Raw genomic sequence first — 62,520 nt, forward strand, 5'->3', positions numbered from 1 at the left:
ATGAGCAATGTTTTGAACGCGCTTCATATGGCAGTGGGGTGGTAGCCCTGCACTTTTTTTTTTTTTAGTTTTTAATTATATTTATTAAATAGTTCATTTTAACGGCTATTAACGATTAATTTTAATTTTTATTAAAAATTATAAATTTTAAAATTAAAATTAAATAAAATAATTAATTTTTTAATGACTATTTTTTAACGACTCAGAATTTTGTCTATTTTTTAAGATGATTGAATAGATGGAGAAACCCATATATAAATAATATATTAATGTTAAGTATGTGGAGTGAAAAAAATATATTGCTATAACGAGTATGTGACAGTAGATTCCATGTTCTTTAATGAGGTAGAGGGTGTTATGATGAGGATGCATTAGTCAATTGTCACAACATATCTCTTTCATCCATATTTATTTTAACATTAACCCTCATTATTTATGGATCTCACCGTCCACTCAATTATCTTAAAATTATATCATATTAAATAAATATATTTTAAAAATATTTTTAAAAACTAAATATTTAATTTAATTTTTAATTTAACTGTTAATAAAATTTTATTCAATTTTAAAAAGCCATTAAAAATAGTCATTTTAATAAATATAATTTAAAAAATAAAAAAATACATATAAAATAAATCAGCCTACTTTTAATTGAATGCGTTCATAATTGAACGCGTTTAACAGGTTAGAGAATTCACTGTGGATTGCTTTAATATTTTTCACTGTGGATACTCTAATATTTTTATTTTGATCAAAATTTTATTGTATTAAAAAATAGAATTTGTCATTTTATGATCTCGCATATTATCTATTTCATCAAGATTCAACCTTTATCACTTCGATCAGAACCCACTTCGATCATGTCCCGAAAACACTTTGATCAGAACCCAACCCACCAAGCAAATGCCCAATTTAGTAGATTCATCATTCCGTCGAAGTAATTTAAGCATCTCGATGAATTCGATGAATTATGGCATTTAGATCGATAGACGATAATGCAACAAAAGCTTATCTAAACAAAAGCTATGGAAGCTAGTTAAGAACAGATAGATATAGATATGAGAAGGAGCATGAGAGCATGGCGTCGATGAGGTCACCTTTCATTTCTTCGAGGAGACAGTTTTCCGGCTTCCTCATCGGTCTGCTGAGTCTCCCCCTGCGTCTCCTTGGCCTTGAGGGCCTGCAGCTTGGCGTGGTTGTAGTAGGCGACGCCGAGGAAGGCGATGCCGTAGCCGAAGAGGTTGATGGTGGTGACGGCGTCGCGGATGACGGACCAGGAGAAAGCGATGAGGAGCCAGTCCTTGACGACGCCGGCGACATTCATGGTGAGCGCCGAGGTCTTCCCGACGAGCAGGAAGACGGCGAGGTTGAGGGCGAAGGCGCAGAAGGAGTTGGTGCCGAAGACGAGGAGATCGGGGCGGAAGGAGGCCTGGCCGCGGAGGAGGGGCAGCTCGACGAGCGACCAGGGGAGGAGGAGGAAGACGAAGCAGCAGGGGGCGACGAAGTAGAGGGAGGTGATGGGGTTGAGGGAGATTCCCTTGGAGGTGAGTAGGATCTGGATGAGGACGAGTCGAGTGGCCTCGAATGCGACGGCGCCGAGCTGGAGGGCGACGCCCCAGGCGTCGAATCGAGCCTCGCCGTAGGCGGCGATGGCGACGCCGAAGGAGATGGATAGCATGTTGAGCATGGAGGAGCTCCTGTAGGACTCCTTGCTCATGAGGACGCCGACGGAGTACACGGCGACCGGCATTAGGGCTTTCAGCATCTGGATGAACGAGACGGAGAGGTAGATGTAGGCGGAGTTGGAGAACCAGAGGGAAAGTGAGTAGAGGGCGCCGATGGGGACGACGGAGGCGACATAGAGCTCGCGGGTCATCGCCGGAGACGACGGCGGCTCCACCAGGCGGAGGACGCGGATGAGAAGGAAGGCGACGGAGGAGCAGAAGGCCATGTGGATCATGGTGAGGCTGATCGGAAAGGGCCAGTTGTACATCTTGGGATCCAGTATGTACTTGTTGTACACAATGACGGTGAAGCTGAGGAAGATCCAGATCGCGATGTAGGCGTAGGCGAGGAGCACCTTGCGGACCACCCCCTCCGGCGCTACGATCCCTACTCCACCGCCAACGTCGCCGTCGCCGGCGGCGGCGGCGGCGAGGTTACCTTCTTTGCCTCCCATATCGACTCCTCCTCCGCTCTCCTCCGGCGAAGACGGCGATGGATGGCGGAAGGGAAGGGAAGGGGATGAGTGGATCAGAGACGAGAGGAGGAACGAGACTTCGAATTTCGAATGGGAGAGTCCGTTTGGAATTGGGTGTGAAAACTATTTAATGGTGCATAAATTCCAGTTGGCCCCTCCTGATTATCAAAATTGTCACCTAATTCTCTCTAGTTTTTTTTTTGTTTTTAAAAATAAAATATGAAATGGTAGATTTTCAAAATGCTCAAAATATTGAATAATATATTTTATAAAAATACTCCATATTTCACTAGTATCAAAAACATTTATACATGAGATTTGATATTCAATGTGACTTATTGTGGGTGATATTTATCCGCGATTGAGTGTGTGCCTGGATCACTTCCGAGAGCTCGAATTCGTCCAAACATGTATTTGATCGCGGACGTCACTCACACGAGAAAGTGAATGCGTATAAAAATTGTATGTATATATATATATAAAAAGTTGCTTGTTACAATAGACTTCCATCACAAATTTATGACGGAAATCTGCACCGTTCGATTTTAAAGTTAAGATTAAATATAGGTTGTAGATTGAATAGGTGATTTGCTTTAGAGTTTAGGGATTTAGCGATCGGCCGTTGATTTTAAAATCGAACGGTCTAGATTTCCGTCATAAATTTGTGACGGGAGTCTATTACAACAAGGATCCCAACTGTATTTGTGACGGGAGTCTATTACAACAAGGATCCCAACTGTATATAATATATATATATATATATATATATATATATATATATATATATATTACTCTTCTAAATTACTGAAAAGGTATTTTAATGATAATGTAAAAAATATTTTAGTATTAATGAAACTTCAAAAGAAGTTAATAAGTTTGAAGTGCTTAATTATTTTATCTTTTACTATTTTAATTCTCATTTATAAAGAAATAAGTGTTTTAGAGTGATGGTTTAAATTATATTATGTTAATTTCTTTCTATGATAAAAGGGATAATTGTAGATCACTATATTGTATATACAAAATTTAATTAAATTTTGGGAGTAAACTGAAAATTTTCTCGTTAATCCCCTTGTATCTCGACTCACGCATCCCTGGCTTTCATAGGCAGGAAATCGAGTGTCCCGCGTCCATAGGGCTGCAGCGGATCCCGTGCACTGTCGCTCCCGTAGAATACGCAGCGCTGACTCAGTCAAGGTGGAGTGGTTCCAATCCAAAGTGTCGTGTAACGAAACGGAAGAGCGTACGCGGCAAGGCATCTTTTATTTTATCATTTATTTATTAAATATCCTCGAAATACAAAATTTATGAACCGTGTTTTTTCTCCCAAAAGTGTTTAAAGGAAATTATTGGAAGAGATTAAAATTGAACCGCAAATTACTCGAAGAGATTTTAAAACCTAACCTTTTTTTTTTTAAGAAAAACAATCGAACTGGATCTCGACCAATCCGTAAGTCATCCGGTTGTGACTAGTAGTTCCAGAGTACGCTTTGGTTCAATCAAAGAGTTAGTTAGCTGGTTATAACTAGCTAGAAATAATTATATTTTATTTAAAGCTGTCAATTTAACTTGAGTCGGTTTAATTGATCCATTCCGTCAAATAATTTAAGTAGATTGTATTGAAATTTTATCAATCCATTTTAAGATAGATTTAGATGGATCAACTCCCTAAATCCTAAACTCTAAGTCCTAGACCAAATCGATGGGTTGTTTAATTAAATTCCAAATTAATTTGTTGAAAGCGTTGACTGATAGTTTGATGCTTTTAGTTAGTTGACTAGTAGTTCCACACTGTTGGTTGATTGACTAGTAGTTCCACACTTTTTGTGTTTTAGTTTCTGATTCCCGATTTAAATATTTAATATTAAATTTGTAGTATCATCATAAAATAAATTTTATATCTCATATAACAAAATAATTATAAGTGGATAAATTTCAATACGAAATCTTGATAATAGACATGAAAATGCATTATTTTTATTCAAAACATATGAAATGCAAATCATACAGAATGTATTTGCATTATTTAATTTATTAAATTATGTAATTAAATATATTTTTTTGTTAGTCTTATTAATTTTTATTTGTAAATCGTTAAAAAAACACATTTAGCATTTAAATGATGAATTAATGATTCTTTAATAAAATATTCAAAAATACATTTAGACTCCACTTTAAAAAAAGATATTCTTAAAAAAATCGAAATAATTATTTTTTAAAATTTATTATTAAAATACATAAATAAATTAGAATCGATGCCTCTTTATTAATTAAGGAAAATCTAAAAATTACTTTTGAGATTGCTCGATTCTATTTTCCATTGGATACTTCATTTCAATGTGTCGTTTTAATGAATCATAATTGTTGCTTCATTTCACTGGTCAAAACTAACTGCTATAACTGTCAAATTGACGGTTAATGGTCTATTTGAATCGGCGATTAATTTGGGCTTTGAATCGTAATCGACCCAGCTAGCCGTCGACTTGAGTTACCAGTTAATTTGCTCTCGAGAATAGCTAAGTTGGTTACGATGTAGCAGAGTTGCAGAAGAGGACAAGGGTTCGAATTCTGACGAAGTCAGGCAATACCCTCCTGCGTTGTGATCAACTGCAATTTCTTGATTTACCTCTTCACATATAGTCATGAGATCGATCATGTGAGACCGCTAAGATAACGAATTTCACTTTTTTACATCAGAATTAACAGTTAATTTGAACTTTGAATCTTAACCGACCCGGAGCCATATTATGATTTAGGCCCAAAAATGGATAACCGATCCGTTACCCGATAACGGGCCCGGGTCGGATCCTGTTAGTGCCCTGCCCGTGGCCGGGCGCGGAAGAAGAAATCACTGACGTAGTCAGGCAGCGAAGAGCGAATCCTGAAAGGCACCGACCAAGCGAATCCGCCTTTTTCCCCCTCGCCGGCGACAAAGCCAAAGCCCCTCGTGATTGATCGACAGCGAGAAGCTAGCTGTTGCTGTTCCCGTTCCTAGACTCGACTCCCCATGTCTTCCTCCTCCAAACCCTGCTCAAAAGCACCTCTTTTTCGTCTCCTGTCTGCCATTGATGGCCTGCGTGAAGCTTTGTTCATGGCGGCAACACCCAGCAGCAGGTACGTCCTCCCTGCTCGCTTTCGTATCGCCCACCGCCACACTTTGTCTATATCTCCACCCTTCCCTTCCAGCGCAACGGCGTCGAGCTCGCCTCGCGTGCCTGCTCGAGGGGGCGGAGGAGGAGATGATAACGGCAACGGACCTGTACCACGTGCTGGCGGCGGTGGTGCCGCTGTACGCGGCGATGATCGTGGCGTACGGGTCGGTGAAGTGGTGGCGGATCTTCAGCCCGGAGCAGTGCTCCGGGATCAACCGCTTCGTGGCGCTCTTCGCCGTGCCGCTGCTGTCCTTCCACTTTATCTCCACCAACGACCCCTACGCGATGAACCTCCGGTTCGTGGCGGCGGATACGGTGCAGAAGCTGGCAGTGCTCGGCGCACTGGCGGCGTGGGCGAGGTCGAGGGGTGGCATCGAGTGGGCGATCACGCTCTTCTCCCTCGCCACGCTCCCCAACACGCTGGTGAGGATCCCGCTGCTGAAGGGGATGTACGGCGCCGACTCCGGCGGGCTCATGGTCCGAGGCCGCCGGCGCTCCCACGGCGGCGGCGGGATCAACTCCGGGCGTGGTCTCCGCCACTCCACGCCCCTCCAACCTCTCCAACGCCGAGATCTACTCGTTGCAGTCGTCGCGGAACCCGACGCCGAGGGGCTCCAGCTTCAACCACGCCGACTTCTACTCGATTGCGCGGAGCGGCGGGGCAGCGCACTCCAACTTCACCGGGGCAGACGCAGAGGCCGCTCCGAGGGCGAACAGCGCGGCGCACCCTGCTCCTCCGACTGCCGGAATCTTCTCGCCGGCCGGAAAGAAGGCCAACGCCACGGAAGGAGGGAGGGACCTGCTCATGTTCGCGTGGAGCTCCAGCGGGTCGCCGGTATCAGAAGGCGGAACGCATGTCTTCGGAGCTGCAGAATTCTGCAACGATCATGGAGTCGCTCCTCAAGATGATCACCATCCCAAAGGTGAGATTTTTACCCCTATTTCTTGCTCCTTTTGCACCAACTGTTCGATCACTCAGAGATCGATCCTCAGCTTTGTTGCCTCTTTAAAGCTTAAACAGGGAAAGAACTCCCAACATCTAACTCTGTTCTTGCTACCTGTTCATCAATGTGAGCTCAGCAGAGGCCAGCCATGGCGCTTTCTGTTCATCAATCCGAGGTGAGCTCATCCATGAAAGTCGTGGCCGATGAACACCTATGCCTCCTGCGAGCGTGATGACCAGGCTCATACTGATCATGGTGGCGCAAGCTCATCCGCTCGGGCCTCCTCGGAGTCGGCTGGTCTCTCGTCTCCTTCAGGTAGCATGAATTACTCCGGCTGAACTTCAAGAATGCAATGTGATAGCCAGTGACCATCCTTTCAGGTGGGGGATCGAGATGCCCGCCATTATCGCAAAGTCCATCTCCTTGCTTTCGGATGCAGGGCTGGGGATGGCCATGTTCAGTCTCGGTGAGCTCGCACCGTCCTTCTCCGATCTAATTTAGCAGCGTCGAACCAAAACTCCTGGCCCTGTGTGCAGGTCTGTTCATGGCATTGAATTATAGCCTGCGGCAACTCCGTCGCCGCGCCATGGCCGTGAGGTTCCTCTCCGGCCCCGCTGTCATGGCCGCTGCTTCCATCGCCGTCGGCCTTCGAGGAGCTCTCTTGCGCATCGCAATCGTGCAGGCAGCTCTGCCCCAAGGAATTGTGCCATTTGTCTTCGCCAAAGAGTACAATGTGCACCCTGATATCTTAAGCACAGGGTATGCAAGCTGAGTTCGATTCAATTCGATTCGATCTCTAGAATATTCGCCAAAGCTAAATTATGACTGTAGGGCTCTGCAGAGGTTTTCGATGCTGAGCATTGATCACTCTAGTTTTCTACACATTGCTAGAATTATGACTGTATGAGGTTTTCTCTGAGCAACCTGCCCAATGAAGAAGATAGTGTATGATTTATAGTAAACACACTACTAGTCTTCAAATCTTAGTCATTCTTGTGATGTTTGTCTTGTCTTACGGTTTGTGCAAGTCATTATTGTAGAAACCACAGTTGTTATTGTGTGTTTGCTTCAGCGTTTATCGTTTAAACATGTTTTTGTCGTGTCTCATCCGGAGTTGGCAGCCAGCGATCTATGAGGAATCTGTTATCCCAGCGGTTTTACATGATCGGTCTCATGATCATTTGTAAGGAAGTAAATCGAAAAATTACAGTTGATCACGACGAAGAAGGATATTGCTCGATTTCGTCGAGATTTGAACTCTTGTTCTCTTCTGTAAATCTGTTCTATCGTAACAACTCAATTATATTTCAGGAGCGGGTTAAAAAATTTTTAATCCAATGCGAAATAAATTGTGAATTAGATGAATTAATACATGAGTCTATAAAAAAATTTAAAAAGTTATAAATTTAAATTTTAAATTGCAGATTAAGTGGGTTAGATCATCTGAACTTACAATTTATACAAATTGATGTATTTGATTGATAAAATATTAATTTAATTAATTTAAATTATTTGATAAGATAAATAATTTATGAGAACTGATCTGTTGTTGTAACTGATCCTATTTCGTGGGCACCTGTGGGCGCCGCAGATTCACCGTCCATTCACGTCGATTATGCGAAATCCGACCGTCCACTGCACAGTGTTTCTTTCTGACCTCCGTCGCTTCCGGCCGCCATCGCGCCGCTGTCCGGCAACCGGACCAGGCCCGATCGACGCGCCACTCGTCGGCGTGTCGACCAATACCGATTTCCGACCGGATTGTGGCCGGAATCCGGTGCAATTTGGCCGGAATCGCATGCGACCACTGTCAGTCGCGATTCCGATCGAATCGCGGTCTGTTTCCGGCCAAATCACGATCGGAGACCGAAGGACCGCCGACGGTCCGGTCCTTCCTCAGCCGGTCTCTGATTGAGAACCGGAAACCGACGATTCGATCGAAATCGTGGCTGACAATGACTTAATCGATCAACTAATCGATTAAGCCTCCATTTAATGGAGGATTAATCGATCATCGATTAAGGCTCCATTAAATGGATTTAGTGGAGGCTTAATCAATCAACTGATCGATTAAGACATTGTCAGTCGCGATTCGATCGAGATTTGGTCGGAAATCGCGGCTGGCAATGGCCGATCGAATATATGAGGGCTTAATCGATCTTCTGATCGATTAATCTTGTCGTCCACGAGTTGTTCATCAAACTGTCGTCCAGCAGATCAATCTCGAATAATTTATAAGCTCTTTTATATATATATATATATATAATAAATAATATTTTGTGCTTCCAGTTAGAGTTAATCATTCGAGTGCACCTGCCCAACTACTTCTGCAAATGCACGTGCCCAACTACTTTTTCAGTTGATTGTGTACAAACGAGTCGACGTACAATGGGACAATCAATCTATTAAAAATTCATCCCAAAATAAAACAGAACAGGCCAATTTATCAAATTGACAAATTAAAAAATTTCTAATCTAACTTAAAGCAAGTTGTTAATTAGGCAAGTCAACTCATAAATTTATTAAAAAATAAAAAAAATATTAAAAAATTTAATTTTGAATTATGATTTAAATTGATCAAATTAAAATTATTAAATTTGAATTGTAATTTAGATGGATCAAACTCACTAATTCATTAAGTTTTTTATTTTAATTTTAAATTTTAAAATAAATAAATAAACTTTCTTAATCCACGGATAAATTCAAGTCCGTCGCGGACCAACCCATGTGAGTCATGGACCTAGACAGATCAATCTATTTGAACCTATTTTAAAATGAATTGATAAAATTTTAACTTAATCAGTCTAAATTACTGAATGAAGCAGATTAATCTGACGAATCTAATTCAAATTGACGACTATAAGTCATCGCTTGTGGTCCACGTGAGGTACGTGTAAAATTGCGAGCCACATTAAAAGAACATTATTTTCCACCCTACCTGAGTGGATGAAAAATATATTAAAAAATTAGCACCCAGATGGATTTGTTAAATCTATCGGCTTATTAATAAATAATAATAAACAATATAATCCATATTTTTTACAGAAAAAAATTCACGTTTCCTCCTTTCTTCCTTTGTTCCTAACAAAATCTTTCATCCATAGTAGTTTTATTCATAATTCCTTTGATATCCTATATTAATAATAGTCACTACATTTAGAATAATGATTCATTACATGAAAAATATAATATGAAATTCAACATGACACATTTCATATAGTAAATTCATATCCACATAGTGAGATCGACATCCATACAATTAAGTAGGTCATATTGAATTTTATACTATATTTTTCATATAACGTATCATTTTTCCTGCATTTAATTAAAATGCACATGACACTGTCGGCTGAGGCACGTGCCTTGTACGTGTCGAAAAAGAGAGAAATTAATCCCGCGGAAAACCTGTGAAAGGAGGAAAATATTTTACTAAGGTCCTTGATTTTTAATAATATAAATTCTATTTATATTCAATTTTATTTGGGCTCTTGTATATTTTTTGGATTAAAAAAACATGACTGAGACGGTCCTGACAAGTGACAAATGATTGAGTCCTTGTTATCAAGCAAATAAAGAAATAAGTGAACAAATTATATTAAACTATAGGACTCTGAATAATAAATATAAAAATAATATTTTAAATAAAAATATAATAATTTAATACAAATTATATTTATTTATTATCTAAATAAAAAATATTAATTAACAAATAGTAAACAAAGCAACATTTTAATTTATTGTAATGTTTAAAATAGTTTTTAATTTATTTTTATTTATTACATATGTACCATGAATATTTTATCAGTGCAATAATTTAACATTGATTAATAATAGTAGGTGCAACTAACCCTAAAAGCACAATATATCATTAAATTGTTAGCACGGGAGAGTTCTCAGTGGAGACTTAATTATTATCACGGGGTATGGATCAATTTCAGACAAGCCCTCGGGAAAAAAAATCCATTTCATCCTTAGTCATTTGATGGTTTGACTAAAAATTGACCCTATGATGTATCTCTTTTCCTAACTTATATGTTGAATGACCAAAACGGTACCCAGAGGACGTCAAACTCTGATGTACCGCCAAGTGCCAAGTTGTAAGAAGAAGAAAGAGGGTAAGAACGAAGGCCAGTGGTGTCCTGATTCAACTGTTCCGACGCTCAAGTCAGATCATAACTTGGAGAAGACACATAAAATGAAGAAGAGAGTATGTTTTTTATTGTTTTCGCATATCTGCACCCACGAGAGATGGGTTCTTATATAGAATTATCATAGAAGAGAAGGTTTCATCTTTGGTAAAGAAAATATCTCATCAGTGGAGATGTCCTATTAGAGGAGAGGTCCCATGGTAAGGAGAATATCTTCTCAATGGAGATGTCCCATTAGAGGAGAGGTCTCATCGTTTGTAAGGAGAATATCTCATCTCCGCCACTATTATAGTGAAAGATCTTATCATCAACGTCTGAGCCGACATCAAATTGCGCTATCATAAATCATGCGCATTAATGGGGCAGATGAGCTATCCCAAATATCATATCATCGCACGTATTCTTCTGACGACCGTCTAACAAGCTGAATGAGAGCGTGAATGGAGCAGAGTCATTTAAGCACTAAATAGGGCGTTAGGTGGAGCTCAGGCAACTTAGACTTAGAGTGTGGTGCTGAGCTAGAGTTGGTCTTTGAGAGAGGTCAGGTGTTAGTGTCCGAGTCAGGTGTGGGTGTTCGAGTGTCGGGGTCCCGAGTTGGTTTTTGAGTCGGGTGTTGAGTCTAAACTGAGCTGGTTTCTGAGTCAGATGTTAGATCTCGAACTGAGCTGATTTCCGAGTCGGATGTTGGGTCCTCAGGATTTACGTAGTTTGAGGAATTGAGTTGGCGACTCGACCACATGGTTAGAATAGGAAGTTTGAGTGTAGAATTCTGATGTGAAATTAGGATATAGCATCGACTACTAGTCCAACGTGTGATCTCCACTCAGATCAAGACTTAGGTATGCCAACACAAAACGAGGTCACACGTTAAATTAGATAGAACAATATCATTCCAATTTTTTTTATTAATTTCGGAGAACTCTGTACTGGTTTTGCTGTCGTATGTTCTTGCTTTTGTTATAAATATCGGTATTTGTCAATGAATTTGATCACCGAGAAGTGTGAGGTTTCCATGGCGGCGGTGATGTTTCTGGTGCGCGAGCTCCTGCTCTGCGTGGCTCTGTTCTGGTTCGTTCGGTGGATAGGGCGACGGGTGGCGGGCGGCGGACGGCGGCTGCCGCCGGGGCCGCGGGGGTTCCCGGTGGTGGGGGCGCTGCCGCTGCTGGGGCGGGCGCCGCACGTGGCGCTTTCGCGCATGGCGGAGCGGTACGGCCCCGTGATGAGGCTCCGGCTGGGGAGCTCGGATGTCGTCGTGGCTTCGTCGCCGGAGGCCGCGCGGGTGTTCTTAAAGACGCTGGACGCGGTCTTCGCCGACAGGCCGCTCGACGCGGCGCCGATCCGGCTGGCGTACGAAGGACAGGACATGGTGTTCGCGCCATACGGTCCCAAATGGAAGCTCCTGCGCAAGCTCTGCAACCTCCACATGCTCGGCGCCGGCGCCCTCAACGCTTGGGGACAGGTGCGTATGCATGCGATTTTAATTTGCGCCGACGTACGCCGGAGTTTTCGAGCGTCCTTTTCACTCTGTGACAGTACCGGCGGGAGGAGGTGGGGCGGATGCTGCAGGGTATGCTGTCGGCGGCCAGCGAGGGGAGGCCCGTGGCGGTGGCGGCCTCGCTGATATACACGATGGCGAACATGATCGGGCGGGTGATCCTGAGCCGGCGAGTGTTCGAGGAGCAAGGGACGGCGTCAAGCGAGTTCAAAGACATGGTGGTGGAGCTGATGACGCTGGCGGGGCAGTTCAACATCGGCGACTTCATCCCGGCGGTGGCGTGGCTGGACCTGCAGGGGCTCGAGGGGACGATGCGCCGGGTGCACAAGCGGTTCGACGCGGTGCTGGAGCGGATGGTGGAGGAGCACGCGGCAACGAGGAAGGAGCGCGGGGGGAGGCCGGACTTGCTCGACGTCCTCATGGAGAGGCAATCGGCGGCGCCGGCGCCGGCGAAGGAGGAGAAGCTGACGCCGAACAACATCAAGGCTCTTCTTTTGGTAAGACAAAAATGGCCTTTTTACTAATTGGTCACGTGCTGAATCAAACTCCTTTCATTTAACACGTGTTTCAACTCATAATAATGCTTTTTACAATTTTAAAATCATTAAAAAAATATTGATAATATAAATATTTTTTTAATCATTAAAATATAACGAGGTACGCTCTTTTGATAATATAAATAAAAATAATAATCATTTAAATTTTCTATATTTTTAATTGTTTTATCAGAATCTATTTACCGCCGGCACCGACACCTCCACTGGAACAATAGAATGGGCGATGGCGGAGATGCTGCTGAACCCGACCATCCTCCGACGAGCCCAGGCCGAGATGGACGAGGTGGTGGGGCGGAACCGGCGGCTCGAAGAATCCGACATCCCGAATCTCCCCTACCTCCGAGCGATTTGCAAAGAGTCGTTCCGGAAGCACCCGTCGACGCCGCTCAACCTCCCTCGCCTCTCCACCCAAGCCTGCGAGGTCGGCGGCTACTACATCCCGCCGAACACGAAGCTCTTGGTCAACATCTGGGCCATCGGCCGGAGCCCCGAGGTGTGGGCGAGCCCGTTGGAGTTCGACCCCGGCCGGTTCATGCCCGGAGGGCCGGGCGCCAAGGTCGACCCCACCGGCAACGACTTCGAGCTCATACCCTTCGGCGCCGGGCGTCGGATCTGCGCCGGCGTGCGCATGGGGGTGGTGCTGGTGCAGTACATGCTGGGGTCGCTCATTCATGCCTTCGACTGGGAGCTGCCGGAGGGGAGGGCAAATATGGACATGGGCGAGACGTTTGGGATCGCTTTGCAGAAGACTGTGCCGGTGGTTGCTGTTGTCAAACCTCGACTGGCGATCGATGTGTACGAACTCTAACTCCTATTCAGTTAGGAGGGTAATCAAATAAAAGAACGATGGATTCTCTATCATGTTCTTTATGCAAATTGCTTTTCCCATGCTTGAAACCGCACGCCCTCTCTCTCTCTCCCATTCAAATGATATTTTTATCCTTTTTTTATTTTTTTATTTTATTTTATATATATATATATATATATATATATTTTAATTTTAATTGATTTTTATTTATTTTTAATTTTTAAATTAATTTTGTTTATTATTTTTTCATTAATACTTATATATATATTTTAATTTTATTTAGTTTTATTTTTAAATTAATTTTGTTTATTATATTTTAAATTTTATTTAGTTTTATTTCTTTAATCAATTTTATTTATTATTTTTTTATCAAATTTTTTTATTTTATATATTTTTTAATATAGGTCAAAATCTTCTTTTTTTTTTAATTATCTTCCTAATTCGACATTTAAAATAAAATTATTGAAAAAAATACAAGTATTATGAAAAAAAAATAATAAATAAAATTTATATAAAATTAAAAAATATAATAAATAAAATTGATTAAAAATAAAATTAAATAAAATTTATATAAAATTTTAAAAATAAAGTATTGATAAAAAATAATAAATAAAAGTGATTAAAAAATAAAAATTAAATAAATTTAAAAAAAATCATATTGATGAAAAAATAATAAATTAAATTAATTAAAAAATAAAATAAAAAAAATTTAAAAATATATGAGAGCTATTTTTTAATAAAAATAATTAAAAAATAAAACTAAATAAAAATTTTAAAAAATAAAAAATAAATAAATAAAAAGAAGAGGATAGAAATGTCATTAAAATGAGAGAGAAAGGAAGTGAAAGGGGAGGGTGCGATGTCGGTGTCGGAGTGGAAAAAAGCAGCGTTCTTTATTTATCTATTGTTAAATAATGGACTGAAGAATTTAAAATTTCATATGGAATATTTTTTTTATCCACTCAAATCAAAATTAAATGAAGCGAATAGAGTGAATTTTCATTCCTCTCTCTCATGTTGAATATTCTCTCCTAACTGTGCTTATCTAACTGTTGTGGATAGCTTTGTTGAATCTCTCTGATAGAATATTAAAAATATTTGTATTTCAATATTCTTATAGTAATTATAACATAATTGTTGTATATTAGAATATATATATTTTATATATTTTAAAATTAATCTGAAAAATATTATATATTTTTATTTTCATTAATTTTAATTATATATTATATTATAAATTCATGTTTACAAAAATACGCCACAAGACTAAAAAAAAAAGTTAAAGAAGTAAAAGTTCAATCAAACAACTGATCAGATTAATTAAAGAAGCATGAGACGTTGCAGCAGCCGCCGGCAAAGGAGTTCGATAACTGAAAACCAGAAGATTTTTCTACCCGTAACGCCCTGTTCAATGGGTGTTAATAACACCCTTCAAAAAAAGAGAAAAAGATGATGTGACACATAAACACGTTTAATGTTTTGAATGCGTTTATGTACCAGTGGGGTGGGCCAAATTATCAAATTACGATTCACTTCCCGGACCCACCCCACATGTATTTTTTTTTTTAGTTTTTTAGTTTTTAATTATAGTTTAAGGTGTTATAACACAGGAGCATTGCGGATGAATCATCTAACAATATCGTATTGGCATCGGACACAAAGTGAGAGACAGCGCTTGCTCTGGCGGAGGCAGACTTAAGACGGAATATTCAATTAAAATAATTTAAAATTAAATTAAATTAAAAATTTTAATTAATTAAATTGATTGAAATTTTAAATTAAAGTTAAATAAATTGGACCGATTAAATATAGCATGCGGTTAATTTGATTTTCGATTGAATTAATTAAAATAATTAAATTTTTTTAAGATTATTAAAAATTTATAAATTAATTAGTGATTTATAAATTTACTTATTTAAAATTTTAAAAATTTAAAAATTTAAAAATTATTTTTTATTTTAATTAGTTTATTCGATTTAATCGAATAAAAAATTATAAAATTAAAATTTAATTGAATTAATTAATTTTTTTTAAAAAAATTAAAATTTCTAAATAATTGAATAGAATTTTTAAATTGAATCGATTTTTTTGATTTAATCGAATTGTTGCTCACTCTTAATCGATTTTTGTTGGTTTAATCGAATCAGTAGAGCCAAATTCAAATCAATTCATTTATTAAATATTTCCCCCTTAAACAGCGCTCAATTTACTGTATTGTGTTTTTTTTATTGTCAATTAACTTCAAATTTATTTTAGGAAATAATTTTATAATGTACAAAATGTTGGTTAAGGTTTATCTTGTTAACTTTCAGTAAAAATAAATTATTTATTATACCGTCTATTTATTTTTAGGGATGTGATCGGGTTCAACTACTCGTGATTGGGCCGGGCTCGGTCTAACTTGACCTGACCGGTTCGCAAAATAGCGGCTGGCTCTGCTTAAGCATCGACGTGGCATTTTCCTCGCCGTCAGATGAGGCGGCGTTTGGAAGGCGGGTCAGTAATTTATTGTTGAAGTTTTTTTTTCCTGTCAATTAACTCTAAATTTATTTTAGGAAATATGTATAAAAATGTTTATCTTGTTGACTGTAAATTATTTATTATAGTGTATATTTACTTTTTCGGCATTTCAGCCATCCATTCAAATCTATGGAATTCCTAAAAGACCAAGTGTAATTTTATTTTATTTTAAAAAATACATTGAATTTTAAAAATATCCTTACTTGATTTAGGTTGACCGATTCGTAAAGTAGCGGCTGGTTCTGCTTAAGCGTCGACGTGGCACGTTCCATCGCCGTCAGACAAGGTGTTCGAAGGCGGGAACGAACGGCATCGAACGATTGCTGGCTGCTCCGCGTAACCATGACACGTGATGCGCACGTGAGGGGTAGTGGTAATTTCAGTAATTTAGTGTTTAAGACGAGCCTTCTTTTGTAACGATGTCGCACTTGGGAGCTAAGAAAAGTAGTCGCGCTCCTTGACGCCGTGCCGTCGTCGTCGAGAAGGAAGGAGAGTAGGCGGAGGAGGTTACGGTGGCGGAGCAAGCGATCGGAACACGATGAAGAACATATTCAAGATCAAGCGGCACCCTCACCGATCCAACGAGATCCCCTCCCCCCCATCGGCGGCTCAGTCGCCGGCGCCGTCGCCCACCGCTGCGGCCGCCCCTTCGTGCGCGGCAGACCACAGGGCCGCTTCTTCCGGTGCGTCTCCGACGATACCATCCCCGGCCGAGCCCCCGCGGGCAACTGCCCCACCCGGGGAGGACCGTCAGGACTACTTCTCGTCGGAGGAGGAGTTCCAGGTGCAGATGGCGCTCGCGATCAGCGCTTCGAATTCGGAGTTCGGGGGCGATTTGGACGGCGATCAGATCCGAGCGGCGAAGCTGCTGAGTTTGGGGAGGGACCGGATCAACCAGGATCGGGAGGAGGGGACGGTCGAGTCGCTGTCACGGAGCTATTGGGTGAGTTCTCCTCTTGATCCTGATTGAAGAAATTGAAGCCGATTTTTGGGTTTTTTGCCAGTCAATTTTTTTTGCAATAACTGAGAATTAAGAGTGAAGTTAGACCTTGTTTTTGGGTGGAACTTAGGTTCATCATTCTAGTTTGACTAAAGTTCTAACTCCTACTTGTTGTTCATATTTGCTTTTATCAGAAGGTACTTAGGTAGTCGGTATTGGGTTTTCTGCTATTGCAAGGGCGTGGACACTCTTGTTTATTGAATTACTTCAAATTTCTCTCTATTAGTTTGCCTTTTAGGGTATTGATGGGTTCTGTGTGCAGGATTACAATGTACTCGACTATGATGAGAAAGTTGTGGATGGGTTCTATGACATTTTTGGTCTCTCTGGCAATTCTGCAAGTCAGAGAAGGATGCCTTCATTAACTGAACTCCAAACAAGAATCGGGGATCTAGGTTTTGAAGTCATCGTTGTCAACCGTGCAATTGACCCTGCATTAGTAGAGTTGGAGCAAGTGGCGCAGTGCATTTTGTTAGGATGCCCTACTACTGAAACTGGAGTGCTGGTTCAGAGAGTATCTGAAGTGGTCATGGATCATATGGGTGGTCCTGTTAGAGATGCAAATGACGTGCTAACAAAGTGGATGGAAAAAAGTACAGAACTACGAACGACACTTCAGACGAGTTTGCTACCAATTGGCTGCATAAGAGTAGGGTTATCCCGGCACCGTGCTCTACTCTTCAAGGTTTGTTCATCTGTTTTTCATGTATAGTTTGCTTTTGCAACTTCAATATATCATTTGCGAAATTTATTGCTATTTCATTGGACTTGGTATATATTTTTGATAGTACTTATAATCCTATTTATTTATTCATACTATTTATTTGTTGCTACATGATAATCCAGGTTCTTGCGGATAATATTGGCATTCCTTGCAAGCTCGTAAAAGGGAGTCATTACACAGGCATGGACGATGATGCTATTAACATAATAAAGTTGGATGAAAGGTTTGCGCTTCCATATTCTTTCTCTTGGTGTTGCATTGATTTTTTGTACACTAGCATTACCTTCGTGACAATGTGGAATCATTTTCTATCAGATTTTATTCCTTGAATGAATTTCATATGTAAAATAGCTGTAGTGGCCTATATAATCTGACAATACCTAAAATTGTTGTATGGGTGGTGATTTTTTCTACAATATAAAATGGTCATAATGAACTTGAAACACTTACATATAACCTTTGGCAACATGATTTGCTTAAGAAACTAAACATGCGGTAAAACAACTTTGTATAAATTCACTGACAACCAACAACTGATTTCATCTAGAAAAAGGTATCACGTTTTATCAGAATGTATAGAAGTTATCTCATTTGCCAGAGCTTGACTCATAAGAACAAGAGATAATAGGAAGTGGGGATACAAAGGCAGAGTACCAGCAAAAAAATCAGTATATCAAGCAAAATTAGCAATGAGATGCAGATGATTGCTGAGCGGCTTTGCAAAGAGCAGGAAGGTGGAGATCTGTAGGTTCTAGGAACATGATTTGATACCCAAGAAGTAGATGATTGATTCCAAAAGTTATTGCCAAAACTATTAATAAAGGTTATTCTAGGTTGTCTAAAGTATACTGGTAGAAGAAGCATATCATTAGTATGTGCTGGATTATCTAAGAAAGATATGCTATCTACAGACAGGCTCAATGTGAGAGCGTCTCTTGAGTTGGACTAGGAGAGTTTGGTACACTGAGAGGACCGAAAATGTTAGCAAAATGGAAAGTGGGCAGAAGCTAGCGAATAAGCCAATAGCCTTTTGAGAATGGGTAACCAAGAAAATATACTAAGAGATTGGCCTACTTACTTGCCACTTCTTTGTGATATTTGATGAACAAAATATGCACAACCAAAAATATGCAGCGGTAGAGAGTAGTGAAAGCATTTTGATCATACAAAATGGAAGAAGGCTTGCAGTTTTTAGTTAGGATTACATCCTCCCAATATTGTAATGGCACATCAATATGGTATGTGCTATCCAAAGTAAATGTTGTTTTTTGAAACATTGAACAAGATCAATTTGTCATATGTTTGAGGATCAAGATTACTTATATGCTTGCACCATGAGTAGACATATAGGGAGTAAAACGAAAAAAAGGAAATGTTCACATGCAATGCCTCTTTGGAGAATTTTAAGATATGCTAATTATTTAAATGTTCAAAGGCCAATTTGTAGCAGGTTATTGGATCACGATCGCTGATATATTTATACCAGGAGTAGACATACAAACATGAAAACAAAAGGAAATATATTTGTCTCTATGGAAAATTCTAACAAAAGCATTTAACAGAGGTATAGATCAAAACACAAGGAGGAAAAGATGGAAAATCATAGATCTATCTAACCAATACAACCATATATTAAATATTATTCTTTTGGTCAGAAACAACCCACTGCAGTGGGTATTTATTATCATTCTTGAATTTTTGTAATTGAAGTTTAGAAAGTCTTTAGACTCCAATTTTAAAGTGACATGATTATGACCCCAAATTTCTTATTCACCTAAAGAAATTGCTGTATTGACTTGATTGTTGGCTCTGCCAGGGTAGGAAAATGCAGCTGCTTCTTGTTGGCTACATAGACATGGCTGTCAACATGGCTTATAATCCATTAAAATTCACATTACAGTTTTTATTTCAATGCTAATCTCTATGGTTCTGTACTAGGGAATTTTTGGTTGATCTTATGGCTGCTCCTGGCACTCTAATCCCAGCTGATGTACTCAGTCTAAAAGATACTTCTTCCAAACCAAGCATAAACAAGAGAATGAGCTCTTGGGCAAGCATACCAGAGGATGATTTTTTCAACAATGAACTGTTGCACCTTGATGGTGAAATTGGCCAATCCAGTTTCTTCCTTGGATCATAATAAAACTGTTGATAACAGAACAATATATGAAAGTCCAATTGCAATATCTTCAGTTCTAAGTGATCGTAATGGTGAATCCTCTACAAGTAGTGGAAGTAATCACGTGGAAGCATGAGTTTGTCTATACAAAATGGATCTGATCAATCTACATCTACCAGTGTAACAACGTCAAAGCAGAAGGGAATAGTTGTTGCTGCTTCCATGGATGGAAATAGTTTAGGCAAAGCAAAGGTGAATGCTAATTTTAATCCACAAGATGCTGCTGATGTAACAAACCTTTTTGCTGATCTGAACCCATTTGGAGAAACTGTAGTTGCAAAAGCAGCTCCACATCCCAAAGTTGCTGGTGGTGCAAATAGTGGATACCAGAGACACAAGGAAAATATTGCTAGCGGACCTGGAAAATCACAAGTTCCATTGGTTTGGAAAGGGCGTTCTGCTTGTAATGAGATTTCTAGCACAAAGCAGAACAATTTGGAGTCATCAAATCCACAAAAGAATTTTGTACACCAAACTTCATCTTCTAAAATGCCCAGCTCTGCTGCAAAAGCATATTCTGGAGTTTCAACTAATGTTGCAGGTTCTTCTGCCATTTCAAACTCTGCTGTAGTTATTTCTGAAAACCAAACTCGTAGACCTTCTATAAATATGGGTTATCATTTGTCAGAATATGGTCAGACCAATAATGTTTCAGAAAATAATATGCACCATAAATTGGACAGGAGCCGTGATGTTCAAGCAGATAAAACACATAAAAACCTTCATCATCAGAAGCAAAGTATTTATTTAATGACAACAAAATGGTTTAGGATAACAGCCAGTTAAATGTATTGCAGAAACAAGGGGAAAATGTTGACAGAAACATGTTCATCAAAAATCATGATAGACCCACAGAAATAAGTATGAACACTGTTGATCAAGAATCTTCAAGTTCCTCCAGCTGTAACTCCTAGCATTTATGAGGAATCTTCAAATTGTTCACAAGTCAGGCTGAGCAAGCTTGATCCTGTGCTAGATGATGTGGCTGATTGGGAAATCCCCTGGGAGGAACTAGTAATTGGAGAGAGGATTGGTTTAGGTACTTGTTGAACTTATGTTCCCCCAAAAAATTCAGTTTAATCATAATTGTATAACTGCCTTTTTTATTGTCATTATGGCTCACTTTATGGAAGTTACCTTGTGTTGCATTTACTTCTATTGAATGTACTATTGCTAATTGATCGGAGTTCCTTCCATCCCAACTTAGTTATCGGACTCCAAGATATTGTATCTTATGTTTCTATGTATCTTTTCCTTCTTACCTCTGATTTCATATTATTTATTTTGGCTGTGCGAGATGTTGCTTCTTTTGTTAACTCAAATTCCTATTCATATTTTATATTGAGTACATTGATAAATCTCTCGATTTTACCTATTGCTAGGTTCTTATGGAGAAGTGTATCGTGCTGATTGGAATGGAGAGGTAAGTTGTCTTTTCAGTAGCATCATCATATTAAGAACCATGTGGCATATTATGCATATGTTTCCTTGTATATTTCCATTTGCCATATATTTTTATTGAATTTCAAGATTTCTGTGGTCGGTTATGCAGTCATTTTAATGTTTGTTTCTGGTTTATATGATTGATGATGGTGTATAATCAACAAATTTTGTCTGGTGCTGGTGTGACCTGGCATCTTTTCTACCAGGTTTAGCTGTAGATGTAGTACTGCTTTATGAGAATGTTGCACTGACAATAAGGGAGTTTAAAAATGCAGAACAACTTAGGTTCATTGTCAATCCAAATTAGATTACACACACACACAAAAAACGATGTTTATCTCAAAGAATACAAATAGATTTAAGCTATGATCAGTTTGTCTTCTGTATTATGAAATGACTTATAACCTGGCCTTAGTCCAGCAATGCATTTGCTTGAACTCCAATAATATCACTATATTACATTTATGAAAAAAATTGAAGTATATTAAAAGATGCATGTATGAATAATAATTTTAATCAAATGTATAAATAGCAGCATATTCATGTCTTGTTCTTTTCTATTCTTTATCTTTATCTATTTTAAGATGTCAACAAAACTATACAAATGTTTGATTATTGTTTCATTGATTTTGATGAGAGAATAAACAAGAGTAATTTGCTTTAAAAATTAAAAACATGTTTTATCCGTTTCCTGCAGTGGAAATATTCCTTTTGATACTTTCTATAGAAGCGACCTCAAATTTCATAGGAGTATACCTATATTAATTTCTGATTATTTAAAAAAAAAAAAAGTCAGATTGCAAAACTTCATTGCTGTTTGGATTTCTTGTTGAAATTTTATCAATTAATTTTGGTGAACCTTTTCATATAAGTTTAAAAAAAAAAACTGCACCATCTAGTGGGCTATTGTGAAAGAGTTAATCGAGGTTTTGGATAGTAAATTGTAATGCAAACAAGAAAACATATTGGTATCAAAATTGTATCTTTATCCTTCTATTGTGCTGCGTTAAATTGACTGTCATAGAAAATATTGCTATGCTTTGGCTCTGATAGTATTGTTTTAAGTTGCAAACTCCAACTGCACAAGTAGCTTTGGGCAAATTGAGGGGCCAAGTGTGAGTTATTAACTTTAACTTGCTTGTGTTTGTACCTTGATCCAGGAAGTAGCTGTGAAAAAGTTCCTGGATCAGGACTTCTATGGGGATGCGTTAGATGAATTCCGCAGTGAGGTATATAGAGGTTATTTACATATGTGATTGTTTTCACTATCTATTGTTTTTTTGACCCTAAATTTGATACCAGTACTTGTAGTAATTGGTTTTGTATTTGTCTAGGTTCGAATAATGCGCAGGTTGCGCCATCCAAATGTTGTTCTTTTTATGGGTGCTGTAACTCGGCCTCCTAATCTATCTATTGTTTCTGAGTTTCTTACAAGGTTTGATATATTGGTCCTTTCTTTTTAATGTTTGGCAGGAAATTGTCCTTATTACATATGTCTAAAATAATTCAACAATTAAAGTAGTTTTAATGGCCAAGGAATTTACTACTCATAGCCAATTTAAGATTGTATTATCTTTTTCATTCTTGACTGGAAAACACATTGAAGAATTCTATTGATTAATATGGTACAAGCTGGTTATTATTAAACAAGGTGTAAGGAGTTGGATTGCATACTGATGGATGATGAATCTATATTAGTCAACTGGGCTCACTGATTGAATTTGTTCATATTCAACTCGATTTATTTTACATGCTCATGTATTTATGTTTTAAAATCTATCTTCCTTTGTTCATACAATAACTAGACTGGTGGAATTGAAATTTCAGAGGAAGCTTGTACAGGATGCTTCATCGCCCTAATTGTCAAATTGATGAGAAGCGCAGGATAAAGATGGCTCTTGATGTGGTACGAATACTGAATGTTTGTATCTCAATCTTTTTGTTTGCATCTTCTTGGATACTTCTCTGATAGTTTTTGTCTCAGGCTAAGGGAATGAATTGCTTGCACACGAGTATACCTACCATCGTCCACCGTGATCTTAAATCACCCAATCTATTGGTGGACAAGAATTGGACTGTTAAGGTATATCAATCTTCAAAACACTGAATTGTTGGTTGTCGTCAGTTAATCCAGTTGTGGCTTGCGTAAGTTAACTAGCTAGAATGTTCTACCCAACAAAGCTAAAATAGTATATTCCCATTACAAGTTATTATCAACTTTAGCTGACACAAGGTGCTATGGTATTATTATTCTTATTTTCTGCTCTTTGTATCCATTCAGTACACACTGGCTTTAATCACTCATACTATTTTGTACATCATTATGTTTCACTTATCCACTAAGCATGATACAAAATTCAAAATGACATGGCTGATTGAGTACCATTAAACAATATACAGTTTTAAGTACCGGTTGATGAATAATTTTTCATTTATATTGCAATGCTTGTGAGAGTTAAGCCCATATAGTGTTAATTCATCCAATTTGAATTTTCAGGTGTGTGATTTTGGCCTGTCACGCTTGAAGCATAGCACATTTCTATCTTCAAAATCTACAGCTGGAACAGTACGTGGTTATTATTTTTGATGCTTTATTCATGGCTTCTAAAGTTTTGAATTCATCGGAAGCACTTTTGTTATTAGCATAAGAGTAGAATATAATGAATTTGTGTAAAAGGGTACAGTCTGTCTGCATTCCACATACTGTCAATTAAATTCTGTAGAAACTTATTATTAATCTTTCTTGTTTCAGTTTGCTTTCTAATTTTTGTCTCTTCAATTTGATAGCCGGAGTGGATGGCGCCCGAGGTGCTGCGCAATGAAAAATCCAATGAAAAGTGAGCTTTTTCTAATCCCATCATTGCTTAATCATTTTTTAAATACAATTTGCAGCTTTAATTAATTCTATTACAATGTGCGTTTTAGAAATCATTCTGTAAACGCTATAGCTTTCTCCTATGTTACACACTTGTGCCACTAATTAGTTATCATTCTGCTTTTGAACTCCAAGCCTAGCTCAAACCGACATTAATTCTACCTGAACTTGAGTCTTAAAACATAGTAATATGATCCAGATTCTTAATTTTGAAAAGTTTATGGGGATTTAGGCATTAAGCAATTCTACATGTTATCAATAGAATATTCACACCCAAGATTTTAGTAGGGGCGGGCCTTTGAATCCCTTGCGTGCCATGAAGAGGATGAGAGCGACATGAATTTATGATGAGAATGCTAATACATTTTTTTTATTGCTCGTTTGGCATTTAGATTACTTAAATGTATACCTTTTTCGTAGTATGGCTTAATTTTGGTGTATCAGGTGCATATCAGATAATATATGGTTCTTGCTTTTATCTTTGCAAATTTGCGTTTTCTACAGATGCGATGTATATAGCTTTGGAGTGATCCTGTGGGAACTTGCGACCCTGAGGATGCCGTGGAGTGGAATGAACCCAATGCAAGTGGTTGGGGCTGTTGGATTCCAGAATCGGCGTCTTGACATCCCAAAAGAAGTCGATCCTCTAGTTGCAAGGATCATATGGGAATGCTGGCAAACGTAAGCATTAACACTTAAATTGAACATGATTTTGCTAGCATAGTCAACATTACGAGTAAACACAACGGCTGGATGTTGATGCCAATTCCTCTTGTCTCATGTACCTCATCCATTTCGATATATAAATGCTCTATCCAAATAGTTTCTCTTGGCAGGGACCAAATGAATCCCTGCTATATCATATAGTCTAGAAACAGTTTTCTAAAATTTTGTCTGAATGACTTATCGTACCAGGGATCCAAGCTTGCGCCCCTCGTTTGCGCAACTGACAACCGCGCTCGAGTCCTTACAGCGGCTGGTGATTCCCTCGCAACAGGAGTCAGAAACCCCTCTAGCACCCCAAGAGATCTCAGTGAACTCAACCCCCTAAGTATTTGCAGTGTACATAAGCATATACACCTCCATGGATTCTGCCATTTATGCAGTGTTTTTTTTTTCTTCATGGCAGTGATTGTTTGTAAAGTGCTTGATCATGTCGATAGCATCGCAAAATCGAAAACTTTAAAGGGAGTTGATATATATCTATGTATTCGCTTTTCTCGCTCTCTTTTTGTTTTGTTTGCCGGCCGAAATTGGCCAGCTTAATCGGATACCCTGTAGGAGAGGTAAGAACATTTGTTACTAAACTGCATCTCTGTTGTTGAAGCATTGTACGAGAAATGTATATGTTGTTCTATGATGACTTTGTAACTTGACTACTACTTGATTCTTTCATGTCGCTTGCTCGGGTGTATCGGTTCAACTTTCGGGCTGTGTTTATTCGAGAACAAGTGAAGGCTTCATTCTTAGCTTTGTTATTGTTGCCATCGAGCTCACCATTGCCTGAGTTTGCGACGGTCTCTATCTCATAGATCAAGAATATGATCGCAAATAAGGTGATTCGAGCCGAAGTCAACAGCAGAAGAGGTAGAGAATGGTGAGTGCCACTAGACTTCTTGTCTCACCCTTCATTCTTAGCTTGTCTATTGTTAAGGTCGACAAAAGGCTGGATTACTTGAATTGCTCTTTCTTTTCCATGTGAACAGTGATTTTTTACTTTCCTCTCTCGGAAGAATCAAATCTACTAAAAAAAATTAAACTAATTTTATTGTCAAATTGCATTTGTTTCGTGCATTTAAGAATGTTTATCTAGCGTTCACCTACTTTCATGGGGAAATTGTGTTCATTAGGCTAATCATTTAGGTTGGAATAGAGGGGTAAATGAGTCAAGTCACTCACGAGTTATTCAGATATCGTCAGTAAAAGGTGGAATCCGTCACTCCAGCGATTCTACACGATCAATCCCACGACTATTTGTGAGGAGATAAATCGGAAAACTGCAGTTGGTCACGACGGAGAAGGATATTTTTCGTTGAAATTTGATTTTTGTCCACTTCAGGGCAACATCTGCTCCGTTGTAACCAACTCAACTATGCATCGGGAGCAATCGTTTGATCTCGATTCAAAACAAACTCGTTTGATTAAGTTAACGAGTCAAGCTTAACTTGATTTTGAATACCAAAATATCATTTGAGCCGAACTCGAATTTAGTAATATCATTGAGAAAAATCAACTGAGCCAAACTAGAACCTCTTAAGCATAGTTGAGTTCGATCACATCCCTTAAGTTCGAAGAAGATATACACAAATTTCTCCATTACTTTTCAAGTCAAAACCTGGTTGACCACTCAAGGCCTTAAAAGTCAAAAGCTTGTTCAGAGCTAAGACCTAGTCGATTCTTCAAAACGGTGCCGGCGATGATCCCTCCTCCGACTTCATCTCCGACCTTTTGGCCGGAAGGTCCACCGACCTCCGCCGCAGCATCTGCCTCATCCCGTCGACCACGCGCACCGCCGGCGGGCTCGAGCGCAAGCTCCGGCAGAAGGACACGTGCGCCGCCACGGCCGCCTCCATTCCGCCGCCGCCGCCACCCTTCTTCTTCTTCTTCGCCGCCTCATCCCTCGCCGCCTCCGCGCACAGCCCGCACAGCCACCTCCCTGCGAACTCCGCCTTCACCCCGCCGACGTACTCGGCGGTGCAGTCCTCCGCCAGCCCGCAGCACTCGCACTCGGCGCCCTCCACTTCCATGATCAAGTGCTCCGCCCGATTCAACTCCATTCTCGCATAACAGATAATTACGCGAAGACAGACAGGGATGAAGAGGAGGAGGAGGATTACAATAGAAAAAGACGACGACGACGACTATATATAAAATTAAGTGGAGAAGATGAATATTTATATATATATTGAGAGAGATATGATGATGATTGAAAGGAGGAAATGAGATCGATGTAGATGGTGATGTTGGAGAGTTTTATAGGAGCAATCAAGCCGCCTTAAATTACTCCATGTTCCATGGGGAAATGAGAGGAAGGTAGGTTTTAGTGGGGTAGACCCAACTGTGTTCTTGGCGTTTTTTTTTTCTATTTTTTTTTTTCTCTTTCAGAGGAGGAGGAAGACGTAATTGGGTTTATTACGATGAAATAAATTTATTAAAATAGATAAAGATTGAATCTTAATTTTTTTTATCGTGGATAATTTTTCAATTTAATTAATTTTTTATAGATGATCGTGGGATTGATCGTGTGGGACCGTTGGATAGCAAATTTTATTTGAATAAAAATAGAATTCTTATTTTTTCCTCGTCTATGATCGTGAGATCGATGGTGTAAAGTCGCTGGAGCGATGAATTCCACATTTTTATTAAATAAAGAGTTCTTAATTTTTTATAATATAAATATTTAATTTTTCGAATTGATTAATTTTGAAAGTGATCGATTCGACAAATGAAAGTTTTTCATCAATCGTCAGTATAAATTGAGAAGTGTAAATGGTGCGTCGATCCATAATCAATATTTCAGGATTGTCTTTCCACTAAAAAAATTTAATCCGTAATGTATCGTAGTTAAGAATCAATTCGTGAATGTCTAATTAATTACAGAAACACTTTGTCATTACATAGTGATTCAACAGGACGCTCTTTCTCTTCTGTAAAAAAGTAGAATCCACCACCTTAACAGCTCCACATAGTCGACCTCACAACCAACGGGACGCTCTTTCTCGCATCTATATTTGATGTTTAATTACCTTTATTTGTATAATCTAAAACAGGGCCTTTCTTTTCATTATTATTCAACTAGTTTTTATCAAATTAAAAAAATTTTAATTAGCATTTAAGCACTTTTAATTAATATTAATATAAAGTGTCTAGCAGAGTTGGAATTAGGATATTTTTAAAATTTTTTAAAAAAATAAGGCTATTTTTTATTAAATTTTTTTACTATACTTTGTAAACAGAGTGCTGATTTATGAATGCATCTTGAAGTTTTAATATTGTCATAATATCCCTTTATGATTTCCCTATCTTATCAAAATGCTCCTTAAATTGATCATGTTGTAGTTTTTTTCCCTTTAACTAAATTAAAAAAATGAGATGATTTTTAATGTAGCATTTCAACATCACTAATTGTTCAAATGATATATGCACGTATGAGCTGAGTAGATTTTTAACTTAGTTAGAGCATCATATTAATAACGTGAAAGTCATAGATTTAAGATCTATATGGGTTATTCATATTTTAATCTTATGTTGTTTATATCGTTTGTTTGTCTTTAAGGCATAGTTGAATTGGTTAATGTGGAACAGACTTACTAAAGTGGATAAAACTAAGATAATATTATCTTCCATAGTAGGTAATTGTAACTTTCTAATTTGTCTATTCACGTATAATCGTGGAGCGACTAATGATTTGGAAAGCATCTTATCTCTTAGCAAAAGTGGAATTTGCCACCCTAACGACTCACACGATCAGTCTCACGACCATATGTGAGGAGGTAACTTGAAAGTTATAGTTCACCACAACGGAAGAGGACATTGTCTCGGCTTCGTCGATAAAATATCTTATTTTTTCAACAAAAAATAAAATCTGTCATCTTAGCAACTTCATACGATTACTTCCACGATCATTTATGAAGAGGTAAATTAAAAAGTTATAATTGACTATGATGGAGATCTTATCTCATACCATATGGTATGAAAATCTTATTTAATCTTTCATTTACACGCGTCCTGTTACTTGAACCCTGTTCATCTTGTAACTTAAGCTGTCCCACTATGTGAAGAATATCCACGTGACTCACGTGCTGTTTCTCCTAAGGGCTTCTGTGAGTAGTTACTTAGCGCCAGCGGAGCAGCGTATCCTATTTATTTATCTATTTATTCATATTATTATTATTATTATTATTATTATTATTGTTATTTTTTAGCTCACGCCCAGCGAGGGAGAGGAGCAGTTGGAAGGAGGCGCTGCTCGGCGTCGACCGAAACCCTAGCGCCGGGAGGAGGGATAGAGATCGCTCGGTTTCGGTGGCGGATAGGGGATCTTCTGTTGGGCTTCCCGACGGTGGAGGATTCGGTGGATCGGATGGCCGAGAAGGACGGGCGGAGCGAGAGCAGTAACTACACGTCGGAGGACGAAGGCACCGAGGACTACCGGCGCGGAGGGTACCATGCCGTCTGGATCGGGGATTCCTTCAAGCAGGGAACCTACGTCGTCCAGGCCAAGCTTGGCTGGGGTCACTTCTCCACCGTGTGGCTCGCGTGGGATACCGTCCACTCCGTAAGATCCCCTAGAACCCCACCTTCTCGTCATTTTTTCATCACGTCCTTTGGGTTCGCCATTCTTCGTTCTCACTGAAATTTAGCTGTAATTTCTGGCGAATCCCCAGATCGCCCAAAACTCGCGACCCTGCAGCTCCCGAATGCAATAAACTTCTAAAAGTTTTGATCTTGGCAGGGAATATGATAAAAGTTTGTATATACTGTATATTTATGCATCGGAATCATCTGCGTGGATTTATTGTTTTGTTTAATCGTGGAGAAAGCCTTTCTGAATTATGATTCACATTGGGCGTTGCAGCGCTATGTAGCGTTGAAGGTGCAGAAGAGCGCACAGCACTACACAGAAGCGGCCATGGACGAGATTAAGATCTTGAAGCAAATTGCGGATGGGGATCCTGAGGACACTCGCTGTGTGGTGAAGTTGCTGGATCATTTCAAGCATTCAGGGCCAAATGGGCAGCATGTGTGCATGGTCTTTGAGTTCCTTGGAGATAACCTTCTCACGCTTATTAAGTACACCGATTATCGGGGGATGCCACTCTCTAAGGTGAAGGAAATCTGCCGCCATGTCCTTATTGGGCTTGACTATCTCCACGGGGATCTTTCTATCATCCACACTGACCTCAAGCCGGAGAATATCCTCCTCATGTCTAGCCTTGATCCAGCCAAGGATCCTAGTCGATCGGGTGCTCCACTTATCCTTCCCAATGTTAGAACCGAAGAGCGCCCACCAATGTCTCCTTCTTTATCGAATGGCGACCTTACAAGAAACCAGAAGAAAAAACTCAGGAGGAAAGCGAAGCGTGCAGCTGCTGCTACATCAGGAAGCTCAACAGCCACTGCAGGGGAGACTGGTGATTTAGAGGATAAAGGAGATTCAACAACAGCATGTGATGGTGGTGGTGCGGACGCGTTCAATGGAGCATCGCAGGGCTGTAGGAGAGGAAGTAAGGCTACAAGGAAGAGACTGGCAATGGAGGCAGATCTCAGGTGCAAGATAGTTGATTTTGGAAATGCATGTTGGACGTATAAGCAGTTTACTAGTGACATCCAGACAAGGCAGTATCGGTGTCCTGAGGTGGTTCTTGGGTCTAAATACTCGTCCTCTGCTGATTTGTGGTCATTTGCCTGTATATGTTTCGAGCTGGCCACGGGAGATGTGCTGTTTGATCCACATAGTGGCGATAATTTTGACCGAGATGAGGTGAGTTCCATGGAACTGTCAATTTGAATTCTCAATTGTTCTGTTCTCTATATTCACTATGTCAAGTAAAACAATAGTTATGCTACTACTACTGCTTCCTCAAGTTGATTATTTGTGTTAAATTATCGGTTCAGGCTTTTGTTTTAACTCCTAACACTGAAGAACGTCAATCATAGAAATATTGATAAACCAAGTCATTCTTCCAAAAAAGAGAGAAAATCTCCAATTTATTAGATTGAGTATGATTCCTGGTAGAGTAAGTGGTAAAGGAATGGAAAGCCTTATATTGTATGGAAAATAGTTCATTTGGGTTCAGTGTCAATCTTTTTTTCTTCTTCTGCGATTGAACCAGAATTTGGAATTGTAATTCCCTTGTTCCTTATTATTTGCTATTAGTCAATGTTTGGACTTTGAAGCTAAATAACACATTCTATTCCTATTTGGAATTGTGTAACTTTACTGTCTTCCTGCAAAGAATCCATCTTTTTGTTTCTCTCCTTCATATTCCCTTCTTTATTGCTCTCATTTGGTTCCTTTGCTCAAAATCTCAATTCTTTTGGAAGAGATTCTTGTAACTCTTGCCTGCTCGAGTAGAGAGAGCATCACACTTGGTTATTGTACCTTGTATTTTTCAATCACAAGATATTTAGGCTGCGTTTGGTTTGAGGGACACGAGAGACAGTGACAAAAATACAAAAATACAGAAGACAGTCGAGATAGTGGACAGAATATAAATTGTATCTGTCTCATGTTTGGTAATACAAAATACAAAAAATACAAAAACAGAATCTCTAACTTAAAAGACTAAGTTACCCTTCCTAACCCTGCGTTCATATAGCCCGCCGTCCATTTCGGCACCCCGCTGATCGCCCTGCTGATCGACCAGGTGGTCGATCAGCTGAGGCTGATCGACCAGGTGCGCACCACGGAAGGTGCGAACGGCGGCGCGTGAAGATGCAGACGGCGGCGCCTTCCTTTGACGAGTCAGGTGGAGGGTGCGACCAGTAGGCGACGGTGGAAGATGCAGACCAGTAGGAAGATGACGGAAGATGCAGACCAGTAGGCGGAAGGTGCCTTTGACGGTGCGAACAACAAAATTGCGGTGTGAAGATGCAGACCGAGGGTTTTGTGGGTAAAATGAGAATTTAATTCTTCTGTCTCCGTGCAAGTTGCGGTGTCTCCGGAAACTGGATGGACACGAATTTGGGTTGCATGGCGACAGAGACGGAGACAAAACTTTATTTTTTGTACCTGTCTTTGAAAATCAAACGGGGACAGAGACAAAAAAATCTAATCTGTCTCTGTATTTATGTCCTGTCCCTCAAACCAAACGCAGCCTTAGAGATCATATCTGGTGATGGAGTGGGGTGTTTTGCATAACACATATTTACATTCCAGATTACAAAATCTAATTCAGTTAAAGCTTAGCTGTGATACAGTGCTTGCTCTTCACTGAACAAATCATTTTGCACTGCTTTTGATGGAATGCAATGTAAAAGCAAGTGGCGAAAACTTCAAATCCTTTTCTTAGGCATTTACAAGATCATTTTAAGATATTCAAATATTTATGGTGCTTTGGGTTTAGATGACCTTGAACAATGCTGCCTCCTAGCATTTGAACAAAAACATGAGTCTGTGCAAAAAATGAAAAAGCTTGTGCACTTCTGATCAATAACTACACGTCTCACCATTTCTAACTGACTGAAGTAATCTTCTCGATATTTTCTTTTTTCGCAGGATCACTTGGCATTGATGATGGAACTACTAGGGATGATGCCCCGCAAAGTAAATACACTCTCTCAGAGGCTGTTTCTTACAAAGTTCACTATTTTTTTTCCTCGATGGATAATCTTTTGGTCTTTTCAGATTGCCTTGGGCGGACGATATTCGCGCGACTTCTTCAACAGGTACGGGGACTTGAGGCACATCCGGCGGTTGAGATTTTGGCCTCTCAACAAAGTTCTTTTGGAGAAGTATGAATTCAATGAACAAGATGCCAATGACATGGCTGATTTCCTTGTCCCAATATTGGACTTTGTTCCAGAGAAGCGTCCCACTGCTGCCCAATTACTTGCTCATCCTTGGATCAACGTTGGGCTGCGGATACGCGAGCTAAGTTCGCCGCAGTTGGATCAACCCCACCCTTCAGCAGATGCCCCTGCAGAAAAACAGAGGAAAGAGAAGGATGAAAGGGATGCAATGGCAGTAGGATTGGGTAATATCGCCATTGATGGCTCTTCAAAGTCCATAAAAGATCCTCAACCAAACCCTAAACCATCCAAGGGAAGTATCTCTGCTTCTCGATAGCGAGACCCTCTCAGATCCCAGCAAGGCTTGTCTCACTTATTCAATCCACACTGTGTGTGTGTGTTTCCATGTGTAAAATGGAGAGTTTTTAGAATGAAAGCTTTGGATGTTTAGTTCCTTCACCACAGAAAAGACACTAGTCTGCTGGAGAGTTCTTGCTCTGTTTTGTTGAACATTTTTTCCCTGTATGAAATTTGTCATCAAAGATGGAATTGCTGCTAGTTGACTTTTCTTGAACATTCAACTTGAATTTTGTGTGTTTTTTTAATATTAGGACGATTATTTTTTAAGAGAAATGATACCTTACAGGAAAACCTAGTATGATATACTATAGATTTAGGTTTCACATTCATGTAGTATAGTGTATCATATTGTGTTTTTATGTTGCGTTTTCACGTAGTGTATCATTTCTTTATTTTTATATATTTAATTTTATATTAGTTTTATATAGGTGAGCATGGATATGAATTCAATTTTAATTTGAAAATTATAAATTTTGAATAATTAAGAAAGATATTATTATTTTTTTATTTTTAATAATTTTTATTTTTAATTTATTTTATTAAATTATTATCGTATTAATCTTATGCTATGATGTGTATAAAATATCTCAGAATTTAATTTTAAAATAATTTCTTTCTTTTTAATTTAAGTCAAATCAGATCAATTTAAATCCAACTTGATCAAAAAATTTCGAATTAGATTGCGCATCCAACTTAGATTTGATTCAAATCTTAAAATTTTCAATCCTAATTCGATATTTTTCTAAAAAAATGATCTTTACTTAGTTATAAAATTGAATTGCTTGATATAATTTTTATTAGCAAAAGTTTTGGTGAAAGTTACTTTAATTATAACAATTTTAATTAACTTAATTCTATTTAAGTATTATATTAAAATAATTTCAACTAAAATTATTTAGAGTTGTTTTGGAAATAAAAGAATAAATGATACACTCTTTGATATTTTTGTTATAAAAGAATATCCTTTTCATGATAAACAAAAATAAGAACATCTTTTTAATTTTTACCCATTTTATATTTTATATTGCATTTAATAACGTAATCGAGTTAGTCCTAAATTGTCATGTGAAAATAAGAATAAAATCTCTGAGAATATTATTATTATTATTATTATTATTATAATGATTTATTTCCTTTTTAGATAGCTGTTAATAATATAATCTGAGGATGTATAAGACTTTCTGGGGTAAAATATAATTTTATAAACTATAGTGGGGCAAAAGAACATATTGACACCCAAAACCTCATCGTCTTCCGCCTCAATCCTCATCACCTATCGCCACCCCCACTGCTACCAGAGAGCTCCTAGAGTTGCTTCATCCTCCGGCGTCGAGATCTGCGACCTGCTTCCCTTCGTTGATCTTCCTCCTTGATCTTATCACCGGAGGCTTTCCCTTCGTTCCGGATCCTATGAAGAACGACAGTAGCGGTATATTCCGACGAAAAGTTTCTTATGTTCTTGCTGATTTTGTTTTGGCTTTTTATATGCATATTGACTGGCTGATTTTTGGCTTCATCTTTTTTAGGGTTTAATGGTGGTTTAGTGAGTGAAAAATTCAAGTTGAGGGGTTAGGGTTTTACGGTGATCAGCGGGAAAACTTATGATCATGATATCAGTTTTGGATCTACTTAGATACTTCACGTAGTCTCGATAAGATATATGTCCTAATTTTTCTTCTCAGATCATACCTGTAGATTGACATAGTACATTGAACACCTTTTCTGCTCCAATGACAGAAGATTTGGAGTAGATCACACCGCGAAAAGGCTAAAGGATGTAGATGTATATGTTTTGAGTTTCACTTCCTCATATAAGGGCAAAGTACAATATAAAACTGAGAAATGCTGTGATATTCTGTAAAAAAAAATTCTCAACCTCCCTGGAGCTTTCTGTCAAATTGATGGAGCAAATAAATAAAATCTCACTCAAACACTTGGCAAGAAAATTCTCCTCTCTAAGTACTCTGTGGTCAAATAGTCTTGCTCATTTTAAGGAGTCATTGCTGGTTTATACAAAAGAGCATCAAGGGAAGTGCAATTGGAGAGCAACACATGGATTTTACATGCGAGACACATATATATGAACCTATTAGGGTGATTTAAAATGGTAGACTAGGGCTTATAGTCTTAGTAATAGTCATTCCGACAAACAATATTAGAACAACCTCAACCCCAATTCTGTGGTGGTTTAGTGGCCCTTTTGGTTGTTATATGATTTATTTCCAGTGGTGCAAGATTTTTTAAGATAGGCTTTGTGACTCTAAAAAATTAATCTCTTATTTTTGGTAGTCTAGTACTTGCGAGGGAGGAATTGGTGCAACAAATGTCCTAGGGTTGTGAACTTGGTGGATATATTTTCCCTTTGCTGCACTTTCAATTTTGCTCCTGCCTCAGCTGCAGCTTATTTCTTCTTAGCACTTTTGGTAACATAGTGATTGTCCTGTGGTTTATTCTAATCTTCATGGTGGACCATCGCCAAACACACTGTCATTGTTATTGCATTACTATGTTCTCTCGCTTCTTTTTTGCATATTCGATGTCAGCAAGGCCAACCTCAAAAGTCAAGTCTTGAGAGCTTATCATATTTTTAGAACAATTTGCATTGCTGGATGGTTGCTGAGCGTACTGGAATGTGTTTTACCCTATTTGATTTGCCAAACAAAGAACGATATGCAATGAATGACAAATAATACAGTCTGTAGATGTTGCCTTTTCAATAGACAGGGACTACTTATTATTTTGTCAAATGTTTAGCAATGAGAAGGAATTTCAGTAATGCGAGAAGAATATATCTCTGTGATTTATAGCATTAATATGCCTGTTAAAGAAATGTAGCCAGTAAAATATAAAACCAATCCAACATATCATTCTAGGTTCTAAGTATAGAATCATGTGTGGTTTTGGTTGCCTTAATGCATATATCTTTACTTGTTCTTTGTAATTTTCTTTTGTACGAAAAGGATATTGCTGATTTTTCTTATTGTATCTGAAGAGTTATTTAGATTATATTTCAAGGAGATTACAATTCCAAATAATGTTTTTGCCACAGATAAATAAGATCCACTTTCTTTTCTTCTGTTTTCTTTCTTCTTCCTTGGAGACTTTTGCTCATAGTTGTAATCACTTGTAGCAGCACCTATATATACTTATTATGGATGCGCTGCATAAGCTCATTTTTTTCTTACTTGTGTCAGAAACTGATGATGATCTACAATACTCTGGTATTATCAAGGTCTCCAATGGTCTTGCTCATCCAAGAGTTATGCCGAACACTTCTGGACCAGTGTCCTGTGGAAAAGGTCGAAGGGATATGGATTTCCAAATTCACTGCCTAGAGATGGAGGCATATACTTCTGTTTTAAAGGCCTTCGTTGCTCAGTCAGATGTTCTTTCATGGGTACGTCTTACTGCTAACCTTTTTCATGCTTCAGTAACTCGAAAATATGTAGATGCATTAACAGGATGTGGCAATGCCATTTTTTTTGCAAGTTCTGAACTATTGCTTGTTTATATTTTCCGGCAACTTTTACTATCTTAAATGGCTTTATTTAGTATAATTGCAGTGTTATTTCATGTTTGCATTTGACTATAGGATCAACATGGGCTTATAACACAATTAAGGAAGGAACTCAAGGTTTCAGATGTTGAACATAGTAAAATTTTAGGAAAAATTAACAGTGATGCCTCAGTCAAGTCTATAAAGTATGCTTTCATATCCCGCCTCCCGTTAGAGTTACATTGCAGTGGGCCAAGTTATGATGGTTTTGCTGATTGCCATTGCAGAAATACCCGGGAATTACTAAAGGCTGAAGCTCAATTCACATTGCCAAATCCTTCTTTGGAATCCAGATCTTTAGGTCATGTACCTAACAAAAGATTGAAGCGTACCCATATTTCTCTTTCTTCATCCATGAGGCATCCAACACTGACATCTACTCCATCACATGTAAGTTTGTTTCCTTAATGTAAATGATCGATGATTGTTCCCACATTTAGTCCATGTTTATTTGTCTATTTGGTTGGAAATCCAAGCAGAGGGTTGATAGAGAGGATGAATTTTTTAAAATTTCTCTATTTCATACCATTTTGCTTGGACAATTAACATAGAAAGAATGGAAAATAGATGGATGAGAGGTCCTTATCATCCAACGTTTTTAAACCTTTCGGTTTCAGTTATCTGTGGACACTTGCCCATTTAAGTCATGTTCAGGTACCCAATTTGGCTTAGTAATTGGGTGCTGTTCCTGTTCAGATTTGCTTAAAATTGCAAGTACCTGTGGGTACTTATATATTTAATCTATTTAAGTTGGCTGCACATTGGTTCAGGTATACTTAAATCGGTTCAAATAGTGAATATTTAGTTGGCTACAGGTTCATGTAATGTCTAAAATGCATGAATCCAACAAGCTGTCATCCCTGTCCTCGAGTCCTAGCACCGAACTCATCAGAATTGAACTTGTAAAATCAAATTCCACAACCCTTTCTGAACTCCTGAATAACTCCCTCTTGAGTCTCGTCCTGGAGGAAGACAAAGAGATAGAGAGAAAGGCATTGCTGTATGTTTAACAATTTTAGACATGTATCCATCTATACTCATTCGCCCCTCTATTTTTCCAGGGCCTCAATCCTACTTTTAATACATTTCTATCTTTTACTTTCTGGATTCCTTGCAATTTCATTTTTCAGTCGAGCACTTCTTTGGCCTTTTTTTTCATTTTTTGCCTTTGCATATATCGATGAACAGATGCCTCATGGATGCGACCAATTGGCTAGAAAAGGAACTTTAGATAATCAAAGCAAGCAACCAAGCATAACAAAAGCAAGGGGATCACTCAAAGTTCAATCCTCCAACAAGAGCTTTGCACAATCCAGCATTGATAACGTAAAATCCAGATCTGACATAATTGAGATTCCTGCAACCGATGCGGTCATACACGAGGTAAATATTGTTAACGAATGGTTTCATCTTAAATTATTTCCATTAGCTTCCACATGGTTTTCTAACTATTTGATAGCACCGAGAGATAGTAGTATTAATCTCACTAAAATTAGAAGTTCACTTGCATGTATGAATCTGATACATTATCTTTTGAGCAAATATTTAGATCAGGCCTCTCTACTAATGAAGAATCTCAAGCTTAGGTCTCCTCCCAATCAATTGTTCCGAAATACTCTCCTTAGTGTAGTCGATAAAGTTGTTTCACCGAACAACTTGATGGCCTCACAGTCTGCTTAGAAACAACATTTAGTATCAAAATTGTGCTAGAATTGACTTAGATGATACTCATACATCCAGATATAGAAGCCATTAGGGCTAGATTCCTATGAAGGAAGAAAACACCAAAGGAAAGACACACAAAAGATTTCCCTTAAGTTATTGATAGCTTCAAGTATTACTTACATCTAAATCATTTTGTCTCAATATCACTCTCATCCTTTTTTCATATTAAATTAGTTATTTTTGGATCTAAAATGGGATTGATCTCAATTGTGGATCTCTTATTCTATCCATCTTGTCCAAATCTTTTTTTCTTCTATCTATCAATCCCCTTCTTCATAGAAATCCCACTCATCCGGCCGATACAACGAACTAGGCAAAGTGTTAGATCGGCATTTTCAAATAGGGAGATCTGAATTCCAACTTCTTCAGTGCTCTTTCTCAAACTCTAGATGCAAAATTAATCACTCTAATCTTTCTTTCCTCATTTTCTAACAAACTTTGATCAGGTTGAGAAGATTTGTGGTGCCGATAATCCCGACCCTGCTCAAGTTCAAAGAGCCAAAGCACTTCTCATGGTATGTTACTCAAACATTCAACTCACCGATCGAATGTAACTGAACCATACACGCAACAAGATCTTAAGCTTCATTTCTTTTTCTTTCTTTTCCTCCATCGCCGGAGTAGAATCACGAAAGAGCCCTACTGGAAGCCATTGCCAAACTCGCCGATGCATCAGATCGCGGTAAGTTAGCATCCCTCATAGGATGTGAAATGCACAATCTGTATGTGGCTCTATTTACTTTCACCATGTTGGATTACACGCAGTTTGATAGACAAGGCAAAGAAGCCGGCCACTGGAACAAGATGATGATGGCTAACTTAAAAGAAGAAACAAAAAGCCCCAACGGCTTATAATTTTTTGCTGTAAATGGTATGAAATTGACCAGGTTTGACTTTTCAAAAGTCTCCTTACCTTTTTTGTTAGTAGATGCAGGAATAGCTCTTTTGATTGAACATGTTTTATGTATTTACTAAACTCCTGTATTATCTATTGTCTTCTTCTCTGCAAAAGATTTAGAATGAAACTCTGTTAGGCATTGATGCTAATTGTCACAGCTTCAAACGGTTACAACTATTCATACCTTTATAGAATTTCATTAGTTTTATCAGTTGGAATCCTTATCAAAATTTTCGTCATAAATTTATGACAGAAATATGGACCGTTCGATTTTAAAATCAACGGCCGATCGCCGTCGAAATGGTAAACCCTAAATCCTAAATCTTAAACCTTAAAACAAATCATCTATTTTGGATTTAATCTTAACTTTAAAATCGAACGGTCTAGATTTCGTCATAAATTTACGACGAAATTTATTGTGACAAACAATTTTTTTTAATTTTATTTAAGATTAATTCAGTTAGAATTATAAACTAATCAAATGTTTTTAATAAGTTTGATATTTGATTTGATAAGAATTTATTATATTCGTTTAATATATAAAAATTAATTAATAAATAAATTTGAATAGTTTATTAAATTAAATAAATAAATTTAAAAGTATGTGTGTTAGTTCATTAATTTTATAAATAGAGATTATGAATTATTTAAAAATAATATTTATGAATTAATTTTAAAGAGGTTTGAATAGAGAGTTTGATAATATTTAAATAAAAATTTATAAAAAAATTTAATTTAAATAATTATTTTAATAGTTTGGTTATTGTTGTTATTGCCACGTGCAAGTTATTAGGGCCGTCGATCCCAATCTCACCAAGCCATTTCCTTGATTAGGCAAAGTAAATACTGCAAATCAACGTTCCTTTGACCCAGGCGTACCCAACTCATCTGTCTATGTTTCAATGTGGTGGGTCCCTGGAATCAACCCGCTTCAACGCGGGCCCCTAACAATGGGTAGGCTATGAGCAAGTATCCATTCAAAATTTTCTATATTTGGAATTAAGAAAGGAAAGAGTCTCCGAGGATTAAAAATAGTATAATTGGGAGGAATCGTCCCCCGCTCCGATTTGAAACACCACGGACAGGCCCTGCCTGGATTCCTCCCCGTCGCTCTCCTTCCTGGTCGCCGGCATTGGCACAGGAGGAGCCGGGGAAGGAGGAGGCGCTCTTTGGGTTTGAAGGATCGAGTCCCGTGTGAGCTACGGCTGGTAAAGGGGATTTTTTTTTCTGTGCCTTTTGTCGGAATCCATGGATTTCGATGAGTTTGCGGTGGCGGCGGGCGGTGCAGGCGTCGGAGGGGAGGGGCTCTTTGTACGTACTTCATCCATTGGGCTTTCAGCTTCCAATGGCCCTCGCCGGTCTCTGCGGCGGAAGCTGCACGTCAGGGGAGCCGACGCGTCCACCGGCGTCGCCAGGGTGGAGATCCGCAACGAGGCGGCGGCCTTGCGAGAGGCCATCCTCAGCCACCAGAAAACGATCCAGAAGCTGCAGGCTGAGCTGAAGGAGGAGAGGAGCGCCGCGGCGTCCGCTGCGCAGGAGGCCATGTCTATGATCGTCCGCCTCCAGCATGAGAAGGCGAAGGTCATCTTGGAGTCTCGGCAGTTCAAACGCGTGACGGAGGAGAAAATGACCCACGATCAGCAGGAGATCGCCAGCCTCGAGGATCTCCTGTTCAAGCGAGAGCAGGCGATGCTGGCCCTCTCCTGCGAGGTACAAGCCTACCGCCACCGCCAGCTACGGCTTTCTCCTCAGCTACGGCTTTAGCATCGACGGCGATGCCGAGCCTCCCTCGGAGCCGCAGACACCTGATACGGCGTCCTCTTAGCGGTACTCCACGCGAGCACCTCCAGAAGCTGGAGCAGCGCATCTTCCAACTCGAGCAAACGCCATGTAGCAGATTTGGGAATGTCATGGAAAAGGGAGTCATGGTGGCACATTCGCCGCAAGGCCAGTCCAGGCATCTCAGGAATATCTCATGCGGAAGCTGTCGATCCATCCTGGAATTCAACAAGGCAGAGGAGTTCCAAGCATCAATCGATGGTGCATCAGATTACGATAATACGAGCGACAGAGTGTATACAGTGGATGCAGTTCACAGAGCTAGCAATGACTATGTCAGCACACCAAGGGAGCTTCAGAGCAGGAGATTTCTGATGGGTGATGGTGTCGAGGAATTAGGAATAAGCAAGCTTCAGATGAGGCTGCAAGTGCTCGAAGCCGATAGCGAATCCATGAGACACACACTGACTTCCATGGGCATGGACAAGATGCAAATGGTTATACTGAAAGAGATTGCTCAGCAAATGTGCAAGGAAGGATCAGCAGAAAAGAGGATCATAAACAAACCATCCCTCAAGGGATCTTCCCTATCAATCATCGAGGTAATGATTTCTTTACCAATGTTTTCTGAGTATGCAGTTCTTACACGTCTAGTTCCAATCGATAATAAGCGATTCATGGAAAACTTTTGTAGTAAAATTAACATTATACTATGTTCATCCACTATAGTCATGATCATCTGAAATTCTCTGTTGCATCTTTCTTTTAGTTCCCAATATTATGGTTTGTTAATGCTTAAAGCTGCTAAACTAATGGTATTGCAAATATAGAAAGGATAAGAAAGTAGTCTTATTAAGTTCAAAACTTTGAGTAGTTTTGTTTCCAGAAGCTTGAATTCCTCTCTTTCACAGTTGATTTCATAGAAACAAAAAGGAGCTACATCATATAATAAATAATGATTCAAAGTTTACCTATCTTGACTTGAAAATGTAACAAGGTGAGGATTGACTTTATAAAGGTCATATTTCTTTTTCTTATGTTGTTCTCATCTCTATCACAAAATTACCAATCATTAAGTGTAAGGTATTAAAAGACGGTTTTAGGTGGTAGGTGGTTAATCTATTGCCTAGTACCTAGCAATAACTAAAAAATAATGTTGGATTATGACTTTCTTGAATAAGTAATCACTAGCTACAATCCAGAATTATCTTTGATGAAACTATCATTGTGTTATGGTTTTAACTTTACTTGATGCATTTTGGTAATCTCTATTTCCTAGTTGATTTTAGCTAAGGAATATGGTGGGTTCTGGGACAGAAATTCTTGCATTTCATGTGCAATCGCGAGGATTTTGTTGTCTGAGATACCTCTTTTAAACATGGATCTAGGTGACCACCTCATCATGCCCTTTACCAGGGTACAATGGTGAAACCAAAGTCGTGTTATGTCGTGTCAACGAAGATCAATGGGGAAATGGTAGACAACATGTGAGGGAGGATATGCACATTGTGAGTTTGTGACATAAACAACATGAGAGTGGGCAAACTCCCTGTAGTGTTCCAGGGGCCTGGAGTTACAGCAGCTGTTATCTTTCTCACCATTTTATCTTTTTGTTACCGGTCTGTTTTCTTGCACTTGATACGCGTAAATTAAGCTTCTTATGAGCTTTCTTAAAGAAGTTGGGAACTATAATCTTTCATGCATATCTGCTCTACAAATTGGATGACCTAAGCTGTTAATTTTCTGTCTGTATTTCCTCTGTTTTCCCTGATATTTGTGTCTTCCTCTTAGAGTGTTGTCTCATTTTTCGTATCCTGGAGAAAGAAGGCACCTCAAATCAAGTAAGTCCATGAATTTTTTCAAATAGTTGTTATGGATATTGAGTTCTAACCATGATGAGTTGTGGCCTTGATCTTTGCAGGTATACGATCGGGATTACGTTGGGCACTGTCTGTGTGCTGCTGCTAGGCAAGTCCTGTCGCGTAAGGCAAAGGAGGCTTCTCCGAGAACACGAGACTACCGACTGTAGTTAGTCATAGTAAAGCAATTTGCAAGAGATGAAACAGTTTGTATGACAAACTGGGGGTTCGCTTTCAGTTCTTAGATGAACTGAAGATTGGTTTAGATCGCCAACTTCTTTTTTTAAACTTCTCTTTTTGTAATATTGTGGCAAATTGTTAAACTTTATGAAGTTTTTTTTTTCCAGTCTTGAGATGCACATTATGGATGCAATTTGCACAGATATGTTGTAGTTTTTGGTGTATTATTGGCTGGAAGAGAATTGCTATCACAGCTAAATGCAATACTCTTTTGCCGAATGTTACTGAACTACTCTCTTTTATCCACCGAGTAAATGATGTTTTATATGATTATGTGATACTTTTAATTATGTCTCAGGACATAATTGAGTTAGTTATGAGGAAACAGATTTATTAAAATGGATAAAGGTTGAATTTCAACGAAGCTGAAATAATGCTCTCCCATGTCGTGATTAATTGTAGCTTCTCGATTTATCTCTTTACAGATGATCGTGTGGCTGATCGTATAGAGTCGCTGGGATGACAAATTTCACTTTTTTACTGAAATATGATACTTTAATTACTAATTTAAAATTAATTATGTGTTTTGGCCTAACCAAGTCGTATAGTTTCCAGACTAGACCAAAGACAACCATATGTGGATCCACTGTTTGTGCTCTCCATTAAGTGTTTACTTGTGGATGGTCTAAGAGTTCGATGATGGTCGTCCCGGGGCATAGTTAAGTTGGTTACGATGCAGTAGAGTTATAGAAGAGAGTAAGGGTTCGAATCCTGGTGAAGTCAGACAATACCTTCCTGCGTCGTGACCAACTGCAGTTTCCCGATTTACCTCCTTACAAATGGTTGTGGGGCCGATCGTGTGGGGCCGCTAAGGTGACGGATTCCACCTTTGTTGCAGAAGAGTTCAATGATGGTCATCATTAGAGTTCGCAAACCAGTCAAATCATGATGGAGCGAATCAAAATCTTATCTTATAAAGGGGTGGGACGGACTGATCTACTAACTTAACAGGTTAAAAAATCGTCAACTCAATATAAACTACGGATTAGATGTGTCAATCCATAAATTTATCAAAAAATATTGAAAATATTAAGTTTGGATTGCTATTTAAATGAGTCGAGTTTAAATTGCGATTTAGATAGGTCAAATCCACTAGTCTATTGAGTTTTCTATTTTAATTTTAAATTTTTTTAAAAAATAAAATTATCTAACTGCTGGCTAACCTAAACATGTCACAAGTCAACTTACGCAGGTTGTGGGCTTAGGTGGATCAACTCATCTAAACTCACCTTAAAATGATAAATTCAATTTAATCCGCTTAAATTATTTAGCAGGATGGATCAATCCAATAAGCCTAACCTAAATTGACGGTTTTAGTCACCATGGCTCCCCAATGGATGCAGTCTCTCTGTGAGCTTGTGACGATCATGCTTGATTGTTGACTTTTCGTGAAGCCTAGCCGTGATCTCATGATCAGTTGGGCAGGTCACTGGTATGAGCAAAATTTCAGTTAAACTAAAATAATCAATCGAATGGATTTATTTAAAAATTCAGTTCGATTAATTTAAAATCTTATTTATGTTTAAATCTCAATTATTTTAATTTATTTAATTTGATCTTGATTATAAAATTTAAAATTTAATTAAATTATAAATAGCAGTCGACTAATGCTTTACGATGAATTAGTTGCTGATCAATTTAAAAATTAATTTTCTATATAATCATAGTTTAATTAATTTGATAATTAATTGAATTAATAATTTATTTAATTGTATGAGTAACTTTCTCTTGATTTATGTTATGGGTGTAAGGGAGCGGGTCACGGTTCATCGAGCCCAATAGTACCGTCCCACCCCGGGATCTCGGCCCCGAGCCGACTCCACCTATTCGGACATAGGGCCCACTAGCCTTACCGTCCCACCTCGGCATCTCGGCCCCGAGCCGACTCCACCCATTCGGACGTGAGACCCGGCAGTCTCATATGTCCGAAATAGCTCCCTACGGATTTCTCCTTTCCCAAAGATCACTCCCCCGTTATTCGGTTGTGAATGTTTTCCTGCCGTCTCTGCAGCTCATCATGGCAAGGCGCGTGCGTGACATGACCCTCCTCTTTAATACAAGTCAGCGATGGGACATATGCGTTGACTATACCATACTCTCTGACACATTCATAACGATGATGGGACCCCGATCACATCCATAATGTGACATAGCATCTTCAGCTTATATAAAAGGTTAGCTTTACACCGGAGGAGGTATGAACAATTTTAGACACTCTCTCAATTCTCTCCCTCTTATGCAGAAGCTGACTTAATCATCGGAGTGGTCATGCCGGGACTACCCCTAACCTTCCTACTCACCCTTCTCGTGCTTGCAGGGCCCAAGAATCCTCCACCTTCATCCTCGTCCAATCTAGCTCCAATGAGGTGCTGAAGAGATTGCTGTACATCCAGAAGCAGATCTAGACATGAACAATTTAATTTGTCTAAAAAAATTTGGTTGTTCGATTTTGATTTATTTAATTTAGTCCATTAATTTTTGATTGTTTTCTTTTTCTCTCTTTTTTTATTTTATTTTCCGTTTGTTTCCCATTGAGTTTTATTTTCCCTACTTTTTATCCGTCCGCGAGAGTAAACAGAGCCGAGCACGGTTCTCTTTCGAAATTAGGGCTTTATTTTTCAAAATCGCCCGGTTCCTCTGGCTCAAGCTCCATGACTCTGGCGCTGGAGGCGACGGGCCTCGAGCAGCTGCCGGCGGCTGCGGAGCAGGAAGGAGAAGTAGAAGAGGGAGTAGAAGAAGCGATCGAGCGGGAAGCGGCGTGGTGCTGCCAGTGGCCAGTGTTTAGGTTCGATCAGGTGCCTCGCCGGCTCTACCACTTCTGTAGTCAGTTCCGGGACGGTTCAAACCCTGGAGCTAACTTCCTGAAAGGGGTCAAGTGGTCTCCCGACGGTTCCTGCTTCCTCACCAGCTCCGACGACAACTCCCTGCGTCTGTTCTACTTGTAAGTGCCCTCTACCTTTGCTTCGACGAATTTCCATCATGATATGCCTTTTATCCAATTAGACCGGAGGATGCTTTTATTGCGGATAAGGTGGAGCCTTCTGCTGCTGGGATTGACGGGCAAGGTATGGATGTCGGTGCATACTAGGAATATGATCCACGAATTCACTTTGCTATTTTTTTTCGCGATTTGATGCTTCCTGGTGCTTGTTGGAGTAGATTCGTACGGTTCCAGTCTCATTGTGAGGGAAGCGGAGAGTGTCTACGACTTCTGTTGGTTCCCTTACATGTCTGCATCAGGTGTTAATCTTCTTGCTGGTTTATTGACTTCCCGTTGGATGATTACGGTACTAAGGATAAATACTAATTAAAAATTTCAGATCCTGCGAGCTGTGTATTTGCCAGTACCACTCGCGACCACCCAATTCATCTGTGGGACGCTAGTTCTGGTCAGGTGCTTTTCAATATATGAGCTGTTCTGCTGCTCTGTTTGACATGATGTGGACATGTTGTTTATTCATTTGTCTTTCCTGTTGATAATTGACAGCTTCGTTGCACTTATCGAGCGTATGATGCCATGGATGAGATAGCAGCTGCACTTTCAATTTCATTCAATACTTCGGGATCAAAGTATAGATTCTGTATATCGTATATAGAGGAATACTTCCATTTACCACCCCTTAATTGTTACAGAATCAAATCTTTTCTTCCTATAGGCTTTTTGCTGGATATAATAAATCCTTAAGAGTGTTTGATGTGCATCGCCCTGGTCGTGATTTTCAGCAATATTCTCTGCATAAAGGAAATAATGGCCCATCAGGTAATCTTTCTAAAATACTAGGACAATCTTCGGTATGTGGCTGCTTTGCAGGTAATGGCCCATCAGGTAATTCCTGTTGTTATATGCTTGTGTTTATCTCATGTCTATAAGCACACATTTTCAACCACCTCTCAACCGGTCAGTAGTCATCATCTCTATGTTGTCTTACTAATTTAGTAATGATTGATTTTCTTATCAAAATAGTAACTGGTAGTATGTAGCTAATGTCTTTGATATTGCTCTCCTGCATCCAGATGAAATGAGTGTGAGCATACTCATGACAAGTGAAAAGATATCAGGTCAAGCTGATAATGATCATAAATGACAAAATGTTAGATCCAATATCATCTAATCCTTCAAATAGATAACATAATGAAACAAACTCTTATTCAAGCTAAATATAATTAGTGAATTTCAAATTCGGACCAAGGTATGTCCCTTAGGTCATAACATTGTATGTTTTGACCATTAAGGGATGTGTGCAAGAGCTGGTTCAGAGAAGCTTCTTTGAGTCTAATTTTTCTTCTCACTCCTTTCCTATGGTTATATTTCACCTACTCAATGAACCTGAGTGATATTTTTTCCTCATGACTTTTGTTTTATTAACAACATTTCAGTTGATTAGAGATTTTAAGTCATCTGCCTATTCTTTTTTTGTATTTTTTCATGTGCCCCTTTCCTTTGTTTTTTATGGGGTCAATTTTTTTCCTTTTAATTTTTTTGCTCTTCCAGCGCCTATATTTCTAATATAAAATTCTTAAGCTGTCAATGTTTTCTTGTTACTTTATTCTTCAGGTATTGTATCTTCTATTGCCTTTTCTCCTACTCACAATGGGATGCTTGCTATTGGCTCTTACAGCCAGACCACTGCTATCTACTCTGAGGATAATATGGAATTACTATATGTACTACATGGTCAACTAGGGGGTGTTACACAGGTTAGTAGGACTATGCATTTACTTAAACACCTCTGACAATTGTTGATGGTAATTATATTTCCAGGTACTATTCTCAAAAGATGGATACTATCTCTATACAGGAGGGAGGAAGGTATATTGCATCGATTTGCATATACCAGTTATGTTGTAACTGTGATTTGCAAAGTATGATCATCCATTGATTTCCAATATATTTGATGAATCTATGTAATTGCATTGTAGGCAATTCCACTCAAATCATCCTTTTTCTACTGCTCTCTTTTGTGCATGATGTATTGCTCTGGATTGAACTACAGATCATATGTGATGATACTTGGTTCAAATTTTCTATGTTTTTTGGAGCTAACTCTTAAGAAAAGAAATAAAGCATTTCCAGGCGATTCCAAAATATCATGTTATTTATTACACGCCTAGGATTTTATTAACCAACAATATTATGGATGATGATTCAAGTGTTTTTATAGTAAGATGGGAGATTAGTTAAATGTGGTTGTTAACAAGATGCTAAACAATCAGCATTTAGAATGATTGACATTCTACCTCCTGTCAAATATTTATCCTTTCTAATGGAAATTTTGTTTTCTTCCATCTTAATATCCTTTACAAAAAATCCTTTGTGCTTAATTTATGTTGAGAATGATATGCCTATTTTTTGGCTTGCTGTATCAAACCTATTGCCTCATTCTCAAAATAAAACATGTGTCACTGACAGTGAACCAAATCTTCAGACTGCATGAACTAATACTTTCCAGTCTGATCGACATTGTTCTTTTCTCTGCAGATCTTTTATTCTTTTAGCTGCATCTCCAACATATTTATAATGATGCCAGTATATTTATATGTATACTTGTTTTTCAAAAATTATGTAAATCTATTACAATAGTGTTTTGTGTGTGTGTGTGTGTAGTATAAGCTGATATTAAAAATCCATATTATTTCATCGATCTGTCTTTTTCTTCACACTTTCAAAACCTGTTATTTATGTCCATGGTGCTTCCAGGATCCATACATATTGTGCTGGGATATTCGCAATACAGTTGGGATTGTATACCAGTAAGTCCTTATCATCTTTTCTTGTCTTGCACGAAGGAGATTTGGTTGTGAAATTTATTGATTAGATTCATTTGAGTCCTTTCATGTTATAATCAAAGTGAGAAAAACTATTTAGAATTTATTGACACAGAATTCTTCTTGTATATAGACTTAAATATCTTAAATCTATCAACAAAGAGATATGAATGAATATACTATGAATAGGGAATAGTATAATGAGTGCACAGGAGCTTCTACTTTTTCATGTGATTGTTGTGATATGGTAGGATTTTTCATCTTTCTCATAAATACTTCTTTTCAACATCAACACTCCAGCATGGTCTCTCCAACAATCATGTGTAAAAAGTTGTGGAAACAATTGTGTCACATATTTTGAATTCTCATTCATTGCAGTAACTTGCTCTCAAGTCTGAGTAGTATAATTGTCATGTACCCTTCAGAAAATATTTTTAATACGATAAACAGCGAATGATTAAAGTAAGGGAGCTTATATACTCTTATGTGATTGCTGAGCTATGATCTATGTTCATCTATTCTCTCAATAACCATATGACACATACACTGATAATGTACATCACATTCCTACTGATCACATGCAAAAAAATTTGTTCTCGGGATGGAATCATGTGATTTCGCTAGTTTTTTTTTTCTCATACAATGTAAACAAATCATCATGACCTTTTCATGTGTCTACTCAGACTATATCGATCATCTGAACACACCAACCAACGAGTATCATTTGATATTGAACCTTGTGGAAGGCACCTCGGTACAGGAGGAGAGGTATTCTTTATATGTTCACAAGCATTGTGTAGCTTATAAAATCCAAATAATAAAGGAAATCTTCATTTCATCTTCTTGAAGTTTACCTTCCTTTTCAAAATGCTCTTGGAGTATCCATGGGTTTTCAAACTCTCGTCATTTCACACTAGTCATTAACATCATCAATGGAAAAGAGGCGTGGCATATGCATGGCATGTCAGGCAAGATAAAGTGATGTTAATGATTAAGGGCTGAATTGATAAGAGTTTGAATATCTCTAAGATATTTTGAAACTAGAAGGGGGATTTCGAAAAGGAGGTAAACTGCCGGGAATAAAATGGAAAATTTTCAAACAATAATTGGCTTCTGGCTACTGACAGGATGGTCTAGTTCACATATATGATCTTCAAACTGGCGAGTGGGCAGCGAGCTTTCAAGCTGCATCTGGTATACACTTCATTTTGTTTTTTGCCACATACTTGTTTGCTGAAAAGTTTTTTTTTCAATATTCATTTTTCATAAAACATAATTCAGAATTTTCCCATTTTTTTATTTCCATCTCATGTTTCCTTAAAATATTCTTATCTAGATACGGTCAATGGTTTCTCCTTTCATCCATCTCAATCACTTGCTGCATCATCTTCCGGGAATCGAAGATTTGATTTGCTGGACAATGTTGAAGAGAATTCAAGCTTGAAAGGTACTAATCTTCTAACCATGCTTGTAATATGAATTTGCAGCTAAGTCTGCTTGTTGAAAATGCCTCAAAAGGATGCTTTTGAAAATGGATCAAATAAACAACCTATTATATAACAAAATGAGAGAAAATATGTTGGGATGATATTCATATGTTCAAAGCTTGGCTATTTGAACATCTCTAAACCACCAATATCATCTTTATTCATGCTGAAATTTTCCACTTATGTGGATACCAGGCAACGAGAATTGCGCGTCGGTTTGGTCTTTCTATTCCGCCGAGTCAGGCCATGATGCAGTAGAACCTGGTGCGGATGAAGCACTAAACTCTGGAATTTAGATGCAAGATCTGGAAATCCGAGAAGTTCATCAAAAAGGCTAATTATTCTAGTCGACTCAATTTTTTTTGTGTGCAGGTTAGTCTGGCATTATAATACCCTCTTGTATTATACTTAATACTCATTCTGTTACCTGTTCGGTTAACAGCAATTTTCCTGCTCCAATTTCTGGTCGTTGAAGAAGGTTAATACGAGGCATTGTGTGTCTCATGATATTGGTGATGTTGCTAACTTATAGGAGGAAGTCTCAATTCATGTATCTTTTAAAGTTTGGTAGTTCATCCTATTGAACTCGTTTCGCTTCTTTTATCTACCTGCGATAACCTGAAGATTTTGAAAGCCGATCTTACATTGCTCCCTGTTCTTCCTTTCCCATTGCAAAATCTAACAAAGAACTATCTTCTGTTCTTCCTTTCCCATTGCAAAATCTAACAAAGAACTATCTTGCTTACTAAGCCCAACTCGTACCTTCAGCATACCCACAAGTTAATCCCCTACGAGCACGTTAATTCACTTATTGCCGCATGATTAAAACAATAATTAATAATTGAATTATTTTTCTCATGATAAGAACTCAATATAGCCTATTACTAAGTACTATTTATATATAAATTTTATCTGGCTTGGTCGGGTGCGCCAGGCCCATGCAGTAGTGCAACGCAAGGGCGACGCGCGAGGGGCCCAGTAGCAAGCTACTGTAATGGACCCTCCCCGAATAAAAAATTAATTTAATATCATAGTGGACTTATAGCCCACGTATCAGATATTAAACTGATAAGAACAGATACTACACTTGATCTTAGCCAAAAGGCCGAGAAAGGTATGCTTTTGATCGAGCGATGGCATCTTATTTTATAGTGCTAGTTCCATTTCTTTAAGCAAGAACAAGCGATGTGGGACTAAACTCTACACGCTTATTTAATGGCCATTAGATTTTTCTAGAAGAGTCGAGAGTACAACCCGTGATCCAGGTTCGCGCACGTCTCCTTCCCCGTGGCCGCGGAAATGAAGAGAGAGCCTTCACTCGCTCTTTCGTCACTGCGCTTGCGATTTTGTTCTGGAGGCAGTTAGGGTTTGTTACATTGCCGCTGCAGCTGCATCGGTGAGCGGGAATGGCGATCGCCTCCCCTCCGTCACTCACCCTCTCTCCGCCTCGCTCCCCCGTAGGCGGAGCGAATTCTCCGCCGAAGCCGTCTGTGGGTTTGATCCCCCGATTCGCTCGGCTCGTCACTAGTCGGCTTCAGATGCCGGTCCTTCGAGCTGCGTCGGCTGGTTCCTCCGCCGCAGTCGCTACTGGCGGTGTCGATGCGACCGCTAGCTGGGATGCGCTTGATGGCGTCCGTGTCTTCGCGGCGGGCACTGGAGAGCCCGTGTTCCTCAGGGATCTGTGGGACCAAAACGAAGTATGAGATTGCTTCTCTTTTTTCCCTTTTCCTGTTCAAAATTCTTTGGATGCATCTTGCATAACTACTGATTTTCGAAAAAATTTCTTCTCTAGATCTAGGATCAACTGAATATGACATTCTGGATTGATATGGGTTTGCTGTAGTGCAAAATCCAAACGAATCGATAAATGTCACAAATGAATGATATCTTCGCACCATTCTGATTGCTACATATTCTTAGTTTGTTCGATTAGGCAATTGTTAGATTGATACATGATCAAGTAATTTTCTGTGGATTAGGGCGTTGCAGTGGTTGCGCTTATGAGGCATTTTGGATGTATTTGTTGGTGAGTTCAGCTCTTCTCTTTTGATGCCTGCAAGCACATAGCTGATTAGCGATAGTGCTGGCGGAAAATAACATTTAGTCGTTTGTGTTGACACCAAACAGTTGGGAGCTTGCTTCGGTCTTGAAAGAGTCGATATCTAAATTTGATGCAGCGGGAGTTAGACTAATTGCAGTTGGTGTTGGAACTCCTGACAAAGCTCGCATGCTTGCTGAACGGGTAACGATTCTACTGGCCTTTCCATTTTTATTTTGGTAGACTAACTTTGATTGCAGTAACATCAATTTTGAAGTGAGTTGTTCTAGTAGAGTTGTAGTAGTCAGTCGTTTTACAATCGCATATTCTATGTTTCGGGAGAAAACTTATCTCATTGCTAGTTCAACAAACTTATTACATTGTAAAAGTTCAAAAGAAACAAAGAATACAATTATGACTAATAAATTAAGCAAGGCTGAGCACCTATATTCTCCTTCGTCCATCACTCGATCAACTTGCTTTAGCAATTTTGCTTCAGAATACCACATATCAGATTTTCCAGTTTCCTTTGCTTATACCAAATGCAAAAAAAAAAATATTGAGAACTACCAAATGCAAAAGAAATATTGAAATCCTACTTAGCTTGCTGCTTTAGTATCTTTGTTAATGAAATTTATGCAAAACATGGAGGAAATCATATAGGAACCTCGCATGACATATGTTCTGTTCTGTTCTCTAATAAAGGGTTGCTCCAAATCATAAGTAGAAGAAACAGAGGGAAGCCAGCCTCACAGAAATTTTTCAAGGAAAATTGTTAATAGTATAATGATAGATCTTTATGTTTGTCCCTAGGAAGTGTTAGTGTATAAGCTGAAGAACTTCATTCCAATTTTCGTAGTTTCATATGTAATTAAATTTTGAGTAGGGTAATAATCCACTCTCTCAACTTCCTATTTGGTCGAGTTCATGTTCTTGAAAATTGAGTGTAGCCAATTAGTTGAAGCTGATGTTTTTTTTCCTCCTCTCAAATGCACAGCTGCACCATTCCATATTTTAGCATGGCATGCTTCCAATTGAATTGTCATAAAGTTAGAAAGTCATAAATTTCTATCCCTAGCTACCTTTCAGGCTCATTTAACTTCCACCATTTTGGTGAAACATACTTTTATGGAGGAGAGCAGTGAAATTTTGGCCTTTTCTAGAATTTCGCTTGTCACAAAGGTTAAAAGATCTCCACTAGAATTTTCAGCTAGTTTGGCTGTTTATTTTTTCCTATGATTAAAATTTGAACGTGGCATGATTTTCTTTCCTTGGATGGTTTTCATAGATTGGCATCACCTAAATGGGGCTTATCCGACCATTGAACTAGTACAGTAGCACTGTCATTGCTAGTAATATAATGAGATGTTACCTCTTTCATCTCTAGTTCTAATCAATTACTTGTCGAACTATAAAAGTCTAGATTGTTCATATTGTGTTATTTATTCTTTTTCCTCATTTTATCACAAATTGGTGCTACGCCTAATTGATCTCGTAACCCCACACATAGTGGTCCTGGTAAGTATTGATATTGCTTTCAGTGTTGAGAACAATGATTCTGATTGTTGAGAGTTTTTGGGATCTCATCCTAGTTCCTTACTGAAGCAAAGTTTTAAGACTTTGTCATTGTTATATTAAGTTGAACTTGAAAGTATGCTAACTTTGTCGATGGTTTTCTACATCTTTGCTTTAAAATTTACAGTTGCCATTTCCAATGGATTATCTCTACGCAGACCCGGAAAGGAAGGTAAACAACATTAACAAATTTCCGATCCATTTCGAATCAGAGAACATCGTTTCTAATGCTGTGATGTTTTCCAGGCTTACAATGTCTTGGGCCTATATTTTGGATTAGGCAGAACTTTCTTTAATCCAGCTAGTGTATGTTCTTTATTTTTCTTGATTCCTCCATTGGCCATCCACCAGCTTCTCTAATCAAAATTCGTTCCCACCCACATTCACTAGACTAAGGTGTTCTCAAGATGGGAGTCGATCAAGAAGGCAGGCAAGAATTATACCATTACAGCCACCCCCGACGATAGGTCTAGCGTTTTACAGCAGGTTCGATCGCCCTCATTTTTCTTGCTCAAACATTTAGTCAAAGTCACTGCCAACTTTCCTGTAAGATGTTTTTCTTTCAGGGAGGTATGTTTGTATTCAAAGGGAAGCATTTGTTGTATGGAAGAAAAGATGAAGGCACTGGTGATCATGCACCTTTAGACGAAATCTTCGACATATGCAACAACAATGCGGCGACGATTGCATGATTTAAACCACAGCAGCATAATATCCGACTTGTAAGTTCTGTGAGCAGTGTTTTGATGTTGAATTTTATTTCTCAGAGATTGCTTTTACATGAATGTTAACTTAATTTGCACATATCTGGCGTGCTTTTAAGTTAATCGTAAACCATTTATTATTATGTAAGCAGCTGAGGTTTAGTTTGTGCGCTCCTTGTAGTGTTGATTAGGATGCAAAAGTTCTACTGGAAATGTCCGCTGTCTGCTCATCAAGGTACCTTTCTTTTATATGTTCTACCCTCTTTTATATGCTGTTTTCTTTTGTTGCATCTTAAAAGTTCATGCTTGGGGTACCTAATTAGTTGTATTTACTCTATAAATTCAACAAGTTTCACGTGAGAAATTGACATAGTGAAAGATATTGAATTCGTTGATTTATGAATATTAAAAATAATTTTTTAAAATTTATTGATTCAATTGCAAAAGTATAAAATTAGAAAAGCAAACTCATTCCTGCATGAATTATTTCAAAATAACTTAGTAGGTTCAAAATTTTAACTTGCAAAAGATAGCAATACTTTTGAATCTTAAATTCTAAATTTATTAAAAATAATAAAAAAATCCTAAATGATATCTTTTGGATTTGAAATTGATCTATTATTATTTACATATGATAATAAATATAGATTCATAAACGAATTTCAATTTTATATAAATATTTATTTTAATATTCAAGTTAAAAATTTTAATCTTTAAAATTTTATTTTACAACAGAGAGTAAATTTTATTTTAGATTCCTCACATCAACAATTTTTAATTTGATTTCAAAATTAATAAAACAAATTTAATTTATAGTGTACAGATAGTTTCTCTTTTATTGATTATAAGTTGAATCGTAAATTACCAATCGTAATTTATAAAACCATGAATTTTCAAATTTCTAGCATTAATATCGGATCCACAGTATCTGAAATTACGAATTGTCACTTAGCTATAGCGTACACCGACAGCCATGAATATTAGAAATTGTTGCTCACGTTTATTAGTATTATATGCATTTTATTAGGAATGGTAATGCTTTCGCGGCTTTTTTTAATCTATTTGAAAAATATTTAATTTTTAATTAAAATTATCAAATTCATATCAAATTCTAATTTAAATATGTTCAAATTAAAATTTAAATAATTTAAATTAAAATTTAAATTTAAATCATTTTAAATTATAATTTAATTATATTTAAATTAAAATTCAAACAATTGAAATAGAACTCAACTCAAATTTTAATTGAACAAAAATTATTTATATTTTGAATTAAATTCGAATATTACATATGTTTTTCAAATTTAATTTAAATATCAATATTTGGTATTTTTCAACTTGATTAGATTGCTTAAAAATGACATCCATGATATACATCCCTAAAAAGGAGTGCAGACACCAACATCGCAAATTCTTCTCATCATTTTAAGAAAATTTAAAATTACCTTTCAGAAGGAATTTATGGGAACGACCGTCCTCGGCAATCCGCAGCCAGTTAAAATACCTAAAGAGATAATACGAATAAAATACATAAAACGACCAAAATAAATAGAAAATTTAACATCTATGAATAAATCTAATTTTATAAAGGAAAGGGAAGTCTTAACCCACCTAATTTTATGACTTACAATAGATCCAATATGATAGAATGATATTCCCAGAGCTACAATGCAATGGTTAAATCCTTCAACAGATAATCAAACATCAGATGAAATATTTTTCAATTTACTCTAATAACTGATGAAAGACTTCCATAAAACTACATTGGTCATTCCTAAAATTAATTGGTTCTAAGAACTGAATATCTAAATCTAATTAAAAAAATATGATTATTTCTCAGGGATTCCGCAATAATAAAAATTTCATATACAGAGCCGCCCTTGCATGAATAAATCTAATTTATAAGCCACGACGAAGAGGATCTTTGATGGGCTCAAACCATCACCCCTCGGCCATTCACAACAGAACCAATGACGGCCGAGAGCTCTCCCACTTTAAGCTAAAAGATCCAACGCCATCCAAGCGTCACGTTTTTTCTTTTATCATAACGCCCAAACGTTGGACATTACACAAGTTACAAGATTATAAATCCACCAATCATTCCACGAGAATATACAATGGAAAACAAAATATAAAAAGGCTACAATTTTAAACAACTCAAATGCACAATAAAGCATTGATATATATATATATACACACACACATCTAGCAGAGCCTATCATTTCATGCAAAGTATGAGATGCAGAAGTTAAATTTAAGCCGGGAAAGGCATCAATACAGATCAGTAGAAGCAGAGATTGAATTGTGAGTAAAAACCAGTCGATGCTAACGATCTGGCAGCATCTTCAAAGAGATTTGTATAATAAGACTTGAAACAAACTCAAATGAGAAGCTGTAGGAAAAAATGTATAGAATTGTACAAAAAAGACTAGAACTAGATGAATGGGCATGGGCCATCTAGAAGCAGTAAACAATTGATGAATAAATGGTATAGCATTTAGCAGCTTCACAGATATAATTGCTATACCAAACTATAATAACCAAGACCAAGAGATATAAAGCAATATAAATATCCACTTGCTCTTAAAGCATGTCGTTTGGGAAGATTCCATTCTTCATAATGAAGATTAGGATGATAAATGCTTGTTGATGCATCAACTGTTCCAAAGCATCAAATTTTACTTAGACAACAAATATTCAAATACTCACAGCAGAGATGCAAACGATGTTAGGGGAGAAAAACACTTTTATTCACCGTGCATAATCAATACACGAATTGGCTTTATATAGCCTTATAAAGTTTCAGAAAACAATCCACGTACAACGTGGTAAAGTCAAACTAGATCTTAATTAATAGGCTTTATTGTAGTTGAAAACTTCAACTATTATCCTAACAATCCCTTCCCTAAACTGATGACAGTCATGCTTTTAGTTTAGTTGCGGTACCACACGTACACCCATTGATTCACGTAGCTTCAAGAACACATCTAGCTTGAGTGGTTTTGTCATAATATCTGCAACTTGATCTTGTGTGACACAATGCTTTAGCTCAATAATTCCATCTTTGGTCAAATCACGTAAGAAATGAAACCTTATGTCAATATGTTTGCTACGTCCATGCATGACTGGATTCTTGGAGAGCTTAATGGTAGAGCTGTTGTCACATAACACAGTGATACACTTGCCTTGAAAGTGATCGAGCTTCTCCAATACTCTCCTCATCCAAACCCCTTGACAAGCGCAAGAGGCAGCTATTACAAATTCTGCTTCAGTAGTGGACAAAGCAACTACAGGTTGTTTTTTGGAAGACCATGACACAACCCCTCCACTGAGCAGAAACACATAACCAGAAGTGCTTTTCCTGTCATTTGTATCTCTTGCATAATCACTATCTGTATATGCCGTTAACTCTCCATTACCCTCTTTTTGGTAGAAGACTCCCAAATCTACAATTCCTTTCAAGTATCTTTTTGGTAGACGACTCCCAAATCTTAGTAACAGTTAGATACATAAGACTTCCAACTAATTGTTTGTACATGGTAGCATTCACTTTGGATCCTTCTTCATCCTTCATAAGTTTAACGCTAGTAACAATGGAATTTTTCACACTGTTACTCTTCTCCATACCAAATTTCTCTAAAACATCTTTTGCATACTTTCTTTGGCTAATATTAGATGCCTTCAGAATTTTGTAACACCTCCACACCGAGAAAATATTTCATCTTTCCCAAATCAATCATATCAAATTCAAGTTTCATAGAGTTCTTGAATTTAACAAACATACTTTCATTATTGCCAGTAAAAATTAAATCATCAACATATAGGCTAACAATTAGAATTTTACCTTCATCTCCCAATTTAATGAATAATATATGTTCACAATTGCATCTTTCAAACCCTTCTTTGACAAAATATGCTTCAATCCTGCTGTACCATGCTCGAGGAGCTTGTTTAAGGCTATATAATGCCTTTTTCAACTTGTACACCTTATACTCTTTGTCTTTCTTCTCATAGCCCTTTGGTTGCTCAATAAATATTGCTTCATTTAGTTCTCCATGCAAAAAAAGCGCTTTTGACATCAAGCTGGTATAAGCTCCAACTATTTCGAGCCGCTAAAGCAATTATCATTCGAATCGTATCCCACCTAGCCACAGGCGCAAATACCTCAGTATAATCTATTCCATGCTGTTGAGTATACCCTTTTGCCACCAACCGAGCCTTGCATTTGTCAACCTCGCCATTTGTGTTGAGTTTAGTTTTGTAAACCCACTTTAATCTGATCTTTTTCATTCCTTTAGGCAAATCTGTCAACTCCCAAGTCCCATTTCTTTCAATTGCTTCTATCTCCAAATCCATTGCAGCTTTCCATTTGGAACTCTGAATAGCTTCTTCAAAAGTAGTTGGATCTGAGGTGGAGGTAAACAAAACCAAATTGTTGTGCTCAACATCTTCTTCAGAGAATTCTTCCCCAGTTACATAATCTTCCATCCAAAATGGTTTTCTTCTCTGCCTTCTTTCTGGAGAATTCTTTCCAGGTGACTCATTTGAAGATAAACTGACCTCTCCTTCTTCTTCAGCTGCTACCTCTTCATATTCTTCTTCACTTTGATCATGTGTACTTTCTGCATTACTCCTCCCTGCACTAGTATATCAAGTCCTGCTTCTTTATTATTTTGTCTCCATTCCCAACCTTCAGTTTCTTCAAAAATCACATCTCTGCTTACAATTATTGTCTTGGATGCTGGATCATAAAGTCTATATGCTTTAGATTCTTCACTCATGCCTAGCAACACGCACCGAAGACTCTTATCATCTAGTTTTTTTCTCTTACTGTTTGATATATGAACATGACCAATGCATCCAAAAACCCGAAAGTATTCAACATTTGGTTTGACACCACTCCAAGCCTCTTCAGGTGTCATATCTTTTACTGCCAATGTAGGACTTCTATTGAGTACATGAACTGCCCAATTTGCTGCTTCTGGCCAAAAAGTCTTTGGAACTTGCTTCTCCGATAACATACTTCTAACCATATTCATGATTGTCCTATTTTTGCATTCGGCTACTCCATTTTGTTGGGGAGTGTAGGCTGTTGTGAGTTGCTTGCTGATACCATTAGTCTTGAGAAAGGAATTGAACTCATGAGAGGTAAACTCTCCACCTCTATTTGTGCGCAGACAACGAATAAAAGCTCATGTCTCTTTCTCAACAAGGGATTTATAATTCTTGAATATAGTGAAAGCTTCAGATTTTTCAGCAAGAAAATATATCCACCCTTTACGACTGAAATCATCAATAAAACTTATAAAATACCTCTTCTTGCTATTGGAAGCAGGTTTGATGGGTCCACAGATGTCAGCATGAACCAACTACAATCTTTGTGATGCTCTCCACAAACTCTTTTTTGGAATTGCATTCCTATGTTGCTTTCCTATCATGCAATCAGTGCAAATTTTGAATGATGACTTCAATTGTGGTAACCCTCTCACCATTTGCTTGTATTGCAACGTTCTCAAACCCTTGAAACTTAGATGCCCGTATCTGCAGTGCCAAAGGTGAGTATGGTCTTCAAAAGTTGTTTGGAAACAAGTGGGTAATTTCGGTAGAATTCTTGCAGGTAGCATAAACATTCTGTTTGCAGACATTGCTGTTTGCATAATAAGCCCTTTTTCTGGATGATAGATTTTGCATACTCCATGTTATATCAAAATAGCTACACCCTTTTCTTGCAATTATCCAATACTTAACAAGTTATTTTTCAACTCAGGTATATAGAAAACATCGGTAATTACTTGAGTAACTCCAACAATTTGCAACCTGATGTTACCCTTTCCCAAGACATCCATTGTGAAGTTATTCTCGAGCTTCACAGAAATCCGAAATTCTTCATCAAGATCCGAGAACCACTCCTTGTGTGCACACATATGATTAGAGCACCCTGAGTCAAGGAACCAGACATCTTCATCTTTTCGCATTGCTTGATTAAGCTTGACATATGACATCAGCAATAATTCTTCTTTCTCTTCCAACTCTGCATAGTTCGCTTCTTTCTCCCATTTAGGACACTCATACTGAAAGTGCCCTAATTGATGACACTTATAACACTCAATCATTGCTTTATTGTATGCTTGCCTCTGCCTCTCCCTCTTCCTGCATCTTCACCAATCTTATAGTAGGTCACCTTCAATGCTTGCTCATCGTTTCCATGTCTGTTCATTCTCTGCTCATGTACCAATAAGCTGCTTTGCAACTCATCAAGAGTTAAAGTGTCTAAGTTATTAGATTCTTCAATGGAACAAACAACATAATCGCCCCTGGAGATCATTGATCGTAAGATCTTTTCAATAATCACTACTTGTTACATGGTTTCACCATGAATCTTCATCTTGTTTGCTATAGTAAGAGTTCGAGCAAAATATGCATCAACACTCTCACCCTCTTGCATATGTAGAATCTCAAACTCCTTCCTAAGTGCTTGGAGTTGCGCCCTTTTGACTCTTGTGGAACCTTGATACTTCTGCTTCATAGAGTCCCAATGTGTTTGGCAGTGTCTTTGTTGAGAATTGTTTCCATAATAGTTCGATCAATAGCTTGGAATAAATAATTCTTGACTTTCAAGTCATTCAGCTTCTGGTCTGCAAATAATTTTTCTTGTGCTTCAGTATACTCCACTCCTTTTTCTGCAATAGAGATTCCTATTTCCACCAAACTCCAATATTCTTTTGAGCGTAAGAAATTTTCCATAAGCATAGACCAATGATCATAATGTCCATCAAACTTAGGAATTGTAGGTTGAACAAAATTATCAATCATCCTTCAAGAAACTTGGCGCCGATCAATTTCGAGGTTGCTGGCGATTTCGCCGTAAGTTGCCTAGATGCTGCTGAAGTTCTTCTTGAGACCGTCGAGTTCGATGCTTCCTTTAGTGAACTCTCCTTCTTTGCTCGAACTCCAGGCAGCGACACCACTAGGATTCCCTTCGCCCTTCGTCCTGCTCGAGCTTTGACAACCAAGAACAGCGAGCCCAAAGATCTACTTTCCCTGCTCGTGAGAAAGAAAGAAACTTTGGAGGAAGAGGGGCTCTACCGAGGACTTTGCTCTGATACCAGATGTTAGGGGAGAAAAACACTTTTATTCACCGTGCATAATCAATACACAAATTGGTTTTATATAGCCTCACAAAGAGATAAAGTTTCAAAAAGCAATCCACGTATAACGTGGTAAAGTCAAACTAGATCCTAATTAATAGGCTTTATTGTAGTTGAAAACTTAAACTATTATCCTAACAACGCTTTCATGTTTGATCAATCAACTCTGAATCTCTAGGGTTAATGGAATATTAGAATCTTGAGTCACAAATCTTTAACCACAAAACAAGCAATAGTACCAATTTCATGGTGCAGCCACATTGGCTTCAATTTGTACGTTGGCGAAACATGGCTCCGGTCATCAACTACTCCCTCTTCTCTTGTAGACCACTCAAGAGCGAGAAGCAAGAAAAAACATATCTAATTCTAGATACACAGCGACTATAAGGATGACATTTATACTAGGCACATACAACATAAATTACTTAACACAAAACACCAGACTCTGTCATCAGAAACTTAACAGACAAATTGCATGAGTAATACCAAATAACATTTGTTCAATCACAATTTTTATGAAATTACCATCTTATCATTTATGGTGGTTGTCATTTTATTACAGTATCCATATTGAAATTTAAAATGATCTTTCAGTATTAGAGAAATTTATGGTTGCCTTGCTGAAAGAGAGACCTTATGATATGTGTAACCTATCCATAAAACGAATTTCATATTGCAGTTGACGGTGATTATTGGTAGATGAATATGCTTGATAAGAAATTCCACCATTTGATAGTGTGGATATGAAATGCATGCAAAGAAATCAGCCGCAGAAACCAAGTAATCCCAACTCATCTTTGCAGGTGCTAGTAGTGTTAACATGATGAATATGAATTATAAGTACTAGCACAATGATTAAGATTATTCCAATTTTCAAGCTTCTGAA

At 38.1% G+C, this 62,520-nt stretch overlaps 7 protein-coding genes, 1 non-coding gene and 3 pseudogenes across 10 annotated transcripts; 8 read left to right on the forward strand and 3 right to left on the reverse strand.

Annotated features, from left to right (window-relative positions):
* Window positions 1–911: 911 nt before the first annotated feature.
* Window positions 912–2,283, reverse strand: LOC141831916 (putative sugar phosphate/phosphate translocator At5g25400). Its single transcript, XM_074719339.1, has one exon. It carries the CDS (start codon window positions 2,177–2,179, stop codon window positions 1,094–1,096), a length of 1,086 nt encoding a protein of 361 aa, XP_074575440.1. The 5' UTR covers window positions 2,180–2,283; the 3' UTR covers window positions 912–1,093.
* A 3,156-nt stretch (window positions 2,284–5,439) lies between these two features.
* On the forward strand, window positions 5,440–7,068 carry LOC141832552 (auxin efflux carrier component 1a-like; annotated as a pseudogene).
* A 4,388-nt stretch (window positions 7,069–11,456) lies between these two features.
* LOC141832362 (flavonoid 3',5'-hydroxylase 1-like) lies at window positions 11,457–13,338 on the forward strand. The gene is made up of 3 exons (XM_074719865.1): window positions 11,457–11,903; window positions 11,978–12,436; window positions 12,669–13,338. The coding sequence occupies exons 1-3, from the start codon at window positions 11,457–11,459 to the stop codon at window positions 13,302–13,304; spliced, it is 1,542 nt and encodes a 513-aa protein (XP_074575966.1). The 3' UTR covers window positions 13,305–13,338.
* Window positions 13,339–16,308: 2,970 nt separating this feature from the next.
* LOC141831719 (serine/threonine-protein kinase EDR1-like) lies at window positions 16,309–25,272 on the forward strand (annotated as a pseudogene).
* Window positions 25,273–26,444: 1,172 nt separating this feature from the next.
* On the reverse strand, window positions 26,445–26,879 carry LOC141832553 (uncharacterized). Its single transcript, XM_074720046.1, has one exon. The coding sequence runs from the start codon at window positions 26,820–26,822 to the stop codon at window positions 26,445–26,447; it is 378 nt and encodes a 125-aa protein (XP_074576147.1). The 5' UTR covers window positions 26,823–26,879.
* Window positions 26,880–28,986: 2,107 nt separating this feature from the next.
* On the forward strand, window positions 28,987–33,073 carry LOC141831962 (uncharacterized). Its single transcript, XM_074719414.1, has 4 exons — window positions 28,987–29,323; window positions 29,624–30,529; window positions 32,267–32,314; window positions 32,396–33,073. The coding sequence occupies exons 1-4, from the start codon at window positions 29,129–29,131 to the stop codon at window positions 32,834–32,836; spliced, it is 1,590 nt and encodes a 529-aa protein (XP_074575515.1). The 5' UTR covers window positions 28,987–29,128; the 3' UTR covers window positions 32,837–33,073.
* A 1,072-nt stretch (window positions 33,074–34,145) lies between these two features.
* LOC141832370 (protein EMSY-LIKE 4-like) lies at window positions 34,146–39,161 on the forward strand. Its single transcript, XM_074719872.1, has 8 exons — window positions 34,146–34,288; window positions 36,054–36,256; window positions 36,452–36,561; window positions 36,643–36,805; window positions 37,604–37,798; window positions 38,587–38,655; window positions 38,765–38,822; window positions 38,906–39,161. Exons 1-8 carry the CDS (start codon window positions 34,270–34,272, stop codon window positions 38,908–38,910), a joined length of 822 nt encoding a protein of 273 aa, XP_074575973.1. The 5' UTR covers window positions 34,146–34,269; the 3' UTR covers window positions 38,911–39,161.
* A 1,125-nt stretch (window positions 39,162–40,286) lies between these two features.
* LOC141832554 (myosin-binding protein 7-like) lies at window positions 40,287–42,850 on the forward strand (annotated as a pseudogene).
* A 2,683-nt stretch (window positions 42,851–45,533) lies between these two features.
* Window positions 45,534–50,757, forward strand: LOC141831624 (uncharacterized). Of its 2 annotated transcripts, XR_012602079.1 has the most exons (14): window positions 45,534–45,857; window positions 45,920–45,981; window positions 46,076–46,156; window positions 46,237–46,310; window positions 46,404–46,486; window positions 46,573–46,676; window positions 47,472–47,614; window positions 47,679–47,726; window positions 48,615–48,667; window positions 49,366–49,450; window positions 49,810–49,876; window positions 50,019–50,129; window positions 50,365–50,541; window positions 50,612–50,757. XR_012602079.1 is itself a non-coding variant. In XM_074719019.1 (13 exons), the coding sequence occupies exons 1-13, from the start codon at window positions 45,568–45,570 to the stop codon at window positions 50,463–50,465; spliced, it is 1,302 nt and encodes a 433-aa protein (XP_074575120.1). In that variant the 5' UTR covers window positions 45,534–45,567; the 3' UTR covers window positions 50,466–50,757. The 2 variants fall into 2 exon arrangements, 1 of the variants encoding a protein (XP_074575120.1); XM_074719019.1 differs by having other exon boundaries at window positions 50,365–50,757.
* Window positions 50,758–51,089: 332 nt separating this feature from the next.
* Window positions 51,090–51,287, reverse strand: LOC141832688 (U2 spliceosomal RNA). The gene has a single exon (XR_012602126.1). It is a non-coding gene; the product is annotated as a U2 spliceosomal RNA (small nuclear RNA).
* A 188-nt stretch (window positions 51,288–51,475) lies between these two features.
* Window positions 51,476–54,841, forward strand: LOC141832034 (thioredoxin-like protein AAED1, chloroplastic). 2 transcript variants are annotated; one of them, XM_074719497.1, is made up of 8 exons: window positions 51,477–51,866; window positions 52,149–52,195; window positions 52,297–52,411; window positions 53,910–53,954; window positions 54,029–54,088; window positions 54,173–54,268; window positions 54,349–54,504; window positions 54,668–54,841. In XM_074719497.1, exons 1-7 carry the CDS (start codon window positions 51,576–51,578, stop codon window positions 54,472–54,474), a joined length of 780 nt encoding a protein of 259 aa, XP_074575598.1. In that variant the 5' UTR covers window positions 51,477–51,575; the 3' UTR covers window positions 54,475–54,504; window positions 54,668–54,841. The 2 variants fall into 2 exon arrangements, with proteins under 2 accessions (XP_074575599.1, XP_074575598.1); XM_074719498.1 differs by lacking the exon at window positions 54,668–54,841 and having other exon boundaries at window positions 51,476–51,866; window positions 54,349–54,634.
* The last annotated feature ends 7,679 nt before the right edge of the window (window positions 54,842–62,520 follow it).

This window comes from Curcuma longa, chromosome 7, assembly GCF_044706935.1.
Source record: "Curcuma longa cultivar G26 ecotype Majalengka, Jawa Barat chromosome 7, ITB_CL_G26_1.1, whole genome shotgun sequence".
NCBI lineage: Eukaryota > Viridiplantae > Streptophyta > Magnoliopsida > Zingiberales > Zingiberaceae > Curcuma > Curcuma longa.

Bases quoted from the DNA above. Each gene is read 5' to 3' on its own strand.
- LOC141832362 (XM_074719865.1), top strand. From the start codon at position 11,457: ATGGCGGCGGTGATGTTTCTGGTGCGCGAGCTCCTGCTCTGCGTGGCT. The intron at 11,904-11,977 runs GTGCGTATGCAT...ACTCTGTGACAG, and splicing joins CCCTCAACGCTTGGGGACAG to TACCGGCGGGAGGAGGTGGG. The intron at 12,437-12,668 runs GTAAGACAAAAA...TTGTTTTATCAG, and splicing joins ACATCAAGGCTCTTCTTTTG to AATCTATTTACCGCCGGCAC.
- LOC141831624 (XM_074719019.1), top strand. From the start codon at position 45,568: ATGACTCTGGCGCTGGAGGCGACGGGCCTCGAGCAGCTGCCGGCGGCT. The intron at 48,668-49,365 runs GTAAGTCCTTAT...GTGTCTACTCAG, and splicing joins ACAGTTGGGATTGTATACCA to ACTATATCGATCATCTGAAC. The intron at 49,451-49,809 runs GTATTCTTTATA...GGCTACTGACAG, and splicing joins ACCTCGGTACAGGAGGAGAG to GATGGTCTAGTTCACATATA.
- LOC141832553 (XM_074720046.1), bottom strand. From the start codon at position 26,822: ATGGAGTTGAATCGGGCGGAGCACTTGATCATGGAAGTGGAGGGCGCC.
- LOC141832370 (XM_074719872.1), top strand. The intron at 36,257-36,451 runs GTACGTCTTACT...ATTTGACTATAG, and splicing joins AGTCAGATGTTCTTTCATGG to GATCAACATGGGCTTATAAC. The intron at 36,562-36,642 runs GTATGCTTTCAT...TTGCCATTGCAG, and splicing joins GCCTCAGTCAAGTCTATAAA to AAATACCCGGGAATTACTAA.
- LOC141831916 (XM_074719339.1), bottom strand. From the start codon at position 2,179: ATGGGAGGCAAAGAAGGTAACCTCGCCGCCGCCGCCGCCGGCGACGGC.
- LOC141832034 (XM_074719498.1), top strand. From the start codon at position 51,576: ATGGCGATCGCCTCCCCTCCGTCACTCACCCTCTCTCCGCCTCGCTCC. The intron at 52,412-53,909 runs GTAACGATTCTA...TAAAATTTACAG, and splicing joins CTCGCATGCTTGCTGAACGG to TTGCCATTTCCAATGGATTA. The intron at 54,269-54,348 runs GTTCGATCGCCC...TTTTTCTTTCAG, and splicing joins GGTCTAGCGTTTTACAGCAG to GGAGGTATGTTTGTATTCAA.
- LOC141831962 (XM_074719414.1), top strand. From the start codon at position 29,129: ATGGCCGAGAAGGACGGGCGGAGCGAGAGCAGTAACTACACGTCGGAG. The intron at 29,324-29,623 runs GTAAGATCCCCT...TGGGCGTTGCAG, and splicing joins CGTGGGATACCGTCCACTCC to CGCTATGTAGCGTTGAAGGT. The intron at 30,530-32,266 runs GTGAGTTCCATG...CTTTTTTCGCAG, and splicing joins ATAATTTTGACCGAGATGAG to GATCACTTGGCATTGATGAT.